General features: G+C 47.4%; 2 protein-coding genes across 2 annotated transcripts; both read right to left on the reverse strand.

Moving 5' to 3' along the window:
• Positions 1-21,095: 21,095 nt before the first annotated feature.
• Positions 21,096-22,058, reverse strand: LOC128832271 (olfactory receptor 52K1-like). The gene has a single exon (XM_054019521.1). The coding sequence runs from the start codon at positions 22,056-22,058 to the stop codon at positions 21,096-21,098; it is 963 nt and encodes a 320-aa protein (XP_053875496.1).
• A 38,880-nt stretch (positions 22,059-60,938) lies between these two features.
• Positions 60,939-61,901, reverse strand: LOC128830194 (olfactory receptor 52K1-like). The gene has a single exon (XM_054015981.1). The coding sequence runs from the start codon at positions 61,899-61,901 to the stop codon at positions 60,939-60,941; it is 963 nt and encodes a 320-aa protein (XP_053871956.1).
• Positions 61,902-72,089: the final 10,188 nt, after the last annotated feature.

Consider the following 72,089-nt stretch of genomic DNA (forward strand, 5'->3'; position numbering starts at 1 on the left):
GTCCCATGCAGTGATACTGCATTCCCCTTACACTGACGGTGTGCTACCCCCGTTACAAATTTCATCTGCTATTATTGATCTGAGAAGGTCCTTCCCTGGCTTGTACTAAGACATATTAATGAATGTATCTTGATTTTGACAAGTTTTCTATCTGCTTGTGCCAAATGATTTGTTAAGCAAATGCAAGGTGTTATGGGATACTTAGCATAAGTGAATGAACAGAATTACGGTATAGGCCAGTTTCAGCGATATCACTTTTAAGAACATAAGAACAGCCATACTGGGTTAGACCAAGGGTCCATCTAGCCCAGTATTCTGTCTTCCGACAGTGGCCAATGCCAGCTGCTTCAGAGGGAATGCACAGAACAGGTAATCATCAAGTGATCCACCCCCTGTCACCCATTCCCAGCTTCTGACAAACAGAGGTTAAGGACACCATCCCTGCCCATCTTGGCTAATAGCCACTGATGGACCTGTCCTCCATGAACTCATCTAGTTCTTTTTCGAACTTATGTCATTCATTTGTTACACTATTTGTGGTTAATGTTATTGGTACTTAATGCACACTGGTATATATGTATATATATATGGTGCAGATAATACATATTATGAATGTGATATTGTCAGGGATCCCCCCCAGTCTGAACTCTGGGGTACAGATGTGGGGACCCACATGAAAGACCCCCTAATCTTATATTCCACCAGCTTAGGTTAAAAACTTCCCCAAGGCACAAAGTCCTTTCCTTGTCCTTGGATGGTGTTGCTGCCACCACCAAATGATTTACACAAAAATTCAGAGAAGGGTCACTTGGAATCCTTATCCCCCAAAATAGCCCCCCAAGCTCCCTTCACCCCCTTTCCTGGGGAGGCTTGAGAATAATATACCAACCAATTGCCTTATCAATGTGAGTACAGACCAGACCCTTTGTTTTCAGGACACTGAAAATCAATCAGGTTCTTAAAAGAAGAACTTTATTTATAAGGAAAAAAAATAAAAGAATCACACTTACAAAATCAGGATGGAAGGTAACTTTACAGGGTAAATAAAAAGATTTAAAACACAGAGGATTCCCCTCTGGCTCAGGCTCACAGTTACAAAAACAGGACTAAAGCTACCTCTGTAGCATAGGAAAATTCACAAGCTAAAACAAAAGATAACCTAATGCATTCCCTTGCCCTACTTACAATTTCTGTGATTATAGATGGCAAATTTCAGGTATATTTTCAGGAGATGTCCTACCTACTTGGATTTTCTCTCTCAGTCTAGAGATGAGACAACAAAGAGAGAGCACAAACAAAACCTTCCCCCCTCAGATTTGAAAGTATCTTCTTTCCTTATTGATCCTTCTGGTCAGGTGCCAACTCGGTTATTTGAACTACTTAACCCCTTACAGGTAGGGCGATTCAGCACAGCTGCCAAGGAGGGATTTTATGCTACTCTTTCCTCTATATTTATGATAGATATGTATCTATATACTGTCCAGCATATATTAGGTAACAGGAACAGAGGTGATAGCAGAGTAGAGCAAGACTTTTTCCAGAGTATTTTATTGACCCACACACACACACGGAGACAATACTCTGTTTCATTTATGTATTGTCAGTATCAGAAAGTGAACGTTGAATACTTTGTGCCTGAGATCACTCTGGTGAGGATTTGGGGAGTTTTGAAGTGCTCTTTGAGGCAGATACACCCTTTCTTGTCCCCCTTTCTCGACCCGGTGCACTGTGCTGCTGTGTGGTAGTGTTAAACAACTTGGGATCGGCTCTCAAATGTTTGGACACCACAACTGCATTTGTTCCTGCAGCATGCATGTCCGTGGCTGTGGCTGGGTGTATAAGTAATAAAGCCGAGATGTTCTAGCACAGCAAGAGAAGGTGCAAGGATCCTTCACACTCATCTTTATTAGCAGCGTTACAGGACAAGGTCATGGCCAAGATCACCTTTTGCGAACAGGGGCTGCTAACAGGGAGTTTCGCAAGGGAGTTCTCCAGGTGAAGGAGGAGCAATACAGCACCCTTTTGGGGTAAGTGACTGTCTGTAGTGTGTGTTTGTTTGTGTTTGAGGGTTACTTGCTGTGAGCTGAGCTTGTGTTTGTCAGTCTGTTTGTTTGTTTTGGTTGTTTGAAGGACCGTGTGCTGTGGCTGGCAGTTGGAAGGTTTGAAAGCTAGAAGTCTCTGGTAAGTGGCTGAGCCTTCATCAGTGGGCGGGGCATTCATACAGGCCAGGGCTTTATAAAGCAGCGCACAAGCGACCAGGGAGCTTTGCAAACAGGAGCTGCTAACAGGGAGTTTCGCAAGGGAGTTTGGAAGGGGAGCAGGAAGGGGGCGAGGGTCCCTTGCCAGTTCCATCTGTTTTCTCTTGATTCCCCTTAATACCTATAAAGCAACTACATTCATAACTTTTCGCTTAAACAACCCTTTCAGCTGACAGGGGGCTGCAGACGGGAGTTTGACAGAGGGAGGCTTACGATGGTTAGGAAGACCCGCAACACCTGTGCCAGCACTGCTACTGTCTCCTCCACCTGTGCCTGTAGCCAGACAGAGTGCCTAAGCATGGATGCCTCTACCCAGATCCTGGTGTGGTTTTGCAAAGACTGTAACTTGCAATTTCCACTTACTGATATCCAGGCTGGGGGGACCATCCAATGTGAGAGGTGCCTGCTGGTGGAATCTCTCAGGCAGCAGGTGGGAGAGCTACAGGAGGAGGTGGCTAGGTTGAGGAGCATCCGTATCCATGAGCAATTCCTCGACAGTGTCCATGTGGAGACAGCTGAGGTAGCTGTCCCAGTACACAGGACTGCTGATACACCACTGGTGGAGGAGGAGATGGCTCAGGGTGGACACTGGCAGCTGGTTACTTCTGGCAGCAGGCAGTGCTCCACCCTTGCTCCGAACCCTCCTGCCGTGGTTATAGGTAACCGTTATGCTCTTCTTGACACAGGAAAGAAGGAATCACTCCCTACAGTAAAGGAGGAGAAGCCTCGTACCCCTAAGGCTGGAGAGTCTGCTGCCACCACTGCGAATAGGAAACGTAGGGTAGTGGTGGTCGGAGACTCTCTGCTGAGGGGGATGGAGGCGCCCATCTGTCGCCCTGACATTTCATCTCGGGAGGTATGCTGCCTGCTGGGGGCCCGTATCCGAGACGTTACAGAGGCATTGTCGAGGATTATCCAGCCCTCTGACTACTACCCCATGCTACTCATCCATGTGGGCACAAATGATACTGCGCGGTGTGACACTGAGCGGATCAAGAGTGACTACAGCGCTCTGGGAGTACGGGTGAAGGAGTTTGGAGCGCAGGTGGTATTCTCTTCAATTCTTCCTGTCAAAGGTAGGGGCCCGGGCAGAGACAGATGCATCATGGAGGTGAATGCCTGGCTGCGAAGATGGTGTCGCCAGGAGGGCTTTGGCTTCCTAGACCATGGGATGCTATTCGAGGAAGGACTGCTAGGCAGAGATGGCGTTCACCTTTCAAGGAGAGGAAAGACCCTATTCGGACACAGACTGGCTAACCTAGTGAGGAGGGCTTTAAACTAGGTTCGACGGGGACAGGTGAGCAAAGCCCACAGGTAAGTGGGGAACATGGAGACCGGGGAGATGGGTCAGAAACGAGAGGGAGTGTGGGCTATATTGGCAGAGAGAAAGGAGAGTCAGGACAAAACTGGGAGGAAAGATCAAACCAGTATCTTAGATGCCTATATACAAATGCGAGAAGTATGGGGAATAAGCAGGAAGAACTGGAAGTGCTAATAAATAAATACAACTATGACATTGTTGGCATCACTGAAACTTGGTGGGATAATACACATGATTGGAATGTTGGTGTGGATGGGTACAGCTTGCTCAGGAAGGATAGACAGGGGAAAAAGGGAGGAGGTGTTGCCTTATATATTAAAAATGTACACACTTGGACTGAGGTAGAGATGGACATAGGAGACGGAAGTGTTGAGAGTCTCTGGGTTAGGCTTAAAGGGGCAAAAAACAAGGGAAATGTCATGCTAGGAGTCTACTACATGCCACCTAACCAGGTAGAAGAGGTGGATGAGGCTTTTTTCAAGCAACTAACAAAATCATCCAAAGCCCAAGATTTGGTGGTGATGGGGGACTTCAACTATCCGGATATATGTTGGGAAAATAACACAGCGGGGCACAGACTATCCAACAAATTCTTGGACTGCATTGGAGACAACTTTTTATTTCAGAAGGTTGAAAAAGCTACTAGGGGGGAAGCTGTTCTAGACTTGATTTTAACAAATAGGGAGGAACTCGTTGAGAATGTGAAAGTAGAAGGCAGCCTGGGTGAAAGTGATCATGAAATCATAGAGTTTGCAATTCTAAGGAAGGGTAGAAGGGAGAACAGCAAAATAGAGACAATGGATTTCAGGAAGGCAGATTTTGGGAAGCTCAGAGAGCTGATGGGTAAGGTCCCATGGGAATCAAGACTGAGGGGAAAAACAACTGAGGAGAGTTGGCAGTTTTTCAAAGTGACACTATTAAGGGCCCAAAAGCAAGCTATTCCGCTGGTTAGGAAAGATAGAAAATGTGGCAAAAGACCACCTTGGCTTAACCACGAGATCTTGCACGATCTAAAAAATAAAAAGGAGTCATATAAAAAATGGAAACTAGGACAGATTACAAAGGATGAATATAGGCAAACAACACAGGAATGCAGGGGCAAGATTAGAAAGGCAAAGGCACAAAATGAGCTCAAACTAGCTACGGGAATAAAAGGAAACAAGAAGACTTTTTATCAATACATTAGAAGCAAGAGGAAGACCAAAGACAGGGTAGGCCCACTGCTTAGTGAAGAGGGAGAAACAGTAACAGGAAACTTGGAAATGGCAGAGATGCTTAATGACTTCTTTGTTTCGGTCTTCACCGAGAAGTCTGAAGGAATGCCTAACATAGTGAATGCTAATGGGAAGGGGGTAGGTTTAGCGGATAAAATAAAAAAAGAACAAGTTAAAAATCACTTAGAAAAGTTAGATGCCTGCAAGTCACCCGGGCCTGATGAAATGCATCCTAGAATACTCAAGGAGCTAATAGAGGAGGTATCTGAGCCTCTAGCTATTATCTTTGGAAAGTCATGGGAGACGGGAGAGATTCCAGAAGACTGGAAAAGGGCAAATATAGTGCCCATCTATAAAAAGGGAAATAAAAACAACCCAGGTAACTACAGACCAGTTAGTTTAACTTCTGTGCCAGGGAAGATAATGGAGCAAGTAATTAAGGAAATCATCTGCAAACACTTGAAAGGTGGTAAGGTGATAGGGAACAGCCAGCATGGATTTGTGAAGAACAAATCATGTCAAACCAATCTGATAGCTTTCTTTGATAGGATAACGAGCCTTGTGGATAAGGGTGAAGCAGTGGATGTGGTATACCTAGACTTTAGTAAGGCATTTGATACGGTCTCGCATGATATTCTTATCGATAAACTAGGCAAATACAAATTAGATGGGGCTACTATAAGGTGGGTGCATAACTGGCTGGATAACCGTACTCAGAGAGTTGTTATTAATGGTTCCCAATCCTGCTGGAAAGGCGTAACGAGTGGGGTTCCGCAGGGGTCTGTTTTGGGACCGGCTCTGTTCAATATCTTCATCAACGACTTAGATATTGGCATAGAAAGTACGCTTATTAAGTTTGCGGATGATACCAAACTGGGAGGGATTGCAACTACTTTGGAGGACAGGGTCATAATTCAAAATGATCTGGACAAATTGGAGAAATGGGCTGAGGTAAACAGGATGAAGTTTAACAAAGACAAATGCAAAGTGCTCCACTTAGGAAGGAAAAATCAATTTCACACATACAGAATGGGAAAAGACTGTCTAGGAAGGAGTACGGCAGAAAGGGATCTAGGGGTTATAGTGGACCACAAGCTAAATATGAGTCAACAGTGTGATGCTGTTGCAAAAAAAGCAAACATGATTCTGGGATGCATTAACAGATGTGTTGTGAGCAAGACACGAGAAGTCCTTCTTCCGCTCTACTCTGCTCTGGTTAGGCCTCAGCTGGAGTATTGTGTCCAGTTCTGGGCGCCGCATTTTAAAAAAGATGTGGAGAAATTGGAAAGGGTCCAAAGAAGAGCAACAAGAATGATTAAAGGTCTTGAGAACATGACCTATGAAGGAAGGCTGAAAGAACTGGGTTTGTTTAGTTTGGAAAAGAGAAGACTGAGAGGGGACATGATAGCAGTTTTCAGGTATCTAAAAGGGTGTCATAAGGAGGAGGGAGAGAACTTGTTCACCTTAGGCAAAAAACAAGGGAGATGTCATGCTAGGAGTCTACTACAGGCCACCTATCCAGGTGGAAGAGGTGGATGAGGCTTTTTTCAAGCAACTAACAAAATCATCCAAAGCCCAAGATTTGGTGGTGATGGGGGACTTCAACTATCCGGATATATGTTGGGAAAATAACACAACCGGGCACAGACTATCCAACAAATTCTTGGACTGCATTGGAGACAACTTTTTATTTCAGAAGGTTGAAAAAGCTACTAGGGGGGAAGCTGTTCTAGACTTGATTTTAACAAATAGGGAGGAACTCGTTGAGAATGTGAAAGTAGAAGGCAGCCTGGGTGAAAGTGATCATGAAATCATAGAGTTTGCAATTCTAAGGAAGGGTAGAAGGGAGAACAGCAAAATAGAGACAATGGATTTCAGGAAGGCAGATTTTGGGAAGCTCAGAGAGCTGATGGGTAAGGTCCCATGGGAATCAAGACTGAGGGGAAAAACAACTGAGGAGAGTTGGCAGTTTTTCAAAGGGACGCTATTAAGGGCCCAAAAGCAAGCTATTCCGCTGGTTAGGAAAGATAGAAAATGTGGCAAAAGACCACCTTGGCTTAACCACGAGATCTTGCACGATCTAAAAAATAAAAAGGAGTCATATAAAAAATGGAAACTAGGACAGATTACAAAGGATGAATATAGGCAAACAACACAGGAATGCAGGGGCAAGATTAGAAAGGCAAAGGCACAAAATGAGCTCAAACTAGCTACGGGAATAAAAGGAAACAAGAAGACTTTTTATCAATACATTAGAAGCAAGAGGAAGACCAAAGACAGGGTAGGCCCACTGCTTAGTGAAGAGGGAGAAACAGTAACAGGAAACTTGGAAATGGCAGAGATGCTTAATGACTTCTTTGTTTCGGTCTTCACCGAGAAGTCTGAAGGAATGCCTAACATAGTGAATGCTAATGGGAAGGGGGTAGGTTTAGCGGATAAAATAAAAAAAGAACAAGTTAAAAATCACTTAGAAAAGTTAGATGCCTGCAAGTCACCCGGGCCTGATGAAATGCATCCTAGAATACTCAAGGAGCTAATAGAGGAGGTATCTGAGCCTCTAGCTATTATCTTTGGAAAGTCATGGGAGACAGGAGAGATTCCAGAAGACTGGAAAAGGGCAAATATAGTGCCCATCTATAAAAAGGGAACTAAAAACAACCCAGGTAACTACAGACCAGTTAGTTTAACTTCTGTGCCAGGGAAGATAATGGAGCAAGTAATTAAGGAAATCATCTGCAAACACTTGGAAGGTGGTAAGGTGATAGGGAACAGCCAGCATGGATTTGTGAAGAACAAATCATGTCAAACCAATCTGATAGCTTTCTTTGATAGGATAACGAGCCTTGTGGATAAGGGTGAAGCGGTGGATGTGGTATACCTAGACTTTAGTAAGGCATTTGATACGGTCTCGCATGATATTCTTATCGATAAACTAGGCAAATACAAATTAGATGGGGCTACTATAAGGTGGGTGCATAACTGGCTGGATAACCGTACTCAGAGAGTTGTTATTAATGGTTCCCAATCCTGCTGGAAAGGCGTAACGAGTGGGGTTCCGCAGGGGTCTGTTTTGGGACCGGCTCTGTTCAATATCTTCATCAACGACTTAGATATTGGCATAGAAAGTACGCTTATTAAGTTTGCGGATGATACCAAACTGGGAGGGATTGCAACTACTTTGGAGGACAGGGTCATAATTCAAAATGATCTGGACAAATTGGAGAAATGGGCTGAGGTAAACAGGATGAAGTTTAACAAAGACAAATGCAAAGTGCTCCACTTAGGAAGGAAAAATCAATTTCACACATACAGAATGGGAAAAGACTGTCTAGGAAGGAGTACGGCAGAAAGAGATCTAGGGGTTATAGTGGACCACAAGCTAAATATGAGTCAACAGTGTGATGCTGTTGCAAAAAAAGCAAACATGATTCTGGGATGCATTAACAGGTGTGTTGTGAGCAAGACACGAGAAGTCCTTCTTCCGCTCTACTCTGCTCTGGTTAGGCCTCAGCTGGAGTATTGTTTCCAGTTCTGGGCGCCGCATTTTAAAAAAGATGTGGAGAAATTGGAAAGGGTCCAAAGAAGAGCAACAAGAATGATTAAAGGTCTTGAGAACATGACCTATGAAGGAAGGCTGAAAGAACTGGGTTTGTTTAGTTTGGAAAAGAGAAGACTGAGAGGGGACATGATAGCAGTTTTCAGGTATCTAATAGGGTGTCATAAGGAGGAGGGAGAGAACTTGTTCACCTTAGCCTCTAAGGATAGAACCAGAAACAATGGGTTTAAACTGCAGCAAGGGAGGTCTAGGTTGGACATTAGGAAAAAGTTCCTAACTGTCAGGGTGGTTAAACACTGGAACAAATTGCCTAGGGAGGTTGTGGAATCTCCGTCTCTGGAGATATTTAAGAGTAGGTTAGATAAATGTCTATCAGGGATGGTCTAGACAGTATTTGGTCCTGCCATGCGGGCAGGGGACTGGACTCGATGACCTCTCGAGGTCCCTTCCAGTCCTAGAATCTATGAATCTATGAATCTATGAATAGCCTCTAAGGATAGAACCAGAAACAATGGGTTTAAACTGCAGCAAGGGAGGTCTAGGTTGGACATTAGGAAAAAGTTCCTAACTGTCAGGGTGGTTAAACACTGGAACAAATTGCCTAGGGAGGTTGTGGAATCTCCGTCTCTGGAGATATTTAAGAGTAGGTTAGATAAATGTCTATCAGGGATGGTCTAGACAGTATTTGGTCCTGCCATGCGGGCAGGGGACTGGACTCGATGACCTCTCGAGGTCCCTTCCAGTCCTAGAATCTATGAATCTATGAATCTATGAACCTTCTGGTCAGCAGCGCTAAGTTCGTGTAGGAGACGGTGTATTGCTCCCTGTGAGTCGGAGGTGGAGTTCCCATCCCAGCGTACACAAAGCCCCCATAAACATGCTGTCTAAGTTACTCAGAAAACCTCTCCTGCATCATCTGCTTCCTGATCACTCAGCAGCCCCCTCCTGGTCAGTCACTTTGTGTGGGCCCCACAGGCCAGTGTGATTGTCTGATGTGGTCGGTCCCGGAAGACTATATCCGTCACTTCCACCCCGGGCCCCGCAGCCCATTAGGGACGGCCCTGCTCATGACTGTGACTGGCAGCGTGAGCAGAATCCTCAAAGCTCTCCACACATTAGGAGAAGTGTCCTTCAGCTCTGCATCATGAATGAACTGGAGAACTTGGAGTGGAGAGTGCTTCCCATGTGCCAAAATGTGATGGATGTTGTCCAATTCGACATAGAAGTCTTTATCACTGATGTCCGAGCATTTCCCATGTGTCAGCGTCCATTGAAGTTCCGTAGGATTGTTCAAGAGCGTTTTCCCATCTGCTGTCAGTTTACTGAGGTCATATAAATGCCTCCAGGTCTTTTTGTGGTGCTTCATTTGTCCAAACCTTTCTTTGATGGACACTCCAGCCTTGTCAATGAGTGAGCAAAAAAACTCCCTCTTGAATTTTTCTTCTGAGCTTCCCATTACCTCATCTCTGCCCTCGTAACCAATCTGTCTCTTCTTCCGATGAATACGAGATTCCTTGAAGACCGGCTCAACTCCTAAGTTTTCTACCATTTCTTTGGCAGCAGTGATGTCATCTTCAAATTCGTTGTCTCTGTAGGCCATAACGAGATCAAGGCAGCGTCTCATCAAAGTAGTAGCAGTTGCAATGTCCACTGACTGAGTTTGTAATGCCTTGTAATGTTTACTTGGAACAGAATTTCGTGACAAACCACAATTGAGACCAGAAATTTGAAGTCAGTGATCTGATTTGCCAAGCTTTGCACCTCGTGTCCGATTGTTGCCTCAGGTTTACTCAACTGCACCAGTTCCATCTAGGCATTGTAACACTCAGTCACTTGGTATCTCACTAGCCTTATGCTCACTCTTCAAGTCTTAAACACACGTACACTTTCACAATTACACAATAAAACAAGGTTCACAGTATTGCATCTGGTCTCTCACTTCATTTCGTTTATATATCTCAGTGGTCTCCAAAGTGGGGTGCACAAGAGGATCCTTCAGGGTGCGTGGCAGGAGGAGCGCTTTTTTTATTTTGGCGCTTCGTCAGGCAGGAGTCCAAGCTTATTTTTTTTGCTTCGGCGCGGCAGGGGGTGTGTGCTCAAAATTTTTTTACTGATAGGGTGCGTGATCAAAAAAGTTTGGAGACCACTGGTATATCTCGCTGACTGACTGGCGATGCCCCACCCCTTATCTACACGCGAGGGCCTGGCTGACAACATTCTAGGAGGTTCAAAGAAAATGTATTTCTCAGAAAGTCTGGAAGGTTCCATGAGATTCTACAAAGGTCCAGAACATTCTAGGAGGTTAGTGAAAAATGATCCCACATACAGAACGCCTGAAACATTTTACTTCAAACATTCTATTTTCCCTTTTGTGGCTAACAACAAAAACAGCACCCCGAACCCAACGCTCCCTCAAGCCCGGCACCCCTGGTGGTCTCCTGGGTCACCTGTCCCTAAATCCAGACCTGGACATAGTTACTTTGACTCGGGTCTGCGCACTATAGTGTGGACACCAGAGCCATAGGTTTGAGCACAGGTTAGAAAAGTCTTAACGTAGGGTTTAAATACCATGTAGATGCTCAGGGCCGGCTCTAGGCACCAGCAAAACAAGCAGGTGCTTGGGGCAGCACATTTGCAGGGGGCGGCATTCCAGCCATCCTTTTTGGTTTTTACTCAATTCCTCCCATCTCACATCCCTGCAGAAGCGGAGCCACAGAGCAGCTGGGGATCCAGCATGGGAGCTGAGAACCCACGGGACCCTGGGAGCTGTAGTTCCTTGGCCAGCTCCCTGCCTAGAGAGCCAGCCCTGGAGCAGGGAAAGAAGTACATTTCCCAGCAATCCCTTGGCAGCTATCAACAGGAAAGGGAGGGGGAGGGAGTGAGGTAGCTGAGCCATGCTGCAGCTTGCTGTGAGTGGAAAGGGGAGGCACTGTGAATGGGGAAAAAGTGTGCCCAAGGAGTAGAATGCTTTGCCCCAGATATCCCCTTCAGAAGACTTCCCCAGACTGGATTAGGGATACTGGTGTGACCTCCCCTTGCAGCCCCCAAAGAAGGAATTGGGGGGGACTAAATGGATGGTGCCCCTCTCTATCTGAAGCCTAGCAAGGGAGGTACGTGGATCCCACTAGAATTTAAAATGAAAAGTAAGGGAGGGGAGGCTCTGGACCTGGGCAGCTTTAGATACAGTACCAGGCACTTAGGAGGATTTCCACTTCTGAGCCATGGAAGCAGAAATTGACTTTTCCTTTCCCGATATAGCTAATATTCAGAAAGGGAATCTAGCACCTGCCTTCCAGATTTGAACACCCTCAAAATTCAGGAGTGCTCAAGCTCAATTCGGGCAGCTGTTACTTCATTTCTCCCAAATCAAATATACTGAGCCACTGTAACTTGCTGTAGGAAAAGTAGGATAAAATTGAGGAAGAAGTAGTTTTTAGGACTGGAATTGCTATTTTCAACAGCCATTGCCTTTTTTTTCTTTTCTTTCGTTTTATTTGTTTAAAAGGAAGACAGTGATATTGCATTGGCAAATTCCCCATAGAAAGAAAGAGTGGAACAAAAGAATAATAAAGGCACCTCAACTTATAATATGCATCCAGATATCCTCCAATCACACAAGCTGAAAACTGTTCCACTTTACTGCAGTTCTGTAACCATATGGGAACCAATCCTGTCTGTGTTCTGTGCACATCCAAAATTCTTGCTGAATGACCTGCCCTGGGAGCGAGTTACCGGTGACCCAGGGCTAGGAGAGCAGGAGGGTGAAGGTTGGGGGGAGAGCCCAGGGCTGGGGCAGCAGGGGTGTGGGGGGCACTGGTGGAGGGGAAAACGGGGAGCCCAGCGCTGGGGTGGCAGGGGGTTGGGAGAGAACCCAGGGCTGGGGCAGCAGGGGAGTGCGGGGGGGAGCCCCAGGGCTGGGGTGGGGGGCAGCCAAATGTTTTTTTTTTTGCTTGGGGCAGCTAAAAACCTAGAGCCGGCCCTGTAGATGCTCCAGCCCAGGGTTCTCTAAAACGGGTCAACTGACTCAAGTCCCACTAACCCTGGGCTTACAGGGCAGTGTAGACATACCCTAAAGTCCAAACTGCCCCTCCCATGATCTCTGAGTCCCAAAACAAGGTGCCTTCTGCCTCTTGCATTGGGAGCTCAGAGTGGCAAGCCCCAGTTTTAGCTGTGTGGCTCTGGCCGCCGGGCTGGTCCGGGCTCCTCCACTACACCTGGGCTGGTCTCCCAGCCCAGCTGTGAATGTGCCCTGGCCAGTTCTCGGAGCCAATCCCTTAGCACCTGCACCCCCAACTTCAGGCTGTGTCAGGGCCTCTTTATTACAAAAGCAGCAACAGCAACATGTGTTCTCCATAAGCCACATGGTCCTTCTCTCTCCATGCCCCAGAGTGAGCAACAAAGATGACCAAAGGGATGGAATACAAGCCATATGAGCAAAAGCTGAAGGAACTGTGTATGTTTTGTTTGGAAAGAGGAGATTAAGGGGGGACAGGACCAGTGTTCCCTCTAATTTTATACGTCCATGTACAGAATAAATTTTATTATGTGTGACGCATCACCTCCATATTGGTGAACATAACAAAATACATGTGGTGGGGCTGGGGATGAGGGGTTTGGAGTGTGGGAGGGGGCTCAGAGCTGGGGCACAGGGTTGGGGTGCGGGCTCTGGGGTGGGGCTGGGGATGATGGATGTGGGGTGCAGGCTATAGGGTGGGGCTGGGGATGAGGGGTTTGGCCTTTCCCTGCCACAACCCTGAGCCCCTGAGTGGGGCTGTGGCCACGCAGCTTAGAGGGAACTTAGGACATGATAGGGGTCTTCAGATACTTGACAAGCTGCCATAAAAAGATGGGGAAAAGTTGTTCTCTCTTGGCACAGAGTGCAGGACAGGAAACAGTGGGTTCAAACTACGGCAGAGCAGATTTGGATTAAATCTCAGGAAAAACTTCCTCCCTGTAAGAAGAGGAGGACAATGGAGCAGACGCCTTGGGAGGTCGTGGAAGCTCCTTCACTGGAGGTTTTCCAAAGGGGGCTGGAGCCGTCTGTCCTGGATGGTTTAGACACAACGAACCCTGCATCTTGGCAGGGGGCTAGACCAGCTGACCCGTGCGGTCCCTTCTCACCCGGAGGGTCTATGATTCTACAATTGTCAGACAATTCCAGCATTGTATCATGGAGCGGAGGGACGCGGTAGTTTTCCATGGGTCCCTTCACGGGGAGCTCAGGACATTATCAATTGTTCTGGAAACCTTTCTGCAGAGAGAAATGGAGCCGAAGCGGCCCAGAGCCTCAGCTCAAAGTGCTTAGCTGCCCCAGCCTGGAGGGGTTCCTCTTTCATCCGTATTACCAACATGCCTGACAATAGAAACGATGGTAGGCAGCTCTCCTGAGCCCCCATTCTCAAGGCACATCAGTTGTCCCAACCTGGATTGACAGGAGCGTCCCATCATGTTACCATCCATCAAAAATGAAACATGCGGTTGGATGGACAGTAGAAAACCAGTGGGGACAATAATGATATCACGGAAGACAGGCTCTGAGTGCCTTGGGTTACTCTCATTCAAAAACCAGAAAGGCCGAGTCCCGCTGTGCTGGCTGACACAGGGGAAAGGGCTCTTGGTGGGGTGTGCGTTGGGGGGCTAGTGTAGCCCCATCCTGTCCGTTACAGTCACCTTCTAAGGCACCGCCCGTCCGTTTATCCTCTTAGCATGTGTCTCTCTGTGTGTCGCTGTTCAGGGCTGATTGAGCAGCAGGACACGGCCCTGAATGGTGTAGAACTGCCCAGCCCCCAGACAGGAATCCAGGCACCATTCCTGCCTGCTCCCCGGCAGGCACTGACGGACGGTAGCGCGTTATAGGATCCTCTTGACTTCCCCACTCACCCCGTCTCAGCTCCGCTTCCCCCTTCCCCCGTTCTGCCTGCTCACTCGCGAGGGGGGTCATGGCTGCACAGCGCCTGCTTCCATCCCACTGTTCGGGGGCTCGGCGGCTCTGCCTCCCCCCCACAGCCATGCTGGACCCACTCACAATCTGGCCTTTAGTATGTAGATTCTCCTCTGTTGTGCCGGGGGGCTTGTGCCAGGCCTGGCTGTTACCTATGTTGGTCCGGATCACGGCATTGTCCAGGTGGAAACAGAGTGGCACCGCCCAGCCCCAGTCCCTGGGGGCAGCAGGGCTGATACTCCAGGGGGCCGAACAGCCACGGATCATGGGGTGTGGCTCGGAGCATGAACAGCCATGAACCCTCCAGCCACCTGGGAACCACCTCCTCTTGGGGTCGGCCCCTTCTCCTTGCCCATCCCCGGCAGCTCTGCTTTGCACTCTGCCACCTGCCAGAGTCGTTGGGCTCCTCCGTCCATGGGCGGCGGCCATTGCCGGACACCACCCCACCAGCAGGGGGTCTGGGGCCGGCTCCTGGCACAGGACTCCTCACCGCTGTCCCCTTCCCAGGTGTACATGACGGTGCCGGGTGCCTTGCGGCTGGGGGGAGAGGGGGGCTGACCCTTTGAATTGTGCCCCCCCACTAGCAACATGTGCAGTTTGAGGGGAAATGCCCCCATAGTCCTACAAACTCCACCCATGCCCCCTGGCACTATGGGGAAAGGGCGTCAGCCAGGGGTGGGGAGCCAAGGCGGAGCTATGTCGTGGATGCCGAGGGACCATTTCTCTTTATGCTACTCCACAGAGTGCCAGAAATCAGAAGTTTTCTAGGGAAAATGGGCTATAGGATCTCTGCAGCGATATCTATGGGTGGTGATTCTAACTACCTGGAATTGTTGATAAATTGTATCGTTTGACCACACTTTGGTTCATTATTGTGTTATGAAATATACTCAAGATCCCAAATAACCAATGTCAGGCAGGTTGATTAATATGGCACAGGAACAAGGTTCGATCTGATACCAGTCTCCACAGAGCCGTCCCACGCAGGGATACTGCATTCACCTTACACAGACGGTGTGCTCCCCCCGTTACAAATTTCAGCTGCTATTCTTTATATGATTTTACAAGTGACACATTTCTTTACACATCACTAAATTCCAACCCATCAATTTCTTCCAGTTCCCTACCTCGTTGTTCTGTTCCTTCCTTAGCTTTGTTTTAGATATTAGCATTCCAGGTACGGATCTGGGAAGGTCTTTCCCTGGCTTGTACTAAGACAGAGAAACGAATGTATCTTGATTTTGACAAGTTTTCTATCTGCTTGTGCCAAATGATTTGTTAAGCAAATGCAAGGTGTTATGGGATATTTAGCATAAGTGAATGAACAGGATTACAGTATAGGCCAGTTTCAGCGATATCCCTGTTAAGAACATAAGAACGGCCATACTGGGTCAGACCAAAGGTCCATCTAGCCCAGTATCCTGTCTTCCGACAGTGGCCAATGCCAGGTGCCCCAGAGGGAATGAACAGAACAGGTCATCATCAAGTGATCCATCCCCTATCACCCAATCCCAGCTTCTGGCAAACAGAGGCTAGGGACACCATCCCTGCCCATCCTGGCTAATAGCCATTTGTCAACCTATCCTCCATGAACTTATCTAGCTCTTTTTCAAACGTATTTCTTTCATTTGTTACAATATTTGTGGTTAATGTTATCGGTTCTTAATGCACACTAGTATATATATATATATGGTGCAGATAATACATATTACGAATGTGATATATATCTATATGATATCCAGCATATATTAGGCAACAGGAACAAATGTGATAGCAAAGTAGAGCCATACTTTTTCCCGAGTGTTTTATTCACACACACACACACACACACACACACACACACACAAACAATACTCTGTTTCATTTATTTATGGTCAGTATCAGAAAGTGAACATTGAATACTTTGTGCCTGAGATCACTTTGGTGAGGATTTGGGGAGTTTTGATGTGCACTTTGAGGCAAAAACACCCTTTATTGTCCCTCTCTCTCGATCTGGTGCATTGTGCAGCTGTGTGGTTATGACGTTATCTGGACCGGTGATCTGCTAGGTCACTCCACTCCTCGACTCTGGGAGCCGGCGTTACCCTGCTCTGCTGTGAGAACCCCCACTCCCAGGCTGTTCACACACAGCCTCTGGCATGTAAGCTGCTCCCAGCTATATGAGTGAGCACTTTTGGCCAGCCGCTGCTTGGATTGTGCAACCGAATGACACTAGCCAATATCTCCGGTCCCAGACACGACCCTAGGAACCTCCGTCTTGCAGTGTCCAGTTATGCCCGCTGGACACTGCAAGCTTATATGAGTCCGTCAATTTAACAAAGAAATTGATATGTACCAGGCTTGTTATCCCAAAGGGGAGTCTCTGACACGCTTCAAACCAAACGCACTGCTTCAGGTAGAATAAACAAACAGTTTTATTAACTATAAAAGATAGATTTTAAGTGATTATAAGTCAAAACATAACAAGACAAATTTGGTCAAATGAAATAAAAGCAAAATGCATTCTAAGCTGATCTTAACACTTGCAGTGCCTGTACAAACTTAGATGCTTCTCACCCCAGGCTGGCTGGTTGCCCTTCAGCCAGGCTCTCCCCTTTGATCAGCGCTTCAGTCGCTTAGTGGTGGTGTCTGTAGATGGAGGTGGAAGAGAGAGGAAGAGCATGGCAAACGTCTCTCCCTTTTATCATGTTCTTTCTTCCCTCTTGGCTTTGCCCCCCCCTTCAGAGTCTGGTGAGCATTATCTCATCGTAGTCCCAAACTCACCAAAGGAATGGGGGTGACTCACTCATGAGTCCAGCAGATCATTTGTTGCTGCCTAGGCCAGTGTCCTTTGTTCCTGTGAGGCTGGGCTGGGTTTGTCCCATACATGTCCTGATGAGGTGTGAACTGCCCCTCTGCTCCTGGAGAGTTTTACCTGGGCTTGTTTTAAGCCATGAGGACACATTTTGAGCCTCATAACTATATACATGAAATTACAACCTATAACATCACTATAACAACCATGCTCAGTGCATCATGGGCCTTCCGAAGACACCTAACATGACAAACTTTGCATTGGATACCACACAATCATATTATAAGGATGAACATCAGGGTGCAGGGTGTTCCCCCGAGGTACAGAGTGTCACACCTCCCCTGTTAGTTTACTGCAAGAGAGTTAGTCACTGACTACTTTGAAGGCAGTGTGCCCAGCGTCCTCTTTCCTGGACAGGGCATCTGCTACCAGGTTCTCCCTTCCCTTTATGTGTATAATTTCCATGTCAAACTCCTGCAGGATCAGGCTCCAGTGCAGAAGTTTGGAGTTTGTGTTATGGTTCTCTTGGCATCCAGCCATCAAGGCCATGAGGCGGTGTGCCTCAGTTTCCCCATTCACGCACAGCAAACTAGGTTTTTTTATGGTTTCTCTGCTGTGATAAGCTTTAAATCTGTTTCCAGGTATTAACTGAGAACTAGCGTTACCATAAGTTTTAACATCAGTATCAAAATTCTTATCCCACGATTTAACATTTACGCCAACAATTTTATCACAGACGGGTGTTTACAAATATCTTTATGATACCACCCCCCTGTTCAGACAGTCTGGTTTGAGGTTGTTTCGTTCATTCCCCATGTGTCCTTTGACTCTCTCCCATGTAAACAGTCACTGGCTTTTCTTTCCCTCCAGTGTTCCCCTCTGCCTGGGTTCTTATTTTAATGATGTGTCTGGGATTTTGGTACCTCAGGGTCGGGCAAGATAGGAGTTTAGGGAGATCCTGCATATTGGCTGGCCCTTTGGGGAGCTGTCTCCCAACCCCAGGACTGTACATATGCAAAAAATCCAGCTCCCTTTATGGGGTTCCCTTGTGTTTCCCCCGCCCAGCACTGAGTCCTTCCCTGCCCCCTAGAGGGCTGTGATCTGTGCTCTCTGGGTAGGTGTGTTTACCCTTCGATCAGATTCACCTTTTCTCTGCAGCTTTCCCATAACTGCTCTCTGTGTCTCACCAGCGTGGGGGAAACACCCCCTTCTCTGCCAGTTGGGTCATTTGTGTTCTCACAAACTCCCACCTGGCAATTTCTTGGTCTCAACTCCTCTGCCGTCACAGGCGTTGGAGCTGCATCTTGATGTAAAGAGACAGTTACTTTCCAAAACCTTTTCAGAAATAGCATCCTGAAAAACTAGGACCTGGATTGGGGTACCCTCCGCCACCCCTTTCTCTGTCCCTGAGAAGTCAGCTGTGTGACTGCCCCCCTCCAGGAAGTCGGTCACACAGTTCCCTCTCAAAACCTGGCTCAGGGGTTGAGTGCCTGGGAGCGCAGATGCTGACTCAGCCCTTCTGTCCTGGGCATCTTCTCCCAACTGACCAGTGAGGAGACAGTCCTGTACCCCCACTATTCCTCCCCCAGTTTCCTCCTCTGGGGCCCCTCCTAAGACACATTTCTCTGTGCTCCCTAGAGAGGGTCTGTGTCTGGTTCACCTGCAGCTTGCTGGCAGCTAACAACCTGGGCAGTTCTCTCCCTGGCAGGCATTACACCCCCATCCCTTCCTGAGGTGGCGTTGCCTCCAGCTGCAGTGCAGGAGTTGGTCTCAGCCCCCTCCCACCTGGAAGCATGTGGCTTCCCCCTGCTGCAGGAGAATGAAGGAGACTCTCTCCCATTCTCTCAGCAGTTCCTGAGACCTGACCCTTTCCCTCAGGCATCCAAGCATAAAACTCCCTCCTGCTGCAGGCAAATACTTTAACCTGAGCTACACGGAAAAAATCATTCCCAAGGAGCAGGTTGATTAGGAGGTGTTCCATTCCCCCCACAGTCACAACACTTTCCAAACCTTCCCACACCACATGGATTTTAGCTAATGGTATGAGGAATCTGCTTTCGCCCACCCCCACAAGCTCTGCCATTTGGCCAGGTAACATACAGGCCTTTGGGATTACACTCTGCTTAACCAGAGAGATCTGGGCCCCTGTATCCCTCTGCCCCAATTCCCTGCCATTAATTTGGACAGCCTTAACATGCTCCATATCTGGCTCTGCAGAGGCTAATCTCACAGAACCGATATGAGAGGTTTCAATTGCTTGGGGGGTTTCTGTGGCGAGGACAGCAGAACTAACATGAGCTTCCTCCTAGCACAGGGCCTTTATTCCTCAGGTGATCAGTGGAATTACCCTGATAGCATGTTTTGGGCTCTTCTCCTTCTACAGGAGATTTGGGACGAGAGTTAGAGGAAAGGTTCTGGGGAGGTGAGTACCCAGCCTCCCAGCCACCCTCCCTCTTGCTAGGGAGAAAATAGGATCTCCCCTTCCCACCTGCTTTAAACCCCATTCTGTGACCTGCCCTCAATAGACGCCTGAGTCTGTTCAAAGGCATCAGCTCAAAAAGCCATCTCATCCCCTGACTTGACATTGTTATCCCATAGACACGGCTTTACTTCGGCCTTACATATGCTAAAATGCTCTTGTGCAACAAGATCAAGCGTTCCTTCAAAACTTGCCACCTCTTTACCCCTCCCCCGTTTTCCCAACAAATCTTTCATTTTGTTTACCTATTCCCCGTGACTCATCCCAATAGCCCTTTTAAGAGTCCTAAATTGAATTCTATATGTTTCAGGGGTAACCTGAAAACTTCGCACAACAGTATTTTAAAATTTACAATAGTCTAAAGCATCTTCACTAGGCATTCCATTGAATGCATTTCGAGCTTTACCAGTTAATTTCGCAATCAGGATAGGAACTCTCTTACCATCAGGGATTTCATGTATTGCATACAGCTTTCAAAGGTAGTCAGATATTCAGCAATATCGTCCTCTTCACTGGATGCAGGACATAAGTGTTCCCATTTGTGGATTTTTGGAGTGATGGGAGTGGTTGGGGTCGGGGGCCTCTGGTTCTGCTTCTCTAGCAGGTCCAGCGGGGGGGTTCTCTCTCTCTTTTCCTTCTCTCTCTCTCTCTTTTTCTTCCATAGCCCTTCTGTGTGCAGCCTCCTCTTCTTTGAGCCTCATTTCTGCCTGCCACATTTGAAACTCGCAGTCCTTTTCCTTCTCTGCTGCTTCCAGTCTGGCCAGCTCTAGTTTTGTAACTGTCTCACTGGTCCTCATTCTTCTGTTTCTTGTGCTTATTTCTCCTCATCCGAAATAAACAAACAGAAAATAACAAAACTGTGACCTCCTCCTGACTGTTCTTAGTCACTGCACTTAAGACTCACTTAAAATCACAAATATCAGTGCCTGAACTTTGAACTCCACTTGGAGTAACAAGCTGTATATACATCCTGCTCGCTGCACCACTGTGATGTTCCCCTCTGCTCCTGGAGAGTTTTGCCTGGGCTTGTTTTAAGCCACAAGGACACATTTTCAGTCTCATAACTATACACATGAAATTACAACCTATAACATCACTATAACAACCATGCTCAGTGCATCATGAGCCTTCCAAAGAGACCCAACATGACAAACTTTGCATTAGATACCACACAATCATACTATAAGGATGAACATGGGGGTGCAGGGTGTTCTCCCGAGGTACAGAGCATCACAGTGGTATTGTTAAAGAACTTGGAATAGGCTCTCAAATGTTCAGACATCGCAACTGCCTTCACACTCCTACACACTCCACACACAGGGCCGAGTGAGGACAAGGAGATGGCCAAGATCACCTTCTGGCCAGCAGCGCTAAGCTCGTGTAGGGGACGGTGTATTGCTCCCTGTGCGTTGGAGGTGGAGTTCCCATCCCAGCGTACACAAAGCCCCCACAAACATGCTGTCTAAGTTACTCAGAAAACCTCTCCTGCATCCTCTGCTTCCTGATCACTCAGCAGCTTCCTCCTGGTCAGCCTAGAAGCTTTTCCCTCGGAACAGGAGAAGCACCCGGTCACGAATCTGTTTGGTTTTCACACCGTACACGATGGGGTTCATCATGGGAGGAAAGAGGAGGTAGAAATTGGCCAGCAGGATGTGTACATGTGGGGGGACTTGGTGGCCAAACCTGTAAATTATTGAGGAGAGGATCACTGGTGTGTAGGCCACTAAGATGGCCCAAAGGTGGGCAACACAGGTGCCAAAAGCCGTGAGTTTCTCTTCCTTGGATGCCAAGCTTAAGACAGCCCTTAGGATCTTGACATACGATAGGGAGATGAACATCAGATCCAGCCCCACAATGAAGAAAGCCACAATGATCCCATAGATGTTATTGAACCTGGTGTTGGCACAAGCCAGAGTGACCACGGCCATGTGCTCACAGTAGCAATGGGAGATGACATGGGACCCGCAGTAGGGCAGCCTCCTGAGGACGAAGGGCAGAGGGAGCACTAGGAGAACAGCCCGGGCCAAAGCCGCCAGCCCGATCTTTGCTATCACTGAGTTGGTCAGGATGGTGGTGTACCTCAGGGGGTTGCAGATGGCCACGTACCTGTCAAAGGCCATGGCCAGCAGCAGAGCAGTCTGCATGATGGAGAACGAGTGAAGGAAAAACATCTGCACCAGGCAGCCGTTAAAGCTGATCTCCCTGGAATTAAACCAGAAGATGCTCAGTATTTTCGGCATGGTGGTTGTGGATAAAACCAGGTCGATGACGGCCAGCATGGTGAGGAAATAGAACATGGGCTTGTGTAGGGAGGGCTCTGTCTTGATAACATACAAGAGGGTGCAGTTTCCTAGAAGGGCCACGGTGAACACTGAGGAGAAGGGGATGGAGATCCAGAGGTGCAGAGATTCCAGCCCCGGGATGCCTGTCAGGAAGAACACTGATGGATCAGAGCCTGTGCTGTTGGAATCTGACAGGTTGTCTTGTTGTGGCATCTTTTGCAAGTCTCACATCAGTGTCTTTCCTTTCAATAAAACATAACACATGAAATGAACAGACCCTGTAAATTAAATACATGCTAGGGGCCAGTCTCAGCTCTGGAAGAAGTGGAGTTCTTCTTTCTGAGTTCATCAGTCATGTTGCAATACTAATCATACAAACACTTATATTTTTCTTTGCAAAATCATTTAAAGTTCTTAGAATGTCATTACAAGTCATGAGTTACGAACCCCACTTGGTTACAAATATCCTACCTGGTGTATCTTGCTACTAGAAGATGCACATTGTTTAGTGTGCATTCTCCCGTGAAGTACCTAGTATATCTGGCCACACGGCACATATTTTCAGCCTAGAAATACCTGGCATGTTAAGCTGCATGTAGCAAGATGTGCCTGGTACATTCAGCAGCACATTCTGGGTATTCAGCCTGGATGTACGTAGTACATCGGGAACATGCATGAGTAGTGCTATTTTGATCTCAGCTTCAGAGCCCGAGCCTCAACATCTACACAGCTATCCTCGAGAAGCACAAGCCTGCATCTGTCAACCCGAGCTGTGAGACTAACTGCCGCTCGCTGCGTAGACATAGCCAAAGAACCTATGAGTCTGATCCCGCTCCCATTGAAGTCAGGGGAAGAACTCCCCACCGACTTCTGGGATAACTGAGCTGTTTTTTTTAGGTGACAAATCTGAGGAACTGTCCCAGGTGTCAGCAGAGGAGGTTTTGGAACAAACTGATAAATTAAACAGTAATAAGTCACCAGGACCACATGGGATTCACCAGGAATTCTAAAGGAACTCAAATATCTAAATGCAGAAATACTAACTCGGGTATGTGACCTATCACTTAAATCAGCCTTTGTACCAGATGACTGACAAATAGCAAATGTGATGCCGATTTTTAAAGAAGGTTCCAGAGGTGATCCTGGCAATTACAGCCCAGTGAGCCTAACTTCGGAGCCAGGCGAATGGGTTGAAATGATAATAAAGAACAGAATCATCTCTCACCAATCTAGTAGAATTCGTTGAGGAGGTCAACAGACATCTGGACAAGGGTGATCCAGTGGCTATAGTGTATTTGGGCTTTCAGAAAGCCTTTGACAAGGTCCCTCACCAAAGCCTCTTAAGAAAAGTAACGTATTCAAAACAGACTTTGAAGAGAAGAAATGTTATGATATAAAAAGTCCAAATGAACAGAGATGGAGAGACTATTTTCACAAAGGGAAAATTATTACAAGCTGCTACAAGCCATACTGACATAAGGTTGTAGAAAAAATTATTAATTATTTCATGAACTGAGAAAAAATTGTGATCAAATAATTATGGAGTCATAGATTTTAAGGCAAGAAGGGACCATTCTGATCACCTGCTCTGAACCCTTTTCAATCTGTTAGCAACCTTTTTGAAGTGTGGACACCGGACCTAGAAACAGTGCCCAATGATGTTCTCTCCAAGCTTCACACCTCTCTATTTTCACTCCCTATTCCCCTGCTTGTACATTCAAGGAGGTCACTTGTTGTCTCCATCACCACACTGCAGTGGGACCTCATGTACAGCTGGTTTCACATCATCACTCTGAGTTCTCTTTTGAGTCAGTGCTTTCTAAAACAGAGCCCCCCATCCTGTAAGTATGATCTACAGCCTCGGTTCCTCGATGTAGGACCTCGCATTTAGTTGTAATCAACTGCACGTTGCTCAAGTGAGCCCAGTTTAGCAAGCGATTGAGATCGTTTTATAGGACTGCCCTGTCCTAATCATTACTTGCCTCTCTGCCAAAACATATGTCCCCCAGACTGAAATCTCCCATGAGAACAGAGTTACACAATAGAGAATCTCTCACAATGCAATTGCACCAGGGGAGAGAACTATGGCTCTGTGTGTAACCCAAACATCCCTGATTTTTGGAATACTCAGTGCTTTCTTCACATCATTTTTTTGTCTTTTGATGGAATTAAATAGTTCTCTTCTAAATGACCAGCCTCACTCTGCTCTCACTAATACGGGTGTAAATCCAGAATCATTCCAGGTTTACACAAGTGTAATTGACAGCAGATTTCGTCCCAAGCTTTACATTTACTTTAAAAATCTCCTATTTAGAAAGATCCTTGATTAGCTTTAATCTAAACTGCCCCAGCTCACCTGAACCCTGGCTGCATCTCCTTCCCTCAGCACATGCTGAAGTCACACACAAACTGCAGATCTCTGCACTCAGCCGGGATCAACTGGGTGAGAGTATTTATACCTCCTAATGACCCCCTGCTGACTTTACTCCCCAGGTGGGAGGTGAGAGACTTGGGTCTCTATAGAGGTACGTTTGGTGGGGGCTCGACCTGTTCAGGGGGGCCGGGTGTACAGTGCTAAAATAATATGAGATCTGAGCTGTGTTCTATTTCCAGAAATAAAAAGTAAAACGCGGTCGTAAATAATTTGTATTTTATATTAGAGGGAAAAATCAAACAAAAAATGTCCAGAGGAAGCGGGAGAGAGAAAACTCATAAAATATTTAAACAAGTCACATAACTGAACCCTTCTAGTATCTCTGTGCATCAGAGCGTTTGAAATCTAAGTTCGCTTGCTTCCAGGCTCTCTGCCTAGGATTCATATAAATGCTACTGTCTCTCCTCTCCAGGGCTATACCCCACATGAGCACTTTTACTTACTTGCTTTATGAAATGAAGATTTAAGCTACATAAGTAAACTCTTTAGGAAACTTCTGACTACAAGCAGTGACTGAATGCCCATCCAACGCGTGTGGCTAAGATGCCACCTCTCTCACTATAAAACGTCTACGATCTCCCCATCTGCTTACACAGATCCTGGAATGTAATTTTACAGCTTCGACTTTGCTTCTAAACGTATATACTAGTTTTCTTTATATTACGTGTGAAAGACAGCTCGAAATGTGAATGCAGGTGATTTCTGCCTTACGAAGAGTATTTGAAAGAAGTCGCTAAATCAGTGGTCCCCAAACTTTTGAGGGTCGCGCACTCCCCCTTATCCCTGTCCTCACGCCCCCCTCCAGAGCTGGGCTGGGAACGGGGCTGTGGCTCGGGGGTGAGGGGGGTAACGCGAACAGGGGTGCATGGGGGATGAGGCTGGGTCAGCAGCTGGGGGTGGGTTTGGGGCTGGGAGTGTGACCGTGGCCAGGGGACAAGGCTGGGGGTGGGAGCAGAGCTGCAGCTGGGCTTTGATGGGGACCAGCAGCTGGCATGTGGACAGTTGCAGCTCCGCTCCTGGCCTCGCCACCAGGCTGGGAATTGAGCCATGGCCAGCGGCAGAGGCTTGGGGTTGGCACAGGGCCAGGAGTAGAGCGGCCACCAGGCCTTGGTGGGGGCCGGAAGCTGGGACCTCAGCCGGGTGTGGAGCCCTGCGAGGCTAGGGACGGGGCCCGGTGCAGGGCCGGGAGTCAGGGACATGGCTGGAGGCGGGACCGGAGAAGAGCCGGGGGTGGGAATAGGCTGGGTGGTGCTCCCTACCTACCCACCCTGTAGTGGTGGGCCCGGGCCCTGCTATGCCCCGCCGGACGTTCCTCCATGCCCCCCCTGGGGAGCACGCCCCACAGTTTGGGGATCTCTGCTCTAACTGTAAACGTGATTATTAGAAACTGTAGGTTATAAATGTACAAACCAGTTGGTCAGAAGGCAAATATGAGAAAAGTGTTTGTACAAGAACAACGTGTGACTCAAACATAGTGGGGCAACCCCTCCTTGAATTGGTACCGAAACAGTTATGACGAGTTACCCTCCCAGGCTTTGCTTCTCTATGCTCTAAACTATACTGACCTGGGATAAAATCACTTGTATTTCAACAGCTTAAAAACACCCCCTTTGCCCACTAAACACTGACACCAGCTTAACTCTAGAGGGCAGTGTCTGGTGGTACACGGTTCAATTATGTACAAAATGGCGTCTTCTCTTTTGAAAACAAAAGAAGGGATTTCAGACCCGACGAGGCGTTTTTTATGGAACTCGGTTACGTCAGAACAACAAAACGCTGCTCTGAATTGTTCTGAGCGCCCGGCACTGAAACACTCTTCTGAGAGGCTCCTGGCTAATTTAGTACATTCCCCACTTCCGCTCTTCTCTGGATTTCTGAATTCCGAAGCATGTTCTACAGACAGAACCCTAAGGAAATCACTGGGCCTCAGTCAAGGCATGCAACACGTGCTTTGTATTTCGCCACATTCAGGCAAAAATCCTGTGTCTCCGTATATGTCTCGGAATTCATAAGTGACTGCCAATTCAGTGAGGTCTGGGTTTCCTGGTTCTACTGTTGTTCTGATTTTTACTGGCTGGCAGAACAAATCACCTGAAACAAAGAGGTCAGTGCCGACCTGGATAATCCCCTGCAGAAATGGCCTCTTTTTCCTCCAGGTCACCTACCCACAGTGTGCTCACCGCGGCCTTCCCATGCTATCCCCCTGCATCCGCCCTGCAGTCTTTGTGTGTACTCAGTTGATGTGTTTATTTCAAGGCTTTCGGCACCTGTTTCCCAACTTTGCGCCATCTTAGTGGTCTACACACCAGTGGTTCTCCTCAATAATTCCAGGTTCAGCCACCTAGTCCCCCCGCATGTACATATCCTGATAGCCAATTTCTACCTCCTCTTTCCTCCCATGATGAACCCCATCGTGTACGGTGTGAAAACCAAACAGATTCGTGACCGGGTGCGTCTCCTGTTCCGAGGGAAAAGCTTCTAGGCTGACCAGGAGGGGGCTGCTGAGTGATCAGGAAGCAGAGGATGCAGGAGAGGTTTTCTGAGTCACGTAGACAGCATGTTAGTGGGGGCTTTGTGTACGTTGGGATGGGAACTCCACCTCCGACTCACAGGGAGAAATACACCGTCTCCTGTACGAGCTTATCAGAAGGTGATTTTGGCCATGACCTTGTCATCACTCGACCCTGTGTGTGGAGTGTGTAGGAGTGTGAAGGCTCCTTGCACGTTCTCTTGCTTCGCTGGAACATCTGGCCTTTATTATTGATACACCCAGCTACAGCCACGGTTGTGCATGCTGCAGGAACCAATGCTGTATCTGCCCCAGAGGTTCAGTCACTTCTGAGATGTAGCAACACACCAGGGGCCATTTAGGCACCAGAATAAGTGCTTAGTGCTGGGCTCTTTTGTCCCAAACGTGCCACCATGGAAACTGCTGGTGCCAACCTTTTTTTTTTTTTTAAACCTGGCCTTAGTTGTGGTGTTTGAACATTTGAGAGTTTGTCCCCAGTGGTTTAACCCTACTACACAGCAGCAGAATGCATCAGGTTGAGGGGTGGGGGGGAGGAAAGGTGTATCTGCCTCAAAGAGCACTTCGAAACTCCCCAAATCCTTACCAGAGTGATCTCAGGCACAAAGTATTTAAAGTTCACTTTCTGATACTGACCATAAATAAATGAAACAGAGTAGTGTGTGTGTGTGTGTGTGTGTGTGTGTGTGTGTGTGTGTGTGTGTGTGTTAATAAAATACTCGTGAAAAAGTCTTGCTCTACTTTGCTATCACCTTTGCTCCTGTTGTCTAATATATGCTGGATAGCATATAGATCTATATCACATTCATAATCTGTATTATCTGCACCGTATCTATACTAGTAGTACGCATTAACTACCAATAACATTAACCACAAATTCCGTAGCAAAAGAACTAGATAAGTTAAAATAAGAACTAGATATAGTCATGGAGGATAGGTCCATCAATGGCTATTAGCTATGTTGGGGAGGGATGGTGTCCCTAGCCTCTGTTTGCCAGAAGCTGGGAATGGGCGACGGGATGGATCACTTGATGGCTAACCCAGTGAGGAGAACTTTAAACTAGGTTTGAAGGGGGCAGGTGGCCAAAGCCCACAGATAAGTCAAGAACATGGAGACCTGGAAGAAGGTTTGGAATTTGGGGGAGCATAGGCTGTTATAGCAAGGAAAAAGGAGAGACAAGACAGAAGGGGGGGTGGGGAAGCAAATCAGTATCTTAGATGTCTGTATGCTAATGCAAGAAGTATGGAGAATAAGCAGGAAGAACTTGAAATGCTAGTAAATAAACACAACTATGACAGAGTTGGCATCACGGAGACTTGGTGGGATAAAATGCATGACTGGAATATTGTTACAGAAGGGTATAACTTCCTCAGGAAGGACAGGCAGGGAAAAAAGGAGGAGTTGTTGCCTTATATATTAAAAATGTATACACTTGGACTGAGGTTGAGATGGAAATAGGAGACAGACTTGCTGAAAGTCTCTGGGTAAGGATAAAAGGGCTACAAAAAAAGTGATATCATGGTAGGGGTCTACTACAGACCAGCTAACGAAGAAGAAGAGGTGGCTGAGGCTTTTTTTAAACAACTAACAAAATCATCCAAAGCACAGGACTTGGTGGTGATGGGGGACGTCAACTACCCAGACATTTGTTGGGAAAATAACACAGCAGGGGACAGATTAGCCAATGAGTTCTTGGAATGTATTGGAGCCAATTTTTTATTTCAGAAGGTGGAGACAGATACTGGGGAGAGACTGTTCTAGATTTGATTTTGACAACTAGGGAGGAACTGGTTGAGAATTTGAAAGTGGAAGGCAGCTTGGGTGAAAGTGGTCATGAAATGATAGAGTTCATGATTCCAAGGAATGGTAGGAGGGAGAACAGCACAATAAAGACAATGGATTTCAAGAAGGCAGATTTTAGCAAACGCAGGGAGTTGGTAGGTAAGATCCCATGGGAAGCAAGTCTAAGGGGAAAAACAATTGAAGACAGTTGGCAGTTTTTCAAAGAGACACTATTAAGGGCACAAGAGCAAACTATCCTACTGCATAGGAAAGATAGGAAGTATGGCAAGAGACCACCCTGGCTTAACCAGAAGATCTTCAATGATCTAAAACTCAAAAAAGAGTCCTACAAAAAGTGGAAACTCGGTCAAATTACAAAGGATGAATATAAGCAAATAACACAAGTATGTAGGGACAAAATTAGAAAGGCCAAGGCACAAAACGAGATCAAACTAGCTAGAGACATAAAGGGTAACAAGAAAACATTCTACAAATACTTAGAAGCAAGAGGAAGAGCAAGGACAGGGTAGGCCCATTACTCAATGAGGGGGGAAGAATAATAACAGAAAATGTGGAAATGGCAGAGATGCTCAATGACTTCTTTGTTTCGGTTTTCACCGAGAAGGTTGGTAGTGATTGGATGTCTAAAATAGTGAATGCCAGTGAAAATGAGGTAGGATCAGAAGAGGCTAAAATAGGGAAAGAACAAGTTAAAACTTACTTGGACAAATTAGATGTCTTCAAATCACCAGGGCCTGATGAAATGCATCCTAGAATACTCAAAGAGCTGACTGAGGAGATATCTGAGCCATTAGCAATCATCTCTGAAAAGTCATGGAAGACGGGAGAGATTCCAGAAGACTGGAAAAGGGCAAATCTAGTGCCAATCTATCAAAAGGAGAATAAGGACAACCCAGGAAATTACAGACCAGTCAGCTTAACTTCTGTACCCGGAAAGATAATGGAGCAAATAATCAAGCAATCAATTTGCAAACACCTAGAAGATAATAAAGTGATAAATAACAGTCAGCATGGATTTGTCAAGAACAAATTGTGTCAAACCAGCCTGATAGCTTTCTTTGACAGGGTAACAAGCCTTGTGGATAAGGGGGAAGTGGTAGATTTGGTATATCTTGATTTTAGTAAAGGTTTTGATACTGTCTTGCATGACCTTCTCATAAATAAACTAGGGAAATGCAACCTAGATGGAGCTACTATAAGGTGGGTGTAAAACTGGTTGGAAAACCATTCCCAAAGAGTAGTTATCAGTGGTTCATAATCATGCTGGTAGGGCATAACGAGTGGGGTCCCACAGGGATCAGTTCTGCGTACGGTTCTTTTCAATATCTTCATCAATGACTTAGATAATGGCATAGAGAGTACACTTATAAGTTTGCGGATGATACCAAGCTGGGAGAGGTTGCAAGTACTTTGGAGGATAGGATTACATTTCAAAATGATCTGGACAAACTGAAGAAATGCTCTGAAATAAATAGGATGAAGTTCAATAAGGACAAATACAAAGTACTTCACTCAGAAAGTAACAATCAGTTGCACAGATACAAAATGGGAAATGACTGCCTAGGAAGGAGTACTGTGGAAAGGGATTTGGTCATGGACCACAAACTAAATATGAGTCAACAGTGTAAGGCTGTTGCAAAAAACCAAAACAAACATCATTCTGGGATGTATTAGCAGGAGTGTTGTAAGCAGGACACAAGAAGAAATTCTTCCACTCTACTCTGCACTGATTAGGCCTCAACTGGAGTATTGTGTCCAGTTCTGAGTGACACATTCCAGGAAGGATGTGTCGCCAAATTGGAGAGAGTCCAGAGAAGAGTGACAAAAATGATTAAGTATCAGAGGGGTAGCCGTGTTAGTGCGTCTGACAAAGTGGGTATTCACCCACGAAAGCTTATGCTCCAATACACCTGTTAGTCTATAAGGTGCCACAGGACTCTCTGTTGCTTTTTAAAAATGATTAAAGGTCTAGAAAACATGACCTATGAGGGAAGATTGAAAAAAATGGGTTTGTTTTGTCTGTCAGGGTTGTTAAGCACTGGAATAAATTGCCTAGGGAGGTTATGGAAACTCCATCATTGGATATTTTTAAGAGCAGGTTAGAAAAACAACTATCAGGAATGGGCTAGATAATACTTAGTCCTGCCACAAAAGCGGTCCCTTCCAGTCCTATGATTCTATGATTATCTGTTATGTTCATCCCTCTAAAGCAGCTGGCCTTGATCACTGTCTGAAGACAGGATACTGGACTAGATGAAACATTGGTCTGACGAAGTATGGCTGTTCTTATGTTCTTAGGTTCTTAACAGGGATATCGCTGAAACTGGCCTATACCATAATCCTGTTCATTCACTGATGCTAAGAATCCCATAACACCTTGCATTTGCTTAACAAATGATTTGGCACAAGCAGATAGAAAACTTGTCAAAATCAAGATACATTCGTTTCTATGTCTTAGTACAAGCCAGGGAAGGACCTTCCCAAATCAGTGCCTGGAATGCTAATATCTAAAACAAAGCTAAGGAAAGAACAGAACAAGGTAGGGAACTGGAACAAACTGATGGGTTGGATTTTAGTGACGTGTAAAGAAATGTGTCACTTGTAAAATCATATAAAGAATAGCAGCTGAAATTTGTAATGGGGAAGCGCCCCGTCAGTGTAAGGTGAATGCAGTATCGCTGCAGGGCACGGTTCTTTGGAGACTGGTATCGTATTGTACCTTGTTCCTGTGCCATATTAATAATCTGACATTGGTTATTTGGGCTCTAGAGTCTATTGCATAACAAAATAAGGAACCAAAGTGTGGTCAAACAATACAATTTATCAACAATTCCAGGTAGTTTGAATCACCACCCATAGATATCACTGCAGAGATCCTATGGCCCATTTTCCCTGGAAAACTTCTGATTTCTGGCACCCTTTGGGGTAGCCAAAGGAGGAAAGGTCCCTCGGCCTCCATGGCATAGCTCCTGCCTGAGGCCCTTTCCCCATAGTGCCAGGGGGGCATGGGCGGAGTTTGGAGGACTATGGGGGCACTGCACCCCAAACTGCATATGTTGCTAGTGGGGGGGCACAATTTAAAGGTTCAGTCGCCTCCCTGAACAGTTTGAGTCACAGCCCCACCCTGGGCAGGCCCCTCCCAGCCACAAGGCTCCCGGAACCACCATGTACAACTGGGAAGGGGACAGCGATGAGGAGTCCTGTGCCTGGAGCCGGCCCCAGCCCCCCTGCTGGTGGAGTAGTGTCTGGCGATGGCCCCCGCTCAGGCCAGAGGAGCCCAGCATCTCTGGCAGGTGGCTGGAGGGTTCATGGCTGTTCCTGCTCACAGCCGCCGCACCCCAGGATCCGTGGCTGTTGGGCCCCCTGGAGTATCGGCCCTGCTGCCCCCCAGGGTCTGAGGCTGGGCAGTGACACTCTGTTTCCAGCTGGACAATGCCGTGATCTGGACCAACATAGGTAACAGCCAGGCCTGGCTCGACTGTATCCCTCTGCCCAGCACTGGTGGCCCCTGCGTCCTTCCCTCGTTCCCGGGCAGGGGGGGCCTGTGAGGTGCACCAGGTTACTGGATGGTGCCTGCAGCAGGGCTGCCAGGTGATGACAGCGTTGTTGCCGGGTGTTCAGTTTTTGATGAGAATGTCTGGTTGGAAAGGGAAACTGTGAGCATCTGGGTAGGGGGTGGGGCCTCTGGGGAAGGCATGGAATAGGAGTGGGGCCTCAGAGGCAGAGGTGGGGGGTGTGACGGGTTGGATCACAGAAACCCCCCTGGGAGCTGCCACCCCGATGTGCAAAGACTACCCCTGCTTCTGTTTTCCCTGCCAGCTCAGGACTCCAGCACCCTGTCTTGCTGAGCCAGACACTCCCGTCTGGCTCCAGACACAGACCCAGGGTCTGAATCACTTGTCCCAAAGCTGCAAGTTTACCTGAAAACAGCTCGCAGTAGCGTGCTTGTCTTTAGCACTCAGATGCCCAACTCCCAATGGGGTCTAAACCCAGATAAATCCGTTTTACCCTGCATAAAGCTTATGCAGGGCAAACTCATAAATTGTTCGCCCTCTATAACACTGATAGAGAGATATGCACAGTTGTTTGCTCCCCCAGGTATTAATACATACTCTGAGTAAATTACTAAATAAAAAGTGATTTTATTAAATACAGACAGTAGGATTTAAGTGGTTCAAAGTAGTAACAGACAGAACAAAGTAAGTCACCAAGCAAAATAAAATAAAATGCGCAAATCTATGCCTAATCAAACTGAATACAGATAATCTCACCCTCAGAGATGCTTCAGTAAGTTTTTCTCAGACTGGACATCTTCAAGGCCTGGGCACAATCCTTTCCCCTGGTACAGCTCTTGTTGCAGCTCAGGTGGTAGCTAGGGGATTCTTCATGATGGCTCCTCCCCCTCTCTCTTCTCTTCCCCCTTTTATATATCTTTTGCATAAGGCGGGAACTCTTTGTCTCTCTGGGTTTCCACCCCCCCTCACTGGAAAAGCACCAGGTTAAAGATGGATTCCAGTTCAGGTGACACGATCACATGTCACTGCAAGACTTCATTACTCACTTGCCAGCACACACATATACAGGAAGACTCACAGGTAAATACAGCCATCTGCAGACAATGGGAGTCATCAAGATTCCAAACCATCATTAATGGTCCACACTTTACACAATTACAATAGGCCCTCAGAGTTACATTTTATATTTCTAGTTTTAGATACAAGAGTGGTACATTTATACAAATCAGATGATCATACTCAGTAGATTATAAGCTTTGTAATGATACCTTACAAGAGACCTTTTGCATGAAGCATATCCCAGTTACGTTACATTCACTTATTACTGTATTTTCTCTAAAACCAGCTCAGTTACATTATATTGACTTATTATCAAGTTTTTATAAAACCATATAGACTGCACATCGTCACACCCTCCTCCTGAACTTACTGCCAGAGACTTGGACACTGACCATGGCGGAGGCAGTATACCTAAAATTCATTTTTGGGCTCCCCTATGGGGCAGACACTCCTGTGTCCCCCAAAAGGGAAAGAGACCCTGACCCAGCTGTAGGCTCACAGCTTCCAGCTATGAGGGACCTTTCGCTGGCCAGCAAAATCCCCCCCCTTTCACTCAGGTTGGGTTTGCTTCCAGCTAGAGTCCTTGGGGTTTGTTCCCACCGCAGCAGTCACCAGGACCCCAACTTCCAGCTCCAGGATACATGTCTCTGTGCACCTCTTCCACTCCATTACAGCCAGGTCATGCTTCTGGGTCTTAATTGCTTTGTCTCTTAAGTCCAGGCTGGTGGGCAGCCTTTTCTTTTTCCAGGTCAGGCTTTCCCCAGGCAAATTGTACATCAATTTCCATTTATCTTCCCTTGAGACCATCACTTGATGAGCTGGGATACCACAGAGAACACCCTCCTGCCAGAACAGGCACCCCTCCACTCCTGTCTTGCTAAATTAGACACCCCAGTCAGCTTCAGCACAGACAGAGGTTGGGCCACACCCATCTGCAGTTCACTGAAACTGAGATGCACTCAGCTCAGGGGCTTCTTAGTTAACAGAGACATTCCCAGCGCCCATTGTTCAGTCTTTCTGGGCAATTTGCAACTTGTGTAGTTTTAACTTCTTTTGATCTTCATTCTTACTTATTTTGCTTCCTTTTCTGTCCCTACTTCCCTTTCCCGAAATAAGCAAACTGAAAATAACAAACCAGTAACCACTTTGTCTGTTTTCCAGCCACCACACTGAAAACTCACTTAAAATCACTACCAGTATCTCAAAGGAATCAGCTGTGCACAGACCCTGCTCGACTACGCCACTGTGACGGGTTGGATCACAGAAACCCCCCTGGGAGCTGCCACCCCGATGTGCAAAGACTACCCCTGCTTCTGTTTTCCCTGCCAGCTCAGGACTCCAGCACCCTGTCTTGCTGAGCCAGACACTCCCGTCTGGCTCCAGACACAGACCCAGGGTCTGAATCACTTGTCCCAAAGCTGCAAGTTTACCTGAAAACAGCTCGCAGTAGCGTGCTTGTCTTTAGCACTCAGATGCCCAACTCCCAATGGGGTCTAAACCCAGATAAATCCGTTTTACCCTGCATAAAGCTTATGCAGGGCAAACTCATAAATTGTTCGCCCTCTATAACACTGATAGAGAGATATGCACAGTTGTTTGCTCCCCCAGGTATTAATACATACTCTGAGTAAATTACTAAATAAAAAGTGATTTTATTAAATACAGACAGTAGGATTTAAGTGGTTCAAAGTAGTAACAGACAGAACAAAGTAAGTCACCAAGCAAAATAAAATAAAATGCGCAAATCTATGCCTAATCAAACTAAATACAGATAATCTCACCCTCAGAGATGCTTCAGTAAGTTTTTCTCAGACTGGACATCTTCCAGGCCCGGGCACAATCCTTTCCCCTGGTACAGCTCTTGTTGCAGCTCAGGTGGTAGCTAGGGGATTCTTCATGATGGCTCCTCCCCCTCTCTTTTCTCTTCCCCCCTTTATATATCTTTTGCATAAGGCGGGAACTCTTTGTCTCTCTGGGTTTCCACCCCCCCTCACTGGAAAAGCACCAGGTTAAAGATGGATTCCAGTTCAGGTGACACGATCACATGTCACTGCAAGACTTCATTACTCACTTGCCAGCACACACATATACAGGAAGACTCACAGGTAAATACAGCCATCTGCAGACAATGGGAGTCATCAAGATTCCAAACCATCATTAATGGTCCACACTTTACACAATTACAATAGGCCCTCAGAGTTACATTTTATATTTCTAGTTTTAGATACAAGAGTGGTACATTTATACAAATCAGATGATCATACTCAGTAGATTATAAGCTTTGTAATGATACCTTACAAGAGACCTTTTGCATGAAGCATATCCCAGTTACGTTACATTCACTTATTACCGTATTTTCTCTAAAACCAGCTCAGTTACATTATATTGACTTATTATCAAGTTTTTATAAAACCATATAGACTGCACATCGTCACACCCTCCTCCTGAACTTACTGCCAGAGACTTGGACACTGACCATGGCGGAGGCAGTATACCTAAAATTCATTTTTGGGCTCCCCTATGGGGCAGACACTCCTGTGTCCCCCAAAAGGGAAAGAGACCCTGACCCAGCTGTAGGCTCACAGCTTCCAGCTATGAGGGACCTTTCGCTGGCCAGCAAAATCCCCCCCCTTTCACTCAGGTTGGGTTTGCTTCCAGCTAGAGTCCTTGGGGTTTGTTCCCACCGCAGCAGTCACCAGGACCCCAACTTCCAGCTCCAGGATACATGTCTCTGTGCACCTCTTCCACTCCATTACAGCCAGGTCATGCTTCTGGGTCTTAATTGCTTTGTCTCTTAAGTCCAGGCTGGTGGGCAGCCTTTTCTTTTTCCAGGTCAGGCTTTCCCCAGGCAAATTGTACATCAATTTCCATTTATCTTCCCTTGAGACCATCACTTGATGAGCTGGGATACCACAGAGAACACCCTCCTGCCAGAACAGGCACCCCTCCACTCCTGTCTTGCTAAATTAGACACCCCAGTCAGCTTCAGCACAGACAGAGGTTGGGCCACACCCATCTGCAGTTCACTGAAACTGAGATGCACTCAGCTCAGGGGCTTCTTAGTTAACAGAGACATTCCCAGCGCCCATTGTTCAGTCTTTCTGGGCAATTTGCAACTTGTGTAGTTTTAACTTCTTTTGATCTTCATTCTTACTTATTTTGCTTCCTTTTCTGTCCCTACTTCCCTTTCCCGAAATAAGCAAACTGAAAATAACAAACCAGTAACCACTTTGTCTGTTTTCCAGCCACCACACTGAAAACTCACTTAAAATCACTACCAGTATCTCAAAGGAATCAGCTGTGCACAGACCCTGCTCGACTACGCCACTGTGACGGGTTGGATCACAGAAACCCCCCTGGGAGCTGCCACCCCGATGTGCAAAGACTACCCCTGCTTCTGTTTTCCCTGCCAGCTCAGGACTCCAGCACCCTGTCTTGCTGAGCCAGACACTCCCGTCTGGCTCCAGACACAGACCCAGGGTCTGAATCACTTGTCCCAAAGCTGCAAGTTTACCTGAAAACAGCTCGCAGTAGCGTGCTTGTCTTTAGCACTCAGATGCCCAACTCCCAATGGGGTCTAAACCCAGATAAATCCGTTTTACCCTGCATAAAGCTTATGCAGGGCAAACTCATAAATTGTTCGCCCTCTATAACACTGATAGAGAGATATGCACAGTTGTTTGCTCCCCCAGGTATTAATACATACTCTGAGTAAATTACTAAATAAAAAGTGATTTTATTAAATACAGACAGTAGGATTTAAGTGGTTCAAAGTAGTAACAGACAGAACAAAGTAAGTCACCAAGCAAAATAAAATAAAATGCGCAAATCTATGCCTAATCAAACTAAATACAGATAATCTCACCCTCAGAGATGCTTCAGTAAGTTTTTCTCAGACTGGACATCTTCCAGGCCTGGGCACAATCCTTTCCCCTGGTACAGCTCTTGTTGCAGCTCAGGTGGTAGCTAGGGGATTCTTCATGATGGCTCCTCCCCCTCTCTTTTCTCTTCCCCCCTTTATATATCTTTTGCATAAGGCGGGAACTCTTTGTCTCTCTGGGTTTCCACCCCCCCTCACTGGAAAAGCACCAGGTTAAAGATGGATTCCAGTTCAGGTGACACGATCACATGTCACTGCAAGACTTCATTACTCACTTGCCAGCACACACATATACAGGAAGACTCACAGGTAAATACAGCCATCTGCAGACAATGGGAGTCATCAAGATTCCAAACCATCATTAATGGTCCACACTTTACACAATTACAATAGGCCCTCAGAGTTACATTTTATATTTCTAGTTTTAGATACAAGAGTATTTATAAAACCATATAGACTGCACAACGTCACAGGGGGGCTTCAGGGGAAGAGGTGTGACAGGGGTGGGGCCTCGGGGGAAGGGGTGTGGCAGAGATGTTCGGTTCTCAGGCATCAGAAAGTTGCCAAGCCCCGGTGATGAGTTCCTGGCACACAGCGAGCTGCTGAGGTGCAGGTTGTTGGTGGGGTCAGGCTGTGACACCTGCCTGGTCCCATCGCCCGCTCGCTGGCCTTGGTCCCCACTGAGGTGAGGGGCCGCGCACGCCCTGCAGTGCCCCTCTCCTGACGGATGCGAGGCAGCCTGGTGAGGCCAGGCTGATGCTCACAGCCCCTGGCCTGATTTCCCATTTGGTCAGTCTGAGGGGACGATGGGTTACTGGCCTGGTGGGCGAGGCGGGAGGGGGCACTATCAACCTGCATCCATTGATAGTGGGGGGCACAATGTAAAGGTTTGGCCACCCCCTAAATAGGTCGAGTCACGCCCCCCCTGGACAGGTCCCGCCCTTACCCTGTAGCGCCTGCCTCTCTCCACGGTGTGCAGGTGCAGTTCACCTGGACTCCGAGGTCACTTGACTGGCTCAGCTCCGGCCAGCTGCCGCACAGGGAAGGGGCCTGGCGGCACCATGTGACCGAGCACGAGGTTGGTTCCAAGTCAAGAGGAAACCCACACGCAGGAGTGGGGCAGTCCCGGCCCCACCTCGAGCTCCTGTAGGCTGGGGGGTTCCAGCCATGGCTTCAAAAGTGCCCCCTCCCCCCTGTTTGTGGACACCTGCACATTAATCACTGTGTGGCCATGGTTAAATTCCAACCCCCAGCCCCCGGGTCCCTATGGAAGACCTGAGCAAACATCAGGGCAGGTGCCCAGCCCACAAGGGTCAGCAGCGACCCCACAGTGGGCCCAGCACTGCAAGCCTGGGGTAGGCATGGAATTAGTTGCCCAAGTGTGCTCCCGTTGTCCTGGCTGGAGCTGTCTCCCAAATATTGAAGACAAACTATGGCTATGCAGGGGGCCCTTCTTCCTACCCAAAGAGGAAGTGGTAGCAGCTGTAATTGTGTAGTGTTGCTGCTTATGTTCCACCCCAGAGCAGGCTGCATGTCTGCAATGGGTGAGTGGGTCTGTCTAGAATGAGGTTTGGGGTGGTTGTTCTGGATAAAAGAGGCCGGGTATATGTAAGATGTCATTATCCATCTCTTTCCCAAACCAGTGTTCAGTTGTCTTCATAGTCAAGTCCAAGCAGAGCCCTTACACACAGGGTGAAGTCCTGCACATTGTGTGTGCACTTTTGCACCTGCCCAGTTTAGGTATGTAAATCTCCTGGTGCACACATCGGTTGAGGGGATTTGCACACTTTTTGTGGCTGAGTACAATATGGCCTACATGTGCATGCACTCTGCTGAGGGTTTGGCCCACACTTTTTTCATGTAGATGGTGATATGAACAGCCACCCAGGAGGAAAGACCTGGGTTAATCTACAGTCGTCACGTGCCGTGCGTTCCTTCCTCGCCAACACCCTGCGCCTCAGCTGCCCGCTGTGTGCCTTGAGCTCATCACCTGGGGTTGGCAACTTTCTCATCCCTGAGATCCGAACACCTCTGCTCCACCCCTTTCCCCGAGGCGCCACCCCTCCCCACCTCCCCCCCCCCATGCGTACGCCCGCATCGTTCAGTCCCCATCCCCCGGGACTCACCTGCCGCCTGCAGGGATGACTGTCCGAACGGACACAGTGGGACATGGCAGGGGTCAGTCCCCAGAGCGAGGGGCTGGGTGGGGGGGAAACTGGGGCACAGCGGGCCGGGGGGGGTGTCAGACAGGTTACCCCCTCCACACCCTGGCCAGCGCCGGTACCTACTTTGTGCCGGGAGCAGCTCGGTCTCTCCAGGCTCCACCCGCAGCTGCTGCTCTTCCCGCCCCCTGGTGGCAGAGGTGGGTTACTGCAGCGGTGCGGTCCGGTCGCTGACAGCTTCCCCTTTCCGACCGGACATGCCGGTCAAAACCGGACACCCGGCAGTAACCCTGTCATCACCCGGCAGCCCTGCCGCAGGCACCTCCCAGTAACCTGGTGCACCTCACAGGCACCCCCCGCCCGGGAACGACTCAGGGGCCACCACTGCTGGGCAGAGGGACACACTCGTGCCAGGCCCGGCTGTTACCTATGTTGGTCCAGATCACGGCATTGTCCAGGTGGAAACAGAGTGGCACCGCCCAGCCCCAGCCCCTGGGGGGCAGCAGGGCCGATACTCCATGGGGCCCAACAGCCACGGATCCTGGGGTGCGGCGGCTCGGAGGAGGAACAGCCATGAACCCTCCTGCCACCTGGCAACCACCTCCTCTCGGGGCCGGCCCCTTCTCCTCGCCCACCCCCAGCAGCTCCGCTTTGCCCTCTGCCACCCACCAGAGACACTGGGCTCCTCTGGCCTGTGCGGGGGTCATTGCCAGACACCACCCCACCAGCAGGGGGGCTGGCGGCCAGTGCCCGGCACAAGTCTCCTCATCGCTGTCCCCTTCCCAGGTGTACATGGAGGGGCGAGATGTCTAGTAGCTGGGTCGGGGCCTGCCCAGGGTGGGGGCTGTGACTCGAGCTGTTTAGGGGGGCGGCTGAACCTTTAAATGGTAACCTCCCCCACTAGTAACATATCCTGTTTCAAGGGAGCGCCCCCCATAGTCCTCCAAACTCTGCCCATGCCCCCTGGCACTATGGGGAAAGGGCCTCAGGCAGGAGTGGGGAGCCATGGCAGAGCTATGTCATGGAGGCCAAGGGACCTTTCCTCCTTAGGCTACCCCACAGGGTGCCAGAAATCAGAAGTTTTCCAGGGAAAATGGGCCATAGGATCTCTGCAGCAATATCTATGGGTGGTGATTCAAACTATCTGGAATTGTTGATAAATTGTATCGTTTGACCACACTTTGGTTCCTTATTTTGTTATGAACTATACTCTAGAGCCCAAATAACCAGTGTCAGGCAGGTTTATTAATAGGGCACGGGAACAAGGTACAATACGATGCCAGTCTCCCAAGAGCCGTCCCATGCAGTGATACTGCATTCCCCTTACACTGACGGTGTGCTACCCCCGTTACAAATTTCATCTGCTATTATTGATCTGAGAAGGTCCTTCCCTGGCTTGTACTAAGACATATTAATGAATGTATCTTGATTTTGACAAGTTTTCTATCTGCTTGTGCCAAATGATTTGTTAAGCAAATGCAAGGTGTTATGGGATACTTAGCATAAGTGAATGAACAGAATTACGGTATAGGCCAGTTTCAGCGATATCACTTTTAAGAACATAAGAACAGCCATACTGGGTTAGACCAAGGGTCCATCTAGCCCAGTATTCTGTCTTCCGACAGTGGCCAATGCCAGCTGCTTCAGAGGGAATGCACAGAACAGGTAATCATCAAGTGATCCACCCCCTGTCACCCATTCCCAGCTTCTGACAAACAGAGGTTAAGGACACCATCCCTGCCCATCCATGAACTCATCTAGTTCTTTTTCGAACTTATGTCATTCATTTGTTACACTATTTGTGGTTAATGTTATTGGTACTTAATGCACACTGGTATATATGTATATATATATGGTGCAGATAATACATATTATGAATGTGATATTGTCAGGGATCCCCCCCAGTCTGAACTCTGGGGTACAGATGTGGGGACCCACATGAAAGACCCCCTAATCTTATATTCCACCAGCTTAGGTTAAAAACTTCCCCAAGGCACAAAGTCCTTTCCTTGTCCTTGGATGGTGTTGCTGCCACCACCAAATGATTTACACAAAAATTCAGAGAAGGGTCACTTGGAATCCTTATCCCCCAAAATAGCCCCCCAAGCTCCCTTCACCCCCTTTCCTGGGGAGGCTTGAGAATAATATACCAACCAATTGCCTTATCAATGTGAGTACAGACCAGACCCTTTGTTTTCAGGACACTGAAAATCAATCAGGTTCTTAAAAGAAGAACTTTATTTATAAGGAAAAAAAATAAAAGAATCACACTTACAAAATCAGGATGGAAGGTAACTTTACAGGGTAAATAAAAAGATTTAAAACACAGAGGATTCCCCTCTGGCTCAGGCTCACAGTTACAAAAACAGGACTAAAGCTACCTCTGTAGCATAGGAAAATTCACAAGCTAAAACAAAAGATAACCTAATGCATTCCCTTGCCCTACTTACAATTTCTGTGATTATAGATGGCAAATTTCAGGTATATTTTCAGGAGATGTCCTACCTACTTGGATTTTCTCTCTCAGTCTAGAGAGGAGACAAAAAAGAGAGAGCACAAACAAAACCTCCCCCCCTCAGATTTGAAAGTATCTTCTTTCCTTATTGATCCTTCTGGTCAGGTGCCAACTCGGTTATTTGAACTACTTAACCCCTTACAGGTAGGGCGATTCAGCACAGCTGCCAAGGAGGGATTTTATGCTACTCTTTCCTCTATATTTATGATAGATATGTATCTATATACTGTCCAGCATATATTAGGTAACAGGAACAGAGGTGATAGCAGAGTAGAGCAAGACTTTTTCCAGAGTATTTTATTGACCCACACACACACACGGAGACAATACTCTGTTTCATTTATGTATTGTCAGTATCAGAAAGTGAACGTTGAATACTTTGTGCCTGAGATCACTCTGGTGAGGATTTGGGGAGTTTTGAAGTGCTCTTTGAGGCAGATACACCCTTTCTTGTCCCCCTTTCTCGACCCGGTGCACTGTGCTGCTGTGTGGTAGTGTTAAACAACTTGGGATCGGCTCTCAAATGTTTGGACACCACAACTGCATTTGTTCCTGCAGCATGCATGTCCGTGGCTGTGGCTGGGTGTATAAGTAATAAAGCCGAGATGTTCTAGCACAGCAAGAGAAGGTGCAAGGATCCTTCACACTCATCTTTATTAGCAGCGTTACAGGACAAGGTCATGGCCAAGATCACCTTTTGCGAACAGGGGCTGCTAACAGGGAGTTTCGCAAGGGAGTTCTCCAGGTGAAGGAGGAGCAATACAGCACCCTTTTGGGGTAAGTGACTGTCTGTAGTGTGTGTTTGTTTGTGTTTGAGGGTTACTTGCTGTGAGCTGAGCTTGTGTTTGTCAGTCTGTTTGTTTGTTTTGGTTGTTTGAAGGACCGTGTGCTGTGGCTGGCAGTTGGAAGGTTTGAAAGCTAGAAGTCTCTGGTAAGTGGCTGAGCCTTCATCAGTGGGCGGGGCATTCATACAGGCCAGGGCTTTATAAAGCAGCGCACAAGCGACCAGGGAGCTTTGCAAACAGGAGCTGCTAACAGGGAGTTTCGCAAGGGAGTTTGGAAGGGGAGCAGGAAGGGGGCGAGGGTCCCTTGCCAGTTCCATCTGTTTTCTCTTGATTCCCCTTAATACCTATAAAGCAACTACATTCATAACTTTTCGCTTAAACAACCCTTTCAGCTGACAGGGGGCTGCAGACGGGAGTTTGACAGAGGGAGGCTTACGATGGTTAGGAAGACCCGCAACACCTGTGCCAGCACTGCTACTGTCTCCTCCACCTGTGCCTGTAGCCAGACAGAGTGCCTAAGCATGGATGCCTCTACCCAGATCCTGGTGTGGTTTTGCAAAGACTGTAACTTGCAATTTCCACTTACTGATATCCAGGCTGGGGGGACCATCCAATGTGAGAGGTGCCTGCTGGTGGAATCTCTCAGGCAGCAGGTGGGAGAGCTACAGGAGGAGGTGGCTAGGTTGAGGAGCATCCGTATCCATGAGCAATTCCTCGACAGTGTCCATGTGGAGACAGCTGAGGTAGCTGTCCCAGTACACAGGACTGCTGATACACCACTGGTGGAGGAGGAGATGGCTCAGGGTGGACACTGGCAGCTGGTTACTTCTGGCAGCAGGCAGTGCTCCACCCTTGCTCCGAACCCTCCTGCCGTGGTTATAGGTAACCGTTATGCTCTTCTTGACACAGGAAAGAAGGAATCACTCCCTACAGTAAAGGAGGAGAAGCCTCGTACCCCTAAGGCTGGAGAGTCTGCTGCCACCACTGCGAATAGGAAATGTAGGGTAGTGGTGGTCGGAGACTCTCTGCTGAGGGGGATGGAGGCGCCCATCTGTCGCCCTGACATTTCATCTCGGGAGGTATGCTGCCTGCCGGGGGCCCGTATCCGAGACGTTACGGAGGCATTGTCGAGGATTATCCAGCCCTCTGACTACTACCCCATGCTACTCATCCATGTGGGCACAAATGATACTGTGCGGTGTGACACTGAGCGGATCAAGAGTGACTACAGGGCTCTGGGAGTACGGGTGAAGGAGTTTGGAGCGCAGGTGGTATTCTCTTCAATTCTTCCTGTCAAAGGTAGGGGCCCGGGCAGAGACAGATGCATCATGGAGGTGAATGCCTGGCTGCGAAGATGGTGTCGCCAGGAGGGCTTTGGCTTCCTAGACCATGGGATGGTATTCGAGGAAGGACTGCTAGGCAGAGATGGCGTTCACCTTTCAAGGAGAGGAAAGACCCTATTCGGACACAGACTGGCTAACCTAGTGAGGAGGGCTTTAAACTAGGTTCGACGGGGACAGGTGAGCAAAGCCCACAGGTAAGTGGGGAACATGGAGACCGGGGAGATGGGTCGGAAACGAGAGGGAGTGTGGGCTATATTGGCAGAGAGAAAGGAGAGTCAGGACAAAACTGGGAGGAAAGATCAAACCAGTATCTTAGATGCCTATATACAAATGCGAGAAGTATGGGGAATAAGCAGGAAGAACTGGAAGTGCTAATAAATAAATACAACTATGACATTGTTGGCATCACTGAAACTTGGTGGGATAATACACATGATTGGAATGTTGGTGTGGATGGGTACAGCTTGCTCAGGAAGGATAGACAGGGGAAAAAGGGAGGAGGTGTTGCCTTATATATTAAAAATGTACACACTTGGACTGAGGTAGAGATGGACATAGGAGACGGAAGTGTTGAGAGTCTCTGGGTTAGGCTTAAAGGGACAAAATAGAGACAATGGATTTCAGGAAGGCAGATTTTGGGAAGCTCAGAGAGCTGATAGGTAAGGTCCCATGGGAATCAAGACTGAGGGGAAAAACAACTGAGGAGAGTTGGCAGTTTTTCAAAGTGACACTATTAAGGGCCCAAAAGCAAGCTATTCCGCTGGTTAGGAAAGATAGAAAATGTGGCAAAAGACCACCTTGGCTTAACCACGAGATCTTGCACGATCTAAAAAATAAAAAGGAGTCATATAAAAAATGGAAACTAGGACAGATTACAAAGGATGAATATAGGCAAACAACACAGGAATGCAGGGGCAAGATTAGAAAGGCAAAGACACAAAATGAGCTCAAACTAGCTACGGGAATAAAAGGAAACAAGAAGACTTTTTATCAATACATTAGAAGCAAGAGGAAGACCAAAGACAGGGTAGGCCCACTGCTTAGTGAAGAGGGAGAAACAGTAACAGGAAACTTGGAAATGGCAGAGATGCTTAATGACTTCTTTGTTTCGGTCTTCACCGAGAAGTCTGAAGGAATGCCTAACATAGTGAATGCTAATGGGAAGGGGGTAGGTTTAGCGGATAAAATAAAAAAAGAACAAGTTAAAAATCACTTAGAAAAGTTAGATGCCTGCAAGTCACCCGGGCCTGATGAAATGCATCCTAGAATACTCAAGGAGCTAATAGAGGAGGTATCTGAGCCTCTAGCTATTATCTTTGGAAAGTCATGGGAGACGGGAGAGATTCCAGAAGACTGGAAAAGGGCAAATATAGTGCCCATCTATAAAAAGGGAAATAAAAACAACCCAGGAAACTACAGACCAGTTAGTTTAACTTCTGTGCCAGGGAAGATAATGGAGCAAGTAATTAAGGAAATCATCTGCAAACACTTGGAAGGTGGTAAGGTGATAGGGAACAGCCAGCATGGATTTGTGAAGAACAAATCATGTCAAACCAATCTGATAGCTTTCTTTGATAGGATAACGAGCCTTGTGGATAAGGGTGAAGCAGTGGATGTGGTATACCTAGACTTTAGTAAGGCATTTGATACGGTCTCGCATGATATTCTTATTGATAAACTAGGCAAATACAAATTAGATGGGGCTACTATAAGGTGGGTGCATAACTGGCTGGATAACCGTACTCAGAGAGTTGTTATTAATGGTTCCCAATCCTGCTGGAAAGGCGTAACGAGTGGGGTTCCGCAGGGGTCTGTTTTGGGACCGGCTCTGTTCAATATCTTCATCAACGACTTAGATATTGGCATAGAAAGTACGCTTATTAAGTTTGCGGATGATACCAAACTGGGAGGGATTGCAACTACTTTGGAGGACAGGGTCATAATTCAAAATGATCTGGACAAATTGGAGAAATGGGCTGAGGTAAACAGGATGAAGTTTAACAAAGACAAATGCAAAGTGCTCCACTTAGGAAGGAAAAATCAATTTCACACATACAGAATGGGAAAAGACTGTCTAGGAAGGAGTACGGCAGAAAGGGATCTAGGGGTTATAGTGGACCACAAGCTAAATATGAGTCAACAGTGTGATGCTGTTGCAAAAAAAGCAAACATGATTCTGGGATGCATTAACAGGTGTGTTGTGAGCAAGACACGAGAAGTCCTTCTTCCGCTCTACTCTGCTCTGGTTAGGCCTCAGCTGGAGTATTGTGTCCAGTTCTGGGCGCCGCATTTTAAAAAAGATGTGGAGAAATTGGAAAGGGTCCAAAGAAGAGCAACAAGAATGATTAAAGGTCTTGAGAACATGACCTATGAAGGAAGGCTGAAAGAACTGGGTTTGTTTAGTTTGGAAAAGAGAAGACTGAGAGGGGACATGATAGCAGTTTTCAGGTATCTAAAAGGGTGTCATAAGGGGGAGGGAGAGAACTTGTTCACCTTAGGCAAAAAACAAGGGAGATGTCATGCTAGGAGTCTACTACAGGCCACCTATCCAGGTGGAAGAGGTGGATGAGGCTTTTTTCAAGCAACTAACAAAATCATCCAAAGCCCAAGATTTGGTGGTGATGGGGGACTTCAACTATCCGGATATATGTTGGGAAAATAACACAACCGGGCACAGACTATCCAACAAATTCTTGGACTGCATTGGAGACAACTTTTTATTTCAGAAGGTTGAAAAAGCTTCTAGGGGGGAAGCTGTTCTAGACTTGATTTTAACAAATAGGGAGGAACTCGTTGAGAATGTGAAAGTAGAAGGCAGCCTGGGTGAAAGTGATCATGAAATCATAGAGTTTGCAATTCTAAGGAAGGGTAGAAGGGAGAACAGCAAAATAGAGACAATGGATTTCAGGAAGGCAGATTTTGGGAAGCTCAGAGAGCTGATGGGTAAGGTCCCATGGGAATCAAGACTGAGGGGAAAAACAACTGAGGAGAGTTGGCAGTTTTTCAAAGGGACGCTATTAAGGGCCCAAAAGCAAGCTATTCCGCTGGTTAGGAAAGATAGAAACTGTGGCAAAAGACCACCTTGGCTTAACCACGAGATCTTGCACGATCTAAAAAATAAAAAGGAGTCATATAAAAAATGGAAACTAGGACAGATTACAAAGGATGAATATAGGCAAACAACACAGGAATGCAGGGGCAAGATTAGAAAGGCAAAGGCACAAAATGAGCTCAAACTAGCTACGGGAATAAAAGGAAACAAGAAGACTTTTTATCAATACATTAGAAGCAAGAGGAAGACCAAAGACAGGGTAGGCCCACTGCTTAGTGAAGAGGGAGAAACAGTAACAGGAAACTTGGAAATGGCAGAGATGCTTAATGACTTCTTTGTTTCGGTCTTCACCGAGAAGTCTGAAGGAATGCCTAACATAGTGAATGCTAATGGGAAGGGGGTAGGTTTAGCGGATAAAATAAAAAAAGAACAAGTTAAAAATCACTTAGAAAAGTTAGATGCCTGCAAGTCACCCGGGCCTGATGAAATGCATCCTAGAATACTCAAGGAGCTAATAGAGGAGGTATCTGAGCCTCTAGCTATTATCTTTGGAAAGTCATGGGAGACAGGAGAGATTCCAGAAGACTGGAAAAGGGCAAATATAGTGCCCATCTATAAAAAGGGAAATAAAAACAACCCAGGTAACTACAGACCAGTTAGTTTAACTTCTGTGCCAGGGAAGATAATGGAGCAAGTAATTAAGGAAATCATCTGCAAACACTTGGAAGGTGGTAAGGTGATAGGGAACAGCCAGCATGGATTTGTGAAGAACAAATCATGTCAAACCAATCTGATAGCTTTCTTTGATAGGATAACGAGCCTTGTGGATAAGGGTGAAGCGGTGGATGTGGTATACCTAGACTTTAGTAAGGCATTTGATACGGTCTCGCATGATATTCTTATTGATAAACTAGGCAAATACAAATTAGATGGGGCTACTATAAGGTGGGTGCATAACTGGCTGGATAACCGTACTCAGAGAGTTGTTATTAATGGTTCCCAATCCCGCTGGAAAGGCGTAACGAGTGGGGTTCCGCAGGGGTCTGTTTTGGGACCGGCTCTGTTCAATATCTTCATCAACGACTTAGATATTGGCATAGAAAGTACGCTTATTAAGTTTGCGGATGATACCAAACTGGGAGGGATTGCAACTACTTTGGAGGACAGGGTCATAATTCAAAATGATCTGGACAAATTGGAGAAATGGGCTGAGGTAAACAGGATGAAGTTTAACAAAGACAAATGCAAAGTGCTCCACTTAGGAAGGAAAAATCAATTTCACACATACAGAATGGGAAAAGACTGTCTAGGAAGGAGTACGGCAGAAAGGGATCTAGGGGTTATAGTGGACCACAAGCTAAATATGAGTCAACAGTGTGATGCTGTTGCAAAAAAAGCAAACATGATTCTGGGATGCATTAACAGGTGTGTTGTGAGCAAGACACGAGAAGTCCTTCTTCCGCTCTACTCTGCTCTGGTTAGGCCTCAGCTGGAGTATTGTGTCCAGTTCTGGGCGCCGCATTTTAAAAAAGATGTGGAGAAATTGGAAAGGGTCCAAAGAAGAGCAACAAGAATGATTAAAGGTCTTGAGAACATGACCTATGAAGGAAGGCTGAAAGAACTGGGTTTGTTTAGTTTGGAAAAGAGAAGACTGAGAGGGGACATGATAGCAGTTTTCAGGTATCTAATAGGGTGTCATAAGGAGGAGGGAGAAAACTTGTTCACCTTAGCCTCTGAGGATAGAACCAGAAACAATGGGTTTAAACTGCAGCAAGGGAGGTCTAGGTTGGACATTAGGAAAAAGTTCCTAACTGTCAGGGTGGTTAAACACTGGAACAAATTGCCTCAGGAGGTTGTGGAATCTCCATCTCTGGAGATATTTAAGAGTAGGTTAGATAAATGTCTATCAGGGATGGTCTAGACAGTATTTGGTCCTGCCATGCGGGCAGGGGACTGGACTCGATGACCTCTCGAGGTCCCTTCCAGTCCTAGAATCTATGAATCTATGAATCTATGAACCTTCTGGTCAGCAGCACTGAGCTCGTGTAGGGGTCGGTGTATTGCTCCCTGTGAGTCGGAGGTGGAGTTCCCATCCCAGCGTACACAAAGCCCCCATAAACATGCTGTCTAAGTTACTCAGAAAACCTCTCCTGCATCATCTGCTTCCTGATCACTCAGCAGCCCCCTCCTGGTCAGTCACTTTGTGTGGGCCCCACAGGCCAGTGTGATTGTCTGATGTGGTCGGTCCCGGAAGACTATATCCGTCACTTCCACCCCGGGCCCCGCAGCCCACTAGGGACGGCCCTGCTCATGACTGTGACTGGCAGCGTGAGCAGAATCCTCAAAGCTCTCCACACATTAGGAGAAGTGTCCTTCAGCTCTGCATCATGAATGAACTGGAGAACTTGGAGTGGAGAGTGCTTCCCATGTGCCAAAATGTGATGGATGTTGTCCAATTCGACATAGAAGTCTTTATCACTGATGTCTGAGCATTTCCCATGTGTCAGCGTCCATTGAAGTTCCGTAGGATTGTTCAAGAGCGTTTTCCCATCTGCTGTCAGTTTACTGAGGTCATATAAATGCCTCCAGGTCTTTTTGTGGTGCTTCATTTGTCCAAACCTTTCTTTGATGGACACTCCAGCCTTGTCAATGAGTGAGCAAAAAAACTCCCTCTTGAATTTTTCTTCTGAGCTTCCCATTACCTCATCTCTGCCCTCGTAACCAATCTGTCTCTTCTTCCGATGAATACGAGATTCCTTGAAGACCGGCTCAACTCCTAAGTTTTCTACCATTTCTTTGGCAGCAGTGATGTCATCTTCAAATTCGTTGTCTCTGTAGGCCATAACGAGATCAAGGCAGCGTCTCATCAAAGTAGTAGCAGTTGCAATGTCCACTGACTGAGTTTGTAATGCCTTGTAATGTTTACTTGGAACAGAATTTCGTGACAAACCACAATTGAGACCAGAAATTTGAAGTCAGTGATCTGATTTGCCAAGCTTTGCACCTCGTGTCCGATTGTTGCCTCAGGTTTACTCAACTGCACCAGTTCCATCTAGGCATTGTAACACTCAGTCACTTGGTATCTCACTAGCCTTATGCTCACTCTTCAAGTCTTAAACACATGTACACTTTCACAATTACACAATAAAACAAGGTTCACAGTATTGCATCTGGTCTCTCACTTCATTTCGTTTATATATCTCAGTGGTCTCCAAAGTGGGGTGCACAAGAGGATCCTTCAGGGTGCGTGGCAGGAGGAGCGCTTTTTTTTTTTTGGCGCTTCGTCAGGCAGGAGTCCAAGCTTATTTTTTTTGCTTCGGCGCGGCAGGGGGTGTGTGCTCAAAATTTTTTTACTGATAGGGTGCGTGATCAAAAAAGTTTGGAGACCACTGGTATATCTCGCTGACTGACTGGCGATGCCCCACCCCTTATCCACACGCGAGGGCCTGGCTGACAACATTCTAGGAGGTTCAAAGAAAATGTATTTCTCAGAAAGTCTGGAAGGTTCCATGAGATTCTACAAAGGTCCAGAACATTCTAGGAGGTTAGTGAAAAATGATCCCACATACAGAATGCCTGAAACATTTTACTTCAAACATTCTATTTTCCCTTTTGTGGCTAACAACAAAAACAGCACCCCGAACCCAACGCTCCCTCAAGCCCGGCACCCCTGGTGGTCTCCTGGGTCACCTGTCCCTAAATCCAGACCTGGACATAGTTACTTTGACTCGGGTCTGCGCACTATAGTGTGGACACCAGAGCCATAGGTTTGAGCACAGGTTAGAAAAGTCTTAACGTAGGGTTTAAATACCATGTAGATGCTCAGGGCCGGCTCTAGGCACCAGCAAAACAAGCAGGTGCTTGGGGCAGCACATTTGCAGAGGGCGGCATTCCAGCCATCCTTTTTGTTTTTTACTCAATTCCTCCCATCTCACATCCCTGCAGAAGCGGAGCCACAGAGCAGCTGGGGATCCAGCATGGGAGCTGAGAACCCACGGGACCCTGGGAGCTGTAGTTCCTTGGCCAGCTCCCTGCCTAGAGAGCCAGCCCTGGAGCAGGGAAAGAAGTACATTTCCCAGCAATCCCTTGGCCGCTATCAACAGGAAAGGGAGGGGGAGGGAGTGAGGTAGCTGAGCCATGCTGCAGCTTGCTGTGAGTGGAAAGGGGAGGCACTGTGAATGGGGAAAAAGTGTGCCGAAGGAGTAGAATGCTTTGCCCCAGATATCCCCTTCAGAAGACTTCCCCAGACTGGATTAGGGATACTGGTGTGACCTCCCCTTGCAGCCCCCAAAGAAGGAATTGGGGGGGACTAAATGGATGGTGCCCCTCTCTATCTGAAGCCTAGCAAGGGAGGTACGTGGATCCCACTAGAATTTAAAATGAAAAGTAAGGGAGGGGAGGCTCTGGACCTGGGCAGCTTTAGATACAGTACCAGGCACTTAGGAGGATTTCCACTTCTGAGCCATGGAAGCAGAAATTGACTTTTCCTTTCCCGATATAGCTAATATTCAGAAAGGGAATCTAGCACCTGCCTTCCAGATTTGAACACCCTCAAAATTCAGGAGTGCTCAAGCTGAATTCGGGCAGCTGTTACTTCATTTCTCCCAAATCAAATATACTGAGCCACTGTAACTTGCTGTAGGAAAAGTAGGATAAAATTGAGCAAGAAGTAGTTTTTAGGACTGGAATTGCTATTTTCAACAGCCATTGCCTTTTTTTTCTTTTCTTTCGTTTTATTTGTTTAAAAGGAAGACAGTGATATTGCATTGGCAAATTCCCCATAGAAAGAAAGAGTGGAACAAAAGAATAATAAAGGCACCTCAACTTATAATATGCATCCAGATATCCTCCAATCACACAAGCTGAAAACTGTTCCACTTTACTGCAGTTCTGTAACCATATGGGAACCAATCCTGTCTGTGTTCTGTGCACATCCAAAATTCTTGCTGAATGACCTGCCCTGGGAGCGAGTTACCGGTGACCCAGGGCTAGGAGAGCAGGAGGGTGAAGGTTGGGGGGAGAGCCCAGGGCTGGGGCAGCAGGGGTGTGGGGGGCACTGGTGGAGGGGAAAACGGGGAGCCCAGCGCTGGGGTGGCAGGGGGTTGGGAGAGAACCCAGGGCTGGGGCAGCAGGGGAGTGCGGGGGGGAGCCCCAGGGCTGGGGTGGGGGGCAGCCAAATGTTTTTTTTTTGCTTGGGGCAGCTAAAAACCTAGAGCCGGCCCTGTAGATGCTCCAGCCCAGGGTTCTCTAAAACGGGTCAACTGACTCAAGTCCCACTAACCCTGGGCTTACAGGGCAGTGTAGACATACCCTAAAGTCCAAACTGCCCCTCCCATGATCTCTGAGTCCCAAAACAAGGTGCCTTCTGCCTCTTGCATTGGGAGCTCAGAGTGGCAAGCCCCAGTTTTAGCTGTGTGGCTCTGGCTGCCGGGCTGGTCCGGGCTCCTCCACTACACCTGGGCTGGTCTCCCAGCCCAGCTGTGAATGTGCCCTGGCCAGTTCTCGGAGCCAATCCCTTAGCACCTGCACCCCCAACTTCAGGCTGTGTCAGGGCCTCTTTATTACAAAAGCAGCAACAGCAACATGTGTTCTCCATAAGCCACATGGTCCTTCTCTCTCCATGCCCCAGAGTGAGCAACAAAGATGACCAAAGGGATGGAATACAAGCCATATGAGCAAAAGCTGAAGGAACTGTGTATGTTTTGTTTGGAAAGAGGAGATTAAGGGGGGACAGGACCAGTGTTCCCTCTAATTTTATACGTCCATGTACAGAATAAATTTTATTATGTGTGACGCATCACCTCCATATTGGTGAACATAACAAAATACATGTGGTGGGGCTGGGGATGAGGGGTTTGGAGTGTGGGAGGGGGCTCAGAGCTGGGGCACAGGGTTGGGGTGCGGGCTCTGGGGTGGGGCTGGGGATGATGGATGTGGGGTGCAGGCTATAGGGTGGGGCTGGGGATGAGGGGTTTGGCCTTTCCCTGCCACAACCCTGAGCCCCTGAGTGGGGCTGTGGCCACGCAGCTTAGAGGGAACTTAGGACATGATAGGGGTCTTCAGATACTTGACAAGCTGCCATAAAAAGATGGGGAAAAGTTGTTCTCTCTTGGCACAGAGTGCAGGACAGGAAACAGTGGGTTCAAACTACGGCAGAGCAGATTTGGATTAAATCTCAGGAAAAACTTCCTCCCTGTAAGAAGAGGAGGACAATGGAGCAGACGCCTTGGGAGGTCGTGGAAGCTCCTTCACTGGAGGTTTTCCAAAGGGGGCTGGAGCCGTCTGTCCTGGATGGTTTAGACACAACGAACCCTGCATCTTGGCAGGGGGCTAGACCAGCTGACCCGTGCGGTCCCTTCTCACCCGGAGGGTCTATGATTCTACAATTGTCAGACAATTCCAGCATTGTATCATGGAGCGGAGGGACGCGGTAGTTTTCCATGGGTCCCTTCACGGGGAGCTCAGGACATTATCAATTGTTCTGGAAACCTTTCTGCAGAGAGAAATGGAGCCGAAGCGGCCCAGAGCCTCAGCTCAAAGTGCTTAGCTGCCCCAGCCTGGAGGGGTTCCTCTTTCATCCGTATTACCAACATGCCTGACAATAGAAACGATGGTAGGCAGCTCTCCTGAGCCCCCATTCTCAAGGCACATCAGTTGTCCCAACCTGGATTGACAGGAGCGTCCCATCATGTTACCATCCATCAAAAATGAAACATGCGGTTGGATGGACAGTAGAAAACCAGTGGGGACAATAATGATATCACGGAAGACAGGCTCTGAGTGCCTTGGGTTACTCTCATTCAAAAACCAGAAAGGCCGAGTCCCGCTGTGCTGGATGATACAGGGGAAAGGGCTCTTGGTGGGGTGTGCGTTGGGGGGCTAGTGTAGCCCCATCCTGTCCGTTACAGTCACCTTCTAAGGCACCGCCCGTCCGTTTATCCTCTTAGCATGTGTCTCTCTGTGTGTCGCTGTTCAGGGCTGATTGAGCAGCAGGACACGGCCCTGAATGGTGTAGAACTGCCCAGCCCCCAGACAGGAATCCAGGCACCATTCCTGCCTGCTCCCCGGCAGGCACTGACGGACGGTAGCGCGTTATAGGATCCTCTTGACTTCCCCACTCACCCCGTCTCAGCTCCGCTTCCCCCTTCCCCCGTTCTGCCTGCTCACTCGCGAGGGGGGTCATGGCTGCACAGCGCCTGCTTCCATCCCACTGTTCGGGGGCTCGGCGGCTCTGCCTCCCCCCCACAGCCATGCTGGACCCACTCACAATCTGGCCTTTAGTATGTAGATTCTCCTCTGTTGTGCCGGGGGGCTTGTGCCAGGCCTGGCTGTTACCTATGTTGGTCCGGATCACGGCATTGTCCAGGTGGAAACAGAGTGGCACCGCCCAGCCCCAGTCCCTGGGGGCAGCAGGGGGCCTAACAGCCACGGACCATATGGTGTGGCTCGGAGCATGAACAGCCATGAACCCTCCAGCCACCTGGGAACCACCTCCTCTTGGGGTCGGCCCCTTCTCCTCGCCCATCCCCGGCAGCTCTGCTTTGCACTCTGCCACCTGCCAGAGTCGTTGGGCTCCTCCGTCCATGGGCGGCGGCCATTGCCGGACACCACCCCACCAGCAGGGGGTCTGGGGCCGGCTCCTGGCACAGGACTCCTCATCGCTGTCCCCTTCCCAGGTGTACATGACGGTGCCGGGTGCCTTGCGGCTGGGGGGAGAGGGGGGCTGACCCTTTGAATTGTGCCCCCCCACTAGCAACATGTGCAGTTTGAGGGGAAATGCCCCCATAGTCCTACAAACTCCACCCATGCCCCCTGGCACTATGGGGAAAGGGCGTCAGCCAGGGGTGGGGAGCCAAGGCGGAGCTATGTCGTGGATGCCGAGGGACCATTTCTCTTTATGCTACTCCACAGAGTGCCAGAAATCAGAAGTTTTCCAGGGAAAATGGGCCATAGGATCTCTGCAGTGATATCTATGGGTGGTGATTCAAACTGTCTGGAATTGTTGATAAATTGTATCGTTTGACCACACTTTGGTTCATTATTGTGTTATGAAATATACTCAAGATCCCAATTAACCAATGTCAGGCAGGTTGATTAATATGGCGCAGGAAAAAGGTTCGATCTGATGCCAGTCTCCACAGAGCCGTCCCACGCAGGGATACTGCATTCACCTTACACAGACGGTGCGCTCCCCCCATTACAAATTTCAGCTGCTATTCTTTATATGATTTTACAAATGACACATTTCTTTACACATCACTAAATTCCAACCCATCAATTTCTTCCAGTTCCCTACCTCGTTGTTCTGTTCCTTCCTTAGCTTTGTTTTAGATATTAGCATTCCAGGTACGGATCTGGGAAGGTCTTTCCCTGGCTTGTACTAAGACAGAGAAACGAATGTATCTTGATTTTGACAAGTTTTCTATCTGCTTGTGCCAAATGATTTGTTAAGCAAATGCAAGGTGTTATGGGATATTTAGCATAAGTGAATGAACAGGATTACAGTATAGGCCAGTTTCAGCGATATCCCTGTTAAGAACATAAGAACGGCCATACTGGGTCAGACCAAAGGTCCATCTAGCCCAGTATCCTGTCTTCCGACAGTGGCCAATGCCAGGTGCCCCAGAGGGAATGAACAGAACAGGTCATCATCAAGTGATCCATCCCCTATCACCCAATCCCAGCTTCTGGCAAACAGAGGCTAGGGACACCATCCCTGCCCATCCTGGCTAATAGCCATTTGTCAACCTATCCTCCATGAACTTATCTAGCTCTTTTTCAAACGTATTTCTTTCATTTGTTACAATATTTGTGGTTAATGTTATCGGTTCTTAATGCACACTAGTATATATATATATATGGTGCAGATAATACATATTACGAATGTGATATATATCTATATGATATCCAGCATATATTAGGCAACAGGAACAAAGGTGATAGCAAAGTAGAGCCATACTTTTTCCCGAGTGTTTTATTCACACACACACACACACACACACACACACACACACACACACACACACACACACACACACACACACACACACACAGAGAAACAATACTCTGTTTCATTTATTTATGGTCAGTATCAGAAAGTGAACATTGAATACTTTGTGCCTGAGATCACTTTGGTGAGGATTTGGGGAGTTTTGATGTGCACTTTGAGGCAAAAACACCCTTTATTGTCCCTCTCTCTTGATCTGGTGCATTGTGCAGCTGTGTGGTTATGACGTTATCTGGACCGGTGATCTGCTAGGTCACTCCACTCCTCGACTCTGGGAGCCGGCGTTACCCTGCTCTGCTGTGAGAACCCCCACTCCCAGGCTGTTCACACACAGCCTCTGGCATGTAAGCTGCTCCCAGCTATATGAGTGAGCACTTTTGGCCAGCCGCTGCTTGGATTGTGCAACCGAACGACACTAGCCAATATCTCCGGTCCCAGACACGACCCTTGGAACCTCCGTCTTGCAGTGTCCAGTTATGCCCGCTGGACACTGCAAGCTTATATGAGTCCGTCAATTTAACAAAGAAATTGATATGTACCAGGCTTGTTATCCCAAAGGGGAGTCTCTGACACGCTTCAAACCAAACGCACTGCTTCAGGTAGAATAAACAAACAGATTTATTAACTATAAAAGATAGATTTTAAGTGATTATAAGTCAAAACATAACAAGACAAATTTGGTCAAATGAAATAAAAGCAAAATGCATTCTAAGCTGATCTTAACACTTGCAGTGCCTGTACAAACTTAGATGCTTCTCACCCCAGGCTCGCTGGTTGCCCTTCAGCCAGGCTCTCCCCTTTGATCAGCGCTTCAGTCACTTAGTGGTGGTGTCTGTAGATGGAGGTGGAAGAGAGAGGAAGAGCATGGCAAACGTCTCTCCCTTTTATCATGTTCTTTCTTCCCTCTTGGCTTTGCCCCCCCCCTTCAGAGTCTGGTGAGCATTATCTCATCGTAGTCCCAAACTCACCAAAGGAATGGGGGTGACTCACTCATGAGTCCAGCAGATCATTTGTTGCTGCCTAGGCCAGCGTCCTTTGTTCCTGTGAGGCTGGGCTGGGTTTGTCCCATACATGTCCTGATGAGGTGTGAACTGCCCCTCTGCTCCTGGAGAGTTTTACCTGGGCTTGTTTTAAGCCATGAGGACACATTTTGAGCCTCATAACTATATACATGAAATTACAACCTATAACATCACTATAACAACCATGCTCAGTGCATCATGGGCCTTCCGAAGACACCTAACATGACAAACTTTGCATTGGATACCACACAATCATATTATAAGGATGAACATCAGGGTGCAGGGTGTTCCCCCGAGGTACAGAGTGTCACACCTCCCCTGTTAGTTTACTGCAAGAGAGTTAGTCACTGACTACTTTGAAGGCAGTGTGCCCAGCGTCATCTTTCCTGGACAGGGCATCTGCTACCAGGTTCTCCCTTCCCTTTATGTGTATAATTTCCATGTCAAACTCCTGCAGGATCAGGCTCCAGTGCAGAAGTTTGGAGTTTGTGTTATGGTTCTCTTGGCATCCAGCCATCAAGGCCATGAGGCGGTGTGCCTCAGTTTCCCCATTCACGCACAGCAAACTAGGTTTTTTTATGGTTTCTCTGCTGTGATAAGCTTTAAATCTGTTTCCAGGTATTAACTGAGAACTAGCGTTACCATAAGTTTTAACATCAGTATCAAAATTCTTATCCCACGATTTAACATTTACGCCAACAATTTTATCACAGACGGGTGTTTACAAATATCTTTATGATACCACTCCCCTGTTCAGACAGTCTGGTTTGAGGTTGTTTCGTTCATTCCCCATGTGTCCTTTGACTCTCTCCCATGTAAACAGTCACTGGCTTTTCTTTCCCTCCAGTGTTCCCCTCTGCCTGGGTTCTTATTTTAATGATGTGTCTGGGATTTTGGTACCTCAGGGTCGGGCAAGATAGGAGTTTAGGGAGATCCTGCATATTGGCTGGCCCTTTGGGGAGCTGTCTCCCAACCCCAGGACTGTACATATGCAAAAAATCCAGCTCCCTTTATGGGGTTCCCTTGTGTTTCCCCCGCCCAGCACTGAGTCCTTCCCTGCCCCCTAGAGGGCTGTGATCTGTGCTCTCTGGGTAGGTGTGTTTACCCTTCGATCAGATTCACCTTTTCTCTGCAGCTTTCCCATAACTGCTCCCTGTGTCTCACCAGCGTGGGGGAAACACCCCCTTCTCTGCCAGTTGGGTCATTTGTGTTCTCACAAACTCCCACCTGGCAATTTCTTGGTCTCAACTCCTCTGCCGTCACAGGCGTTGGAGCTGCATCTTGATGTAAAGAGACAGTTACTTTCCAAAAACTTTTCAGAAATAGCATCCTGAAAAACTAGGACCTGGATTGGGGTACCCTCCGCCACCCCTTTCTCTGTCCCTGAGAAGTCAGCTGTGTGACTGCCCCCCTCCAGGAAGTCGGTCACACAGTTCCCTCTCAAAACCTGGCTCAGGGGTTGAGTGCCTGGGAGCGCAGATGCTGACTCAGCCCTTCTGTCCTGGGCATCCTCTCCCAACTGACCAGTGAGGAGACATTCCTGTACCCCCACTATTCCTCCCCCAGTTTCCTCCTCTGGACCCCCTCCTAAGACACATTTCTCTGTGCTCCCTAGAGAGGGGTCTGTGTCTGGTTCACCTGCAGCTTGCTGGCAGCTAACAACCTGGGCAGTTCTCTCCCTGGCAGGCATTACACCCCCATCCCTTCCTGAGGTGGCGTTGCCTCCAGCTGCAGTGCAGGAGTTGGTCTCAGCCCCCTCCCACCTGGAAGCATGTGGCTTCCCCCTGCTGCAGGAGAATGAAGGAGACTCTCTCCCATTCTCTCAGCAGTTCCTGAGACCTGACCCTTTCCCTCAGGCATCCAAGCATAAAACTCCCTCCTGCTGCAGGCAAATACTTTAACCTGAGCTACACGGAAAAAATCATTCCCAAGGAGCAGGTTGATTAGGAGGTGTTCCATTCCCCCCACAGTCACAACACTTTCCAAACCTTCCCACACCACATGGATTTTAGCTAATGGTATGAGGAATCTGCTTTCGCCCACCCCACAAGCTCTGCCATTTGGCCAGGTAACATACAGGCCTTTGGGATTACACTCTGCTTAACCAGAGAGATCTGGGCCCCTGTATCCCTCTGCCCCAATTCCCTGCCATTAATTTGGACAGCCTTAACATGCTCCATATCTGGCTCTGCAGAGGCTAATCTCACAAAACCAATATGAGAGGTTTCAATTGCTTGGGGGGTTTCTGTGGCGAGGACAGCAGAACTAACATGAGCTTCCTCCTAGCACAGGGCATTTATTCCTCAGGTGATCAGTGGAATTACCCTGATAGCATGTTTTGGGCTCTTCTCCTTCTACAGGAGATTTGGGACGAGAGTTAGAGGAAAGGTTCTGGGGAGGTGAGTACCCAGCCTCCCAGCCACCCTCCCTCTTGCTAGGGAGAAAATAGGATCTCCCCTTCCCACCTGCTTTAAACCCCATTCTGTGACCTGCCCTCAATAGACGCCTGAGTCTGTTCAAAGGCATCAGCTCAAAAAGCCATCTCATCCCCTGACTTGACATTGTTATCCCATAGACACGGCTTTACTTCGGCCTTACATATGCTAAAATGCTCTTGTGCAACAAGATCAAGCGTTCCTTCAAAACTTGCCACCTCTTTACCCCTCCCCCGTTTTCCCAACAAATCTTTCATTTTGTTTACCTATTCCCCGTGACTCATCCCAATAGCCCTTTTAAGAGTCCTAAATTGAATTCTATATGTTTCAGGGGTAACCTGAAAACTTCACACAACAGTATTTTAAAATTTACAATAGTCTAAAGCATCTTCACTAGGCATTCCATTGAATGCATTTCGAGCTTTACCAGTTAATTTCGCAATCAGGATAGGAACTCTCTTACCATCAGGGATTTCATGTATTGCATACAGCTTTCAAAGGTAGTCAGATATTCAGCAATATCGTCCTCTTCACTGGATGCAGGACATAAGTGTTCCCATTTGTGGATTTTTGGAGTGATGGGAGTGGTTGGGGTCGGGGGCCTCTGGTTCTGCTTCTCTAGCAGGTCCAGCGGGGGGGTTCTCTCTCTCTTTTCCTTCTCTCTCTCTCTCTTTTTCTTCCATAGCCCTTCTGTGTGCAGCCTCCTCTTCTTTGAGCCTCATTTCTGCCTGCCACATTTGAAACTCGCAGTCCTTTTCCTTCTCTGCTGCTTCCAGTCTGGCCAGCTCTAGTTTTGTAACTGTCTCACTGGTCCTCATTCTTCTGTTTCTTGTGCTTATTTCTCCTCATCCGAAATAAACAAACAGAAAATAACAAAACTGTGACCTCCTCCTGACTGTTCTTAGTCACTGCACTTAAGACTCACTTAAAATCACAAATATCAGTGCCTGAACTTTGAACTCCACTTGGAGTAACAAGCTGTATATACATCCTGCTCGCTGCACCACTGTGATGTTCCCCTCTGCTCCTGGAGAGTTTTGCCTGGGCTTGTTTTAAGCCACAAGGACACATTTTCAGTCTCATAACTATACACATGAAATTACAACCTATAACATCACTATAACAACCATGCTCAGTGCATCATGAGCCTTCCAAAGAGACCCGACATGACAAACTTTGCATTAGATACCACACAATCATACTATAAGGATGAACATGGGGGTGCAGGGTGTTCTCCCGAGGTACAGAGCATCACAGTGGTATTGTTAAAGAACTTGGAATAGGCTCTCAAATGTTCAGACATCGCAACTGCCTTCACACTCCTACACACTCCACACACAGGGCCGAGTGAGGACAAGGAGATGGCCAAGATCACCTTCTGGCCAGCAGCGCTAAGCTCGTGTAGGGGACGGTGTATTGCTCCCTGTGCGTTGGAGGTGGAGTTCCCATCCCAGCGTACACAAAGCCCCCACAAACATGCTGTCTAAGTTACTCAGAAAACCTCTCCTGCATCCTCTGCTTCCTGATCACTCAGCAGCTTCCTCCTGGTCAGCCTAGAAGCTTTTCCCTCGGAACAGGAGAAGCACCCGGTCACGAATCTGTTTGGTTTTCACACCGTACACGATGGGGTTCATCATGGGAGGAAAGAGGAGGTAGAAATTGGCCAGCAGGATGTGTACATGTGGGGGGACTTGGTGGCCAAACCTGTAAATTATTGAGGAGAGGATCACTGGTGTGTAGGCCACTAAGATGGCCCAAAGGTGGGCAACACAGGTGCCAAAAGCCGTGAGTTTCTCTTCCTTGGATGCCAGGCTTAAGACAGCCCTTAGGATCTTGACATACGATAGGGAGATGAACATCAGATCCAGCCCCACAATGAAGAAAGCCACAATGATCCCATAGATGTTATTGAACCTGGTGTTGGCACAAGCCAGAGTGACCACGGCCATGTGCTCACAGTAGCAATGGGAGATGACATGGGACCCGCAGTAGGGCAGCCTCCTGAGGACGAAGGGCAGAGGGAGCACTAGGAGAACAGCCCGGGCCAAAGCCGCCAGCCCGATCTTTGCTATCACTGAGTTGGTCAGGATGGTGGTGTACCTCAGGGGGTTGCAGATGGCCACGTACCTGTCAAAGGCCATGGCCAGCAGCAGAGCAGTCTGCATGATGGAGAACGAGTGAAGGAAAAACATCTGCACCAGGCAGCCGTTAAAGCTGATCTCCCTGGAATTAAACCAGAAGATGCTCAGTATTTTCGGCATGGTGGTTGTGGATAAAACCAGGTCGATGACGGCCAGCATGGTGAGGAAATAGAACATGGGCTTGTGTAGGGAGGGCTCTGTCTTGATAACATACAAGAGGGTGCAGTTTCCTAGAAGGGCCACGGTGAACACTGAGGAGAAGGGGATGGAGATCCAGAGGTGCAGAGATTCCAGCCCCGGGATGCCTGTCAGGAAGAACACTGATGGATCAGAGCCTGTGCTGTTGGAATCTGACAGGTTGTCTTGTTGTGGCATCTTTTGCAAGTCTCACATCAGTGTCTTTCCTTTCAATAAAACATAACACATGAAATGAACAGACCCTGTAAATTAAATACATGCTAGGGGCCAGTCTCAGCTCTGGAAGAAGTGGAGTTCTTCTTTCTGAGTTCATCAGTCATGTTGCAATACTAATCATACAAACACTTATATTTTTCTTTGCAAAATCATTTAAAGTTCTTAGAATGTCATTACAAGTCATGAGTTACGAACCCCACTTGGTTACAAATATCCTACCTGGTGTATCTTGCTACTAGAAGATGCACATTGTTTAGTGTGCATTCTCCCGTGAAGTACCTAGTATATCTGGCCACACGGCACATATTTTCAGCCTAGAAATACCTGGCATGTTAAGCTGCATGTAGCAAGATGTGCCTGGTACATTCAGCAGCACATTCTGGGTATTCAGCCTGGATGTACGTAGTACATCGGGAACATGCATGAGTAGTGCTATTTTGATCTCAGCTTCAGAGCCCGAGCCTCAACATCTACACAGCTATCCTCGAGAAGCACAAGCCTGCATCTGTCAACCCGAGCTGTGAGACTAACTGCCGCTCGCTGCGTAGACATAGCCAAAGAACCTATGAGTCTGATCCCGCTCCCATTGAAGTCAGGGGAAGAACTCCCCACCGACTTCTGGGATAACTGAGCTGTTTTTTTTAGGTGACAAATCTGAGGAACTGTCCCAGGTGTCAGCAGAGGAGGTTTTGGAACAAACTGATAAATTAAACAGTAATAAGTCACCAGGACCACATGGGATTCACCAGGAATTCTAAAGGAACTCAAATATCTAAATGCAGAAATACTAACTCGGGTATGTGACCTATCACTTAAATCAGCCTTTGTACCAGATGACTGACAAATAGCAAATGTGATGCCGATTTTTAAAGAAGGTTCCAGAGGTGATCCTGGCAATTACAGCCCAGTGAGCCTAACTTCGGAGCCAGGCGAATGGGTTGAAATGATAATAAAGAACAGAATCATCTCTCACCAATCTAGTAGAATTCGTTGAGGAGGTCAACAGACATCTGGACAAGGGTGATCCAGTGGCTATAGTGTATTTGGGCTTTCAGAAAGCCTTTGACAAGGTCCCTCACCAAAGCCTCTTAAGAAAAGTAATGTATTCAAAACAGACTTTGAAGAGAAGAAATGTTATGATATAAAAAGTCCAAATGAACAGAGATGGAGAGACTATTTTCACAAAGGGAAAATTATTACAAGCTGCTACAAGCCATACTGACGTAAGGTTGTAGAAAAAATTATTAATTATTTCATGAACTGAGAAAAAATTGTGATCAAATAATTATGGAGTCATAGATTTTAAGGCAAGAAGGGACCATTCTGATCACCTGCTCTGAACCCTTTTCAATCTGTTAGCAACCTTTTTGAAGTGTGGACACCGGACCTAGAAACAGTGCCCAATGATGTTCTCTCCAAGCTTCACACCTCTCTATTTTCACTCCCTATTCCCCTGCTTGTACATTCAAGGAGGTCACTTGTTGTCTCCATCACCACACTGCAGTGGGACCTCATGTACAGCTGGTTTCACATCATCACTCTGAGTTCTCTTTTGAGTCAGTGCTTTCTAAAACAGAGCCCCCCATCCTGTAAGTATGATCTACAGCCTTGGTTCCTCGATGTAGGACCTCGCATTTAGTTGTAATCAACTGCACGTTGCTCAAGTGAGCCCAGTTTAGCAAGCGATTGAGATCGTTTTATAGGACTGCCCTGTCCTAATCATTACTTGCCTCTCTGCCAAAACATATGTCCCCCAGACTGAAATCTCCCATGAGAACAGAGTTACACAATAGAGAATCTCTCACAATGCAATTGCACCAGGGGAGAGAACTATGGCTCTGTGTGTAACCCAAACATCCCTGATTTTTGGAATACTCAGTGCTTTCTTCACATCATTTTTTTGTCTTTTGATGGAATTAAATAGTTCTCTTCTAAATGACCAGCCTCACTCTGCTCTCACTAATACGGGTGTAAATCCAGAATCATTCCAGGTTTACACAAGTGTAATTGACAGCAGATTTTGCCCCAAGCTTTACATTTACTTTAAAAATCTCCTATTTAGAAAGATCCTTGATTAGCTTTAATCTAAACTGCCCCAGCTCACCTGAACCCTGGCTGCGTCTCCTTCCCTCAGCACATGCTGAAGTCACACACAAACTGCAGGACTCTGCACTCAGCCGGGATCAACTGGGTGAGAGTATTTATACCTCCTAATGACCCCCTGCTGACTTTACTCCCCAGGTGGGAGGTGAGAGACTTGGGTCTCTATAGAGGTACGTTTGGTGGGGGCTCGACCTGTTCAGGGGGGCCGGGTGTACAGTGCTAAAATAATATGAGATCTGAGCTGTGTTCTATTTCCAGAAATAAAAAGTAAAATGCGGTCGTAAATAATTTGTATTTTATATTAGAGGGAAAAATCAAACAAAAAATGTCCAGAGGAAGAGGGAGAGAGAAAACTCATAAAATATTTAAACAAGTCACATAACTGAACCCTTCTAGTATCTCTGTGCATCAGAGCGTTTGAAATCTAAGTTCGCTTGCTTCCAGGCTCTCTGCCTAGGATTCATATAAATGCTACTGTCTCTCCTCTCCAGGGCTATACCCCACATGAGCACTTTTACTTGCTTGCTTTATGAAATGAAGATTTAAGCTACATAAGTAAACTCTTTAGGAAACTTCTGACTACAAGCAGTGACTGAATGCCCATCCAACACGTGTGGCTAAGATGACACCTCTCTCACTATAAAACATCTACGATCTCCCCATCTGCTTACACAGATCCTGGAATGTAATTTTACAGCTTCGACTTTGCTTCTAAACGTATATACTAGTTTTCTTTATATTACGTGTGAAAGACAGCTCGAAATGTGAATGCAGGTGATTTCTGCCTTACGAAGAGTATTTGAAAGAAGTCGCTAAATCAGTGGTCCCCAAACTTTTGAGGGTCGCGCACTCCCCCTTATCCCTGTCCTCACGCCCCCCTCCAGAGCTGGGCTGGGAACGGGGCTGTGGCTCGGGGGTGAGGGGGGTAACGCGAACAGGGGTGCATGGGGGATGAGGCTGGGTCAGCAGCTGGGGGTGGGTTTGGGGCTGGGAGTGTGACCGTGGCCAGGGGACAAGGCTGGGGGTGGGAGCAGAGCTGCAGCTGGGCTTTGATGGGGACCAGCAGCTGGCATGTGGACAGTTGCAGCTCCGCTCCTGGCCTCGCCAGCAGGCTGAGAATTGAGCCATGGCCAGCGGCAGAGGCTTGGGGCTGGCACAGGGCCAGGAGTAGAGCAGCCACCAGGCCTTGGTGGGGGCCGGAAGCTGGGACCTCAGCCGGGTGTGGAGCCCTGCGAGGCTAGGGACGGGGCCCGGTGCAGGGCCGGGAGTCGGGGACATGGCTGGAGGCGGGACCGGAGAAGAGCCGGGGGTGGGAATAGGCTGGGTGGTGCTCCCTACCTACCCACCCTGTAGTGGTGGGCCCGGGCCCTGCTATGCCCCGCCGGACGTTCCTCCATGCCCCCCCTGGGGAGCACGCCCCACAGTTTGGGGATCTCTGCTCTAACTGTAAACGTGATTATTAGAAACTGTAGGTTATAAATGTACAAACCAGTTGGTCAGAAGGCAAATATGAGAAAAGTGTTTGTACAAGAACAACGTGTGACTCAAACATAGTGGGGCGACCCCTCCTTGAATTGGTACCGAAACAGTTATGACGAGTTACCCTCCCAGGCTTTGCTTCTCTATGCTCTAAACTATACTGACCTGGGATAAAATCACTTGTATTTCAACCGCTTAAAAACACCCCCTTTGCCCACTAAACACTGACACCAGCTTAACTCTAGAGGGCAGTGTCTGGTGGTACACGGTTCAATTATGTACAAAATGGCGTCTTCTCTTTTGAAAACAAAAGAAGGGATTTCAGACCCGACGAGGCGTTTTTTATGGAACTCGGTAACGTCAGAACAACAAAACGCTGCTCTGAATTGTTCTGAGCGCCCGGCACTGAAACACTCTTCTGAGAGGCTCCTGGCTAATTTAGTACATTCCCCACTTCCGCTCTTCTCTGGATTTCTGAATTCCGAAGCATGTTCTACAGACAGAACCCTAAGGAAATCACTGGGCCTCAGTCAAGGCATGCAACACGTGCTTTGTATTTCGCCACATTCAGGCAAAAATCCTGTGTCTCCGTATATGTCTCGGAATTCATAAGTGACTGCCAATTCAGTGAGGTCTGGGTTTCCTGGTTCTACTGTTGTTCTGATTTTTACTGGCTGGCAGAACAAATCACCTGAAACAAAGAGGTCAGTGCCGACCTGGATAATCCCCTGCAGAAATGGCCTCTTTTTCCTCCAGGTCACCTACCCACAGTGTGCTCACCGCGGCCTTCCCATGCTATCCCCCTGCATCCGCCCTGCAGTCTTTGTGTGTACTCAGTTGATGTGTTTATTTCAAGGCTTTCGGCACCTGTTTCCCAACTTTGCGCCATCTTAGTGGTCTACACACCAGTGGTTCTCCTCAATAATTCCAGGTTCAGCCACCTAGTCCCCCCGCATGTACATATCCTGATAGCCAATTTCTACCTCCTCTTTCCTCCCATGATGAACCCCATCGTGTACGGTGTGAAAACCAAACAGATTCGTGACCGGGTGCGTCTCCTGTTCCGAGGGAAAAGCTTCTAGGCTGACCAGGAGGGGGCTGCTGAGTGATCAGGAAGCAGAGGATGCAGGAGAGGTTTTCTGAGTCACGTAGACAGCATGTTAATGGGGGATTTGTGTACGTTGGGATGGGAACTCCACCTCCGACTCACAGGGAGAAATACACCGTCTCCTGTACGAGCTTAGCGCTGCTGGTCAGAAGGTGATTTTGGCCATGACCTTGTCATCACTCGACCCTGTGTGTGGAGTGTGTAGGAGTGTGAAGGCTCCTTGCACGTTCTCTTGCTTCGCTGGAACATCTGGCCTTTATTATTGATACACCCAGCTACAGCCACGGTTGTGCATGCTGCAGGAACCAATGCTGTATCTGCCCCAGAGGTTCAGTCACTTCTGAGATGTAGCAACACACCAGGGGCCATTTAGGCACCAGAATAAGTGCTTAGTGCTGGGCTCTTTTGTCCCAAACGTGCCACCATGGAAACTGCTGGTGCCAACCTTTTTTTTTTTTTTAAACCTGGCCTTAGTTGTGGTGTTTGAACATTTGAGAGTTTGTCCCCAGTGGTTTAACCCTACTACACAGCAGCAGAATGCATCAGGTCGAGGGGTGGGGGGGAGGAAAGGTGTATCTGCCTCAAAGAGCACTTCGAAACTCCCCAAATCCTTACCAGAGTGATCTCAGGCACAAAGTATTTAAAGTTCACTTTCTGATACTGACCATAAATAAATGAAACAGAGTAGTGTGTGTGTGTGTGTGTGTGTGTGTGTTAATAAAATACTCGTGAAAAAGTCTTGCTCTACTTTGCTATCACCTTTGCTCCTGTTGTCTAATATATGCTGGATAGCATATAGATCTATATCACATTCATAATCTGTATTATCTGCACCGTATCTATACTAGTAGTACGCATTAACTACCAATAACATTAACCACAAATTCCGTAGCAAAAGAACTAGATAAGTTAAAATAAGAACTAGATATAGTCATGGAGGATAGGTCCATCAATGGCTATTAGCTATGTTGGGGAGGGATGGTGTCCCTAGCCTCTGTTTGCCAGAAGCTGGGAATGGGCGACGGGATGGATCACTTGATGGCTAACCCAGTGAGGAGAACTTTAAACTAGGTTTGAAGGGGGCAGGTGGCCAAAGCCCACAGATAAGTCAAGAACATGGAGACCTGGAAGAAGGTTTGGAATTTGGGGGAGCATAGGCTGTTATAGCAAGGAAAAAGGAGAGACAAGACAGAAGGGGGGGTGGGGAAGCAAATCAGTATCTTAGATGTCTGTATGCTAATGCAAGAAGTATGGAGAATAAGCAGGAAGAACTTGAAATGCTAGTAAATAAACACAACTATGACAGAGTTGGCATCACGGAGACTTGGTGGGATAAAATGCATGACTGGAATATTGTTACAGAAGGGTATAACTTCCTCAGGAAGGACAGGCAGGGAAAAAAGGAGGAGTTGTTGCCTTATATATTAAAAATGTATACACTTGGACTGAGGTTGAGATGGAAATAGGAGACAGACTTGCTGAAAGTCTCTGGGTAAGGATAAAAGGGCTACAAAAAAAGTGATATCATGGTAGGGGTCTACTACAGACCAGCTAACGAAGAAGAAGAGGTGGCTGAGGCTTTTTTTAAACAACTAACAAAATCATCCAAAGCACAGGACTTGGTGGTGATGGGGGACGTCAACTACCCAGACATTTGTTGGGAAAATAACACAGCAGGGGACAGATTAGCCAATGAGTTCTTGGAATGTATTGGAGCCAATTTTTTATTTCAGAAGGTGGAGACAGATACTGGGGAGAGACTGTTCTAGATTTGATTTTGACAACTAGGGAGGAACTGGTTGAGAATTTGAAAGTGGAAGGCAGCTTGGGTGAAAGTGGTCATGAAATGATAGAGTTCATGATTCCAAGGAATGGTAGGAGGGAGAACAGCACAATAAAGACAATGGATTTCAAGAAGGCAGATTTTAGCAAACGCAGGGAGTTGGTAGGTAAGATCCCATGGGAAGCAAGTCTAAGGGGAAAAACAATTGAAGACAGTTGGCAGTTTTTCAAAGAGACACTATTAAGGGCACAAGAGCAAACTATCCTACTGCATAGGAAAGATAGGAAGTATGGCAAGAGACCACCCTGGCTTAACCAGAAGATCTTCAATGATCTAAAACTCAAAAAAGAGTCCTACAAAAAGTGGAAACTCGGTCAAATTACAAAGGATGAATATAAGCAAATAACACAAGTATGTAGGGACAAAATTAGAAAGGCCAAGGCACAAAACGAGATCAAACTAGCTAGAGACATAAAGGGTAACAAGAAAACATTCTACAAATACTTAGAAGCAAGAGGAAGAGCAAGGACAGGGTAGGCCCATTACTCAATGAGGGGGGAAGAATAATAACAGAAAATGTGGAAATGGCAGAGATGCTCAATGACTTCTTTTTTTTGGTTTTCACCGAGAAGGTTGGTAGTAATTGGATGTCTAAAATAGTGAATGCCAGTGAAAATGAGGTAGGATCAGAAGAGGCTAAAATAGGGAAAGAACAAGTTAAAACTTACTTGGACAAATTAGATGTCTTCAAATCACCAGGGCCTGATGAAATGCATCCTAGAATACTCAAAGAGCTGACTGAGGAGATATCTGAGCCATTAGCAATCATCTCTGAAAAGTCATGGAAGACGGGAGAGATTCCAGAAGACTGGAAAAGGGCAAATCTAGTGCCAATCTATCAAAAGGAGAATAAGGACAACCCAGGAAATTACAGACCAGTCAGCTTAACTTCTGTACCCGGAAAGATAATGGAGCAAATAATCAAGCAATCAATTTGCAAACACCTAGAAGATAATAAAGTGATAAATAACAGTCAGCATGGATTTGTCAAGAACAAATTGTGTCAAACCAGCCTGATAGCTTTCTTTGACAGGGTAACAAGCCTTGTGGATAAGGGGGAAGTGGTAGATTTGGTATATCTTGATTTTAGTAAAGGTTTTGATACTGTCTTGCATGACCTTCTCATAAATAAACTAGGGAAATGCAACCTAGATGGAGCTACTATAAGGTGGGTGTAAAACTGGTTGGAAAACCATTCCCAAAGAGTAGTTATCAGTGGTTCATAATCATGCTGGTAGGGCATAACGAGTGGGGTCCCACAGGGATTAGTTCTGCGTACGGTTCTTTTCAATATCTTCATCAATGACTTAGATAATGGCATAGAGAGTACACTTATAAGTTTGCGGATGATACCAAGCTGGGAGAGGTTGCAAGTACTTTGGAGGATAGGATTACATTTCAAAATGATCTGGACAAACTGAAGAAATGCTCTGAAATAAATAGGATGAAGTTCAATAAGGACAAATACAAAGTACTTCACTCAGAAAGTAACAATCAGTTGCACAGATACAAAATGGGAAATGACTGCCTAGGAAGGAGTACTGTGGAAAGGGATTTGGTCATGGACCACAAACTAAATATGAGTCAACAGTGTAAGGCTGTTGCAAAAAACCAAAACAAACATCATTCTGGGATGTATTAGCAGGAGTGTTGTAAGCAGGACACAAGAAGAAATTCTTCCACTCTACTCTGCACTGATTAGGCCTCAACTGGAGTATTGTGTCCAGTTCTGAGTGACACATTCCAGGAAGGATGTGTCGCCAAATTGGAGAGAGTCCAGAGAAGAGTGACAAAAATGATTAAGTATCAGAGGGGTAGCCGTGTTAGTGCGTCTGACAAAGTGGGTATTCACCCACGAAAGCTTATGCTCCAATACACCTGTTAGTCTATAAGGTGCCACAGGACTCTCTGTTGCTTTTTAAAAATGATTAAAGGTCTAGAAAACATGACCTATGAGGGAAGATTGAAAAAAATGGGTTTGTTTTGTCTGTCAGGGTTGTTAAGCACTGGAATAAATTGCCTAGGGAGGTTATGGAAACTCCATCATTGGATATTTTTAAGAGCAGGTTAGAAAAACAACTATCAGGAATGGGCTAGATAATACTTAGTCCTGCCACAAAAGCGGTCCCTTCCAGTCCTATGATTCTATGATTATCTGTTATGTTCATTCCCTCTAAAGCAGCTGGCCTTGATCACTGTCTGAAGACAGGATACTGGACTAGATGAAACATTGGTCTGACGAAGTATGGCTGTTCTTATGTTCTTAGGTTCTTAACAGGGATATCGCTGAAACTGGCCTATACCATAATCCTGTTCATTCACTGATGCTAAGAATCCCATAACACCTTGCATTTGCTTAACAAATGATTTGGCACAAGCAGATAGAAAACTTGTCAAAATCAAGATACATTCGTTTCTATGTCTTAGTACAAGCCAGGGAAGGACCTTCCCAAATCAGTGCCTGGAATGCTAATATCTAAAACAAAGCTAAGGAAAGAACAGAACAAGGTAGGGAACTGGAACAAACTGATGGGTTGGATTTTAGTGACGTGTAAAGAAATGTGTCACTTGTAAAATCATATAAAGAATAGCAGCTGAAATTTGTAACGGGGGGAGCGCACCGTCTGTGTAAGGTGAATGCAGTATCGCTGCAGGGCACGGTTCTTTGGAGACTGGTATCGTATTGTACCTTGTTCCTGTGCCATATTAATAATCTGACACTGGTTATTTGGGCTCTAGAGTCTATTGCATAACAAAATAAGGAACCAAAGTGTGGTCAAACAATACAATTTATCAACAATTCCAGGTAGTTTGAATCACCACCCATAGATATCACTGCAGAGATCCTATGGCCCATTTTCCCTGGAAAACTTCTGATTTCTGGCACCCTTTGGGGTAGCCAAAGGAGGAAAGGTCCCTCGGCCTCCATGGCATAGCTCCTGCCTGAGGCCCTTTCCCCATAGTGCCAGGGGGGCATGGGCGGAGTTTGGAGGACTATGGGGGCACTGCACCCCAAACTGCATATGTTGCTAGTGGGGGGGCACAATTTAAAGGTTCAGTCGCCTCCCTGAACAGTTTGAGTCACAGCCCCACCCTGGGCAGGCCCCTCCCAGCCACAAGGCTCCCGGAACCACCATGTACAACTGGGAAGGGGACAGCGATGAGGAGTCCTGTGCCTGGAGCCGGCCCCAGCCCCCCTGCTGGTGGAGTAGTGTCTGGCGATGGCCCCCGCTCAGGCCAGAGGAGCCCAGCATCTCTGGCAGGTGGCTGGAGGGTTCATGGCTGTTCCTGCTCACAGCCGCCGCACCCCAGGATCCGTGGCTGTTGGGCCCCCTGGAGTATCGGCCCTGCTGCCCCCCAGGGTCTGAGGCTGGGCAGTGACACTCTGTTTCCAGCTGGACAATGCCGTGATCTGGACCAACATAGGTAACAGCCAGGCCTGGCTCGACTGTATCCCTCTGCCCAGCACTGGTGGCCCCTGCGTCCTTCCCTCGTTCCCGGGCAGGGGGGGCCTGTGAGGTGCACCAGGTTACTGGATGGTGCCTGCAGCAGGGCTGCCAGGTGATGACAGCGTTGTTGCCGGGTGTTCAGTTTTTGATGAGAATGTCTGGTTGGA

This window comes from Malaclemys terrapin, chromosome 1 (genome assembly GCF_027887155.1).
Source record: "Malaclemys terrapin pileata isolate rMalTer1 chromosome 1, rMalTer1.hap1, whole genome shotgun sequence".
In the NCBI taxonomy this organism is placed as follows: domain Eukaryota; kingdom Metazoa; phylum Chordata; order Testudines; family Emydidae; genus Malaclemys; species Malaclemys terrapin.

Coding starts and splice junctions, on each gene's coding strand:
- LOC128830194 (XM_054015981.1), bottom strand. CDS start 61,901: ATGCCACAACAAGACAACCTGTCAGATTCCAACAGCACAGGCTCTGAT.
- LOC128832271 (XM_054019521.1), bottom strand. CDS start 22,058: ATGCCACAACAAGACAACCTGTCAGATTCCAACAGCACAGGCTCTGAT.